Genomic DNA, 69,892 nt, shown 5'->3' on the forward strand with positions numbered 1-69,892 from the left:
AGTTAGACGGTGTTTTGACTAGTTAGAATTTATATGCTAGTTGATTCCTTGCGATTGCGGAAACTCGACTCTTAGCTGCTGAAATTTACATTCTGATACTTCTATGATCAACCAAACGCTAGGTAATTTTCGAACTCAAGTCATACGTCTCCCGGTTATTGATTACTCACTCTCCCTTACACTTTTAAATTGTTTTTGCTGCAATTTAATTTCTTGATTATCAAAATTCCCCTTTCGTTACTTTTGCTAGCTCATTGGTTTAGAGAATCCCTTAGCCTCCTTTGGGATTTCGACTCGGCTTTCACCATTTTCTTACTACAAGTTTTGAAGAAACTGATTTTATTTTGGGGGCTTCGACAGACCTTGCCATATATGCAATAAGTACGTTAAATATTGAACACTTTTGAAATAGTAATAATAGATAAATATATTTAAAAATTATTAAAAATAGATGATTTGTATTTATTTTTTTATTTACAAAATACATGGAGGTCATTTATTACAATTTTTTAGAATATAATATTTAAGGAAATGTGATATATTTTTCTATATAATATCATTTTTTTCATCTATATTTACTACTATAATTTATTTTTAATTATTTTGAATTTATTATTGTATGCATTAATATTTGAATACTTTCAATTTAAGAATATATATATATTAACTAATGAAAAATTCAACTGTGAATTTTTAAGAATTCACCAAAAAATAATCATTTTAAACAATAACCTGCGCATCGTAGGGGTAAAAAAGTTAATGATTTTAAAAAGTGCCAACTAGCAATAGGGATGACATTAATCTTGAACCTAAAATGCTATTAAATAACACGTGCCTCTTTTATAACCGAAAAAATACGAATAATATTTGGAAAAGAAATTGATATTTAAATGATCCAATTTTCAAACTTAGAAAAAATGTACCTTATTTATTTATTTCCTTCATTTATTGGAGAACATAATTTTAATTATAATTAAAAATAACAATTATTCTCTCTCTCTCTCTCTCTTCTGTCTCTGTCTCTGTCCGCGTCTTCCTTTCGTCTCCAATGAATCCATCACGTCGTCAATAGATGCACACGAAGCAGAGGACAGACCTTTCCCAACGTCTCCTCTTCCTCCTACTACTCCTAGGGGGCGCCTCAACCTCTCTGCAAGTCTTCCCTTTCCTCTGAATTTCATTGCTCCGAGATCGTTATGGTTGGATTCGGAGCATTTCCACTCCAGGAAGCCGGAGCAGACTCCTCCGTCAGTGAAGCCTGACCGGACCTGACCGGACCGAAGGAGGAGATTGCTTCCTCCTCCTCCTGCTGATTGTTCCTTGTCTTGATAGCGAGTGTTCGAAAGTAGAAGAGATGGATAACGGCTTTGATGGGAAATTGGCCGACAAATTCTCGGGTCTAGGGATTGATGATCCCTCCGCCAACGCCAACGCTAGCATCCACAGCAGCAACAACGATAACTTGTTCCAGGTGATGAAAGCAGTTGAAGCTGCTGAAGCCACTATCAAGCAGCAGGTAATTCATTCATTCATTCTTGCTTTCTAGTAGCTTATTACACTGCTACTATATGTATGGCTTCTATTCTAGCTGCTACTGCTGCTGCTGAGTTTCTAAATCTAGGAGCTGATTTCGAGCTCAGGATCAGCTGCTGCTCTTTTGTGGATAGCGTGCTTTCCATGCTTTAAAATGTGCAAACAAACGGGCACCTGAGTAGGGATTGAGGATGGGATTGTTGCGGGAGCTACATGGGTATCTAATAGGGTGCAGTGCCTAAGAAAACAACCCACGATTGGAATCGAACTTTGACTGCCTTTGGCTGATTTCGGTGTTGCATGATTGAGTAATTGGTTCATTCAGTTGATTGATTATCATCTAATTTAATGTTAACTATCTGGGGCTTTGCCCAGTTAGTGTAGCTTCTTCTTGCTCTCAACTCATTTCCGGGAGCTGATGTTCACTTCTGTGTTGATGTTTTTCACATACTTTCTTAGCAACAATTAATCGTGCTATCACAAGACATGCCCTTCTTCCCAGTTGGTGACTTGTTCTCCTGTTATGTCTGATGATAACGTAGTGAGGATTGATTTCTTGTATGCTGCATGTCATGTGGTTAAGTAATCTTCTTGTAAATATGTTTGTTGCATCCTGTTTATATGGTTCTGTGGGTGTTTCTTACCTTGTCAGGTGGAGGAGAACAATCTTTTGAGGAATGAGCTTCGTGAAAAAATTGAGCAGCTAGAACAATATGTAAGTTACTTTCTTTAATGTAGAACGACAGTGCTTTGAGCTGAATCTGCGTATCATACATGACGCGCTTCTGTTATTAGCTATGCATCTGTGGGGTAGGGAGGGATACTGCAAGAATGTACTCTTTCTAAGGCTCCCAGGGGTTAGACTGTCAAGTCCTGTTGCTGAGATACTGTGAATAATGAGCAACGTGCACTCATTTGAACCACGGGTGATTTGCAATTTGTAGCTTGGATAGTAGGGTTGGTTCAGAATAAAGAATATATGGTACTATTCATCAATATCTGATTCTTGCACTTTGGAAGCCTAGGTGGTTGATTGCCATGATTGTCTCAAATTTGGGATGTCTAACCTTTCACGTCTTTGTTTTTGTACAAACTTATATTTAGACCCCATATGCATGTCAGTTTATTTCTGCTGGTGCAACTCAAGATATGAATCCTTTCTTTAGCAGAAAGCATGTGAATTGCCTCGAAGACCTCGTCCTGTTGATGCATGGAGTGAAAATGTTCATGGAACTTATGAAGCTCGTCAGTTAACTACCTCTGTAGGAAATCCAGTAGATGGGATCAAGAACATGGCACACAGTTCCTCAGGTGATCAGACAGGTACATTAGTTGTTCACAAAGACATGAATCAGGATAGCGAGGATACTGCCAGACAAACTCGGGGAGAGAGCCACTCTGAAAGCAGCAAAGTCAATGGGACACTGAAAGTGATTCACGCAGATAATTCTGGCTTTAATCAATTATCTTCACCATCAACTTCATCAATATCCCCCAGCAGGTCTGTTATCAGAAATGGATAAACAATGTGAACTCAATGAAGATTATTTGATCCATAGAAAACCTCAAGACAAGGATCCTCAATTTTAGATGGTGTCACATTTTTAAGGTACCAAACAGAAGGAGAGTTTGATCGACGGTTTAATAGTTCTGGACATGGCCTAATGTCAATGGCTGAAGTAAATAATTCCAGCAGCTTCCAAAAGCAGGTTTTCCAATGATCCTTCTCCATATGTTTTTCCCCCCTTTTTCTTTTTTCCACAGCATTTTTTGTAAATAATTTATAATTAATAAGCTGAGTGTATGTTATAGGATCTCATTCATAAGGTACAGGAACATGAGCAAGAGATTGTACAGTTAAGGAGACATCTTGCTGAATATTCTGTAAAGGTAAGAGGGTTATTGGCATGCGGCATGTTCCCAGTAGAAACTTCTTTTCTTCCTGTTCATTGCTAGTGACGATTACTAAATTTTCTTTTATAGGAGGCACAAATACAAAATGAAAAATATGTCTTGGAGAAGCGAATTGCCTATATGCGATTGGTAAGAACTATTATAGTAATTATCTATATATTATTTTGCGATACTGAGGAATATATCAGTATTACTTTTGTTATATCCAATGTGTCTCACTTTTCCTTTTCCATATTTATCCTGCTTAATTTTGAGGATTTGATTGGGAAGTTGTTTTGGGATGTTAGGCCTTTGATCAGCAGCAGCAAGACCTTGTTGATGCTGCATCCAAAGCTCTCTCATACAGGCAAGATATAATGGAGGAAAATATTCGGCTGTCATACCAATTACAGGTACAGATCACCCATATTAGGGTAAATACATGTTTAGGTATCTTACTGCAGATGAATTCTAGTGTCAAATGCTAGTATATTCTGATGATTTAACTCTCCAGCATATACATTTATCTTTTCCATACACATTATGGTGCATATCTTCTCACGGATAGATATATCACACAAGCAAATGGTCCACTCTATTGTTCTAATATAAATGAAGTTAAGAACCTGGTTTTCTTCTGTTATATGGTCATGGTAAGAAAGAATTTTGAAACGTTTGTTTTTGTTTCTCTCAGGCTGCTCAGCAAGAAAGATTGACATTTGTGTCATCCTTGCTGCCTCTCCTTGCAGAGTATTCTCTACAGCCACCAGTTCCAGATGCACAGTCCATAGTCAGCAATGTCAAGGTCAGTCCCTAGTTGGATTGATTCTTTCCTCTGAAATACACTCTTGTTCTTGTGTGTCTCTGTGGACCTTGAATGTATCTAGTGCATGGCATGTGATTGTTTCTTTGCCCTGTCATTGAAAGAGTAAAAATGAGTTTAGAAGGTTTTAATTTTAGCATGCAAGTAGAAAGTAAATTTTTGAAACCCTAACTTATATCTTCTAGGTTATTGGAGAGTATGAAATTTAGGTAATAAATTTTTTACGATACAAATATTTCTTTTAACTGAATATATTTCTAATTCTTAGAAACTTCCAGCCGACATGGTTCAATGTTTCTTATTGTGGTTGGCGTCCCTGATAAATGAAGTTATGAGGTGAAATGATAACTGAATCCATTAGAACTTAGTGGTGGTCTTCTATCATGTTTCAACTTTGGCGTTTAGTGATGTCCTACTGTATAGGGGGCGTTGATAGCTGAAGTTTTAAGTTCTTGTGCAATAACTTATCTGAAGCAGTAAAAACACAAAGAGTGCTAAGCTCGGGAGAACCATCATGCATTTTTTGTTCAATATATTGCAGAAAGAGTACTATTAAAGTTGTCATTTGTAAATATACCTGAATTTCTTAAATGTAATCTTCTTGGAGAGCATCTTGTTTTTAACCTTTTTTTTTTATAGTTATGATGACTAAAATGGTCAATCTTTCTTCTTTTTCTTTTTTTTTGGCCGGGCCGGGGGGGGGGGCCTTTAGTTCAGTATCCTGTTATAAGATGAGTTTTCACAATGGACACTATTATACTTACAGGTTTTGTTTAAACATCTGCAAGAGCAACTCAACATTACAGAGGTATAAGCTTTAAGCTATTCAGATTGATAGCTCCATATTGATAATATTCATCTTTATTGTAGTGATCTATTGTAAAGTTTTCTCTTTGTATGCTGGATTGTGTTAAATAATCTTATTTTCAATGCCCCAGTCAAAGCTAAAGGAGTCCCAGTTTCAGCTAAATCCTTGGCATTCAGAGGCAACTTCTTCAACTTTCGCTATGCAGTCCTCGACTCATTCAGTTGGTCCAGCACTGTCATCTCCAGTAAGTACAAAGTGTCTTCTCTATTTTCATGTGCTATTTCTTCTAATTTTGCTCCTTTCCGTCTAGAACAAAAATGGGCTTCAGCTTGTTCCACAACCAGCTTTCACTCCTGGAAAGATACCAATTTCTTCTTCTGAGGCTCTGGTTGCTGTGGGATGGGATGTTTTGAATGAACATCAGATGGGTCATGGCGGACTCTTGCCAAAAAGCAGGGAACCTGATGACTTGGGGAGGTTTTCACCTCTTGCAAGCAGGTGAGCTAGGTCAAATGGAGACTACTGCAACTCTGAACTGAATGTACATTACAACCATATACTTTTGTTAGTGGGTTCTGTCTTTCTTGCATCCTTTGCTGGTTGATCATGCATGTTTGGATGGTGAAGCCTTCTATCGCCTCTTAACAGGAAGAAAAATGAGGAAAGCTCGATTATATATATATATATATATATAGGATTAGTAAGCTCCATTATGTTTGCAAGATTAAAAAAAAAAAGAGAAAACAATAATCTTGTGTCTACCGATAGGTTCATAATTGTTGTATGCTCATTGGAGGCTTATTTGCGTGCTGGCTATTGTGATTAATCATTGCCAGCCTTCCAATTCCAGTGGCTTCCAACAAGAGATGGAGGGAACATAAATTTGGTTGTGATGTTGGACTGGTTAGTTTTGGCTTTACAAATGATATAGGTAATCGGCATTTTTGTGAAATGTCTTGCAAGTTGAAAAGCTAACAGATCTATGAAAATATTTTTTTAAGTTATTATTAGGATGGATATGTTAGATGTATTATAATGGGACAACGCAAAACTGATGTGCTGATTTTAATTTGTTAAACGTTAATAGGAGTCCAATGGCTCATGATGTGCCTGGACAATTTGATGCAACTCGAAGCGACACAAATGTAGCACATAAAAATGAAGAGACCACCAGGCAAGTCAAATTTCGTGAACCTGTCAGCAATAATGAGATGGATGATACTGATGCGGAGGCTCTGCATAACAAAGGAGAATCTACAGCTAATTGGAATTCAGGAAACTCCCCTTATACGGCTCCACCGGAGGATCTAAGCTCCTCATATTCACCCTACTTGCCACCTGTTCTTGAAGAGCCTTCTTCTTCTTTTTCTGAGGGTAGCAGTCATCCAATTTTGAGTTTCTGTTCTCAGCCTTGGCGAGGCTGTTCATGATCTCAGATTGAATGGATGGCATCATGCAGGTCCAGATGAGGACCCACTACCTGCAATAGATGGCCTTCAAATTTCAGGTGATGCATTCCCAGGTATGGAACTCCAGGCTTCTGGATACTCCATAAATGGGACAACAAGCTGCAATTTTGAGGTGCCTCTATCATAACTTTCACTCTCTTTTTAACAGTGAATTTTGGACTTTAGATTTTACCAACTAATTGTTCGGGACAAAAACCTCATGCTTTCATGACGCCTTAGGATGGTGGCCTTATGAATGAAATTTAAGATGGGAGAATGGTTTATTACTAAGGCGAGATGAAGGGTTTGGTTTCAGGGAGATTATAGACCAAGCTATCAACGAGAAGTACTATAATATTTTAGGACTTAGTAAAGGCGTTCCTTGAACCAATTTATGTCAATTTAAGCAATCCCTAAGATAGGACAGATAAAAGCCATTCTCTTTGCTGAATGAGCTTCTTGTACTGGTAAAAGCTTCTATATCTACCATAACAAAGTCAGAAATTAACTACTAAATATTTCAAATGATTCATATCGTCAATTATATCCAATGTTTTTTATTCTTATTTTTATTTGGACCTTCTAAACCCTTACCCACATAAACCATACGAGTACATCTGACTCTGTCAAGCAATCAACAGTGGGTACGGCATATGGAAGATGGATCAGTCAATTATATTGAAGGTATTCATGCTCTTTGTCTCTCTTCTCCTCTCTCTCTCCCCCTGAAGGTTTATTTTATTTTATTTGTTTTTAAAAGACGTTCCTTCATCCATCTTTGACTGATATGCTGAGAATATGCTTCTTAATAGGTGCAAAGCAGCCAAATTATCTTGTTACTGCAGACGATGTTGATACGTATCTTGCTATTGAAGTCCAACCTCTAGATAACAGGAAGCGTAAGGTATTGAATCTCCCTTCTTGCTCACGGTGATTGTCTTCCTTTGGAACAACACCATTCCCTTATATATGCACATATTCTTTTTTTTTTTTCCTGCGTCAAAGTTAAATTGGACTTGAAGTCTGATGTTTAACATCTAGAACTGGGGGATGCCGGCATGCAAACTTTGAGGTCCAACTGGTGACGAGATTCTTTATGGTTTACATTTGATTGTTTCAGCTTTCGACAATATCCTCGCTTCTAAAGAAACAAAGCAGTTTCCGAATAACTTTAACTCATCCAAAGTAAAAAAGGAAAAGCATTTTCTGAAAGTAGCAATGGGAAATCTGATGATGCTTACAAAGTTGTTTAAATGCTCTACTTTTGTGTTGTTATTGGTTCTTCCACCTGAAGGTGCATTCTTAAACCCTGTGAGGTCCAAGGGAATGATGCAATAGTGGCTAATTTCTACGGGGTTTTGGCCTCTTATAAAAATGCATTTTTAATCAAATTAATTTTGAAATCACTGCCTTCCTTTCTGACTCTCTTCAGCATGAGCTCCCGCTGTACTATTTATGTCAAAATTGTTGTTACTATTTTGTTCATTGTTTATCACAACTTATTTCTTGCACTCCAGGGGGCACTTGTGAAGGTCTTTGCCAATGACAACAAAAAGATCACCTGTGGTATGTATGTCTATGGCTATATCATTACAACTCAATCTGTTTGTAGTAACATTAAGTTCGGTTTCAGTACCTACTTGTTTTGTTACGATTTTAAGCTTTTAAAAATGAAACTAGCTTGTTAGCCTTGTTATGCTCTTAGCAATCCACTAAGCAAGAACTCCAATCGATTTCCTTTCTATAACTATGAAACCATGGTAATACATTGTCATTGCCAACATTGCAATAACTGTTCTATCCGGCCAAACAGATAATACTGATTATATTTATTGTTTTCTTGTTTCATAGATTCCGACATGCAGGATTACATTGGGAAGACTTTTTATACTGGTCATACTTCTTATAAAGTATCATTGTCGGTATGAGTTGATCTATCATGATTGTGTTTACTTCTTCCTCATGTCCTCATCCCCCTTCAAGTCTCCTGCTTTACCAACAGATTATAAAGAAGGTTTCATGTTTGACAGACTGGGTATCTTGATATATGGGAACCAGCTACATTAGCCATTAAGCGGGAGGGCTACAGTATCAAGTGCAGTGGATCCAGCGGTGTTGTAGTCACAGAAAAGTTCTCTCCAAGTACCACTGTACGTTTTTTAAAAGCTCCTAATGCAAATATCTATTTCTCATCTTTTTTGTTACAAGAATGAATATGTTATTCATTAGCTGCTTAAAAATGAGAAACGACTTTACGAATACCTATTTCACTTGGCTTGTAGCTTCTGTGAACATATCCTTCAGTTGGAGGGAATTGCTGTTAGAGATAGAAGTAGATACCAAAGTTGGCATTTTGGGCCTTATCCATGATAATTCACTGATGCTAATTCTTGCTTGTGAAAATTTTATATAATCATCTTCTTCTTTTTTTCCCTTTCTTTTTCCCTTCTTTTGTTGTGTAGGTTGCTATTCCTTATGGGCACGCCACAGTTTTTTCAATAATAGGTTCTAATGGCACTGAGTATATCTTAAGAGCAGAAAACAGCCCTGAAGATGTTAGCGGGTGAGTGGTCATACCTGCTGTGTTCTAAATCCATATCTTTCTATACCATGAGTGCATTTTCTTTCTAACCGGTGTTGGTGTGCATACTTCTCTCTTACTTCCCATGCAGTTCAAGGGATACAATTGTGCTTACATTGAGGCTCTTTGTGATACGGGTATGTTCTGCACTATCACCTCTAGTGCTACGCTGGGTGTGCTTTGGAATTTAGGCTATTTCCTGTCGCTTCATATTGGTTTGATGAGTATTGGGGTGTGCTATGCTGCCAACACCTCGTTCGTATTATTTCCTTCTAAAGGCATCGACTATGATGTTTGGATCTTTTCCTATATTTCCCCTAAGCAAGGTATCTGGGTCCTCCTAAAACATCCCTCCCCGCAAAAATTACGTCCGCATTGTTTTCTCCATATGATTTTTCTTCCTTACAGGACAGATGGGTCATTTCTCTTTTCCTAGTCCCTATTTTCATTTCACGGCTATGAAGCTCCTCATATTATGAGAGATGTGGGATTTAAAATATGTTGTTTTGCAGCTTCAAAGGCAGCCCTTTTAAATTAGTAGCATCGGGTTATATATTTTTGCTCGCTCTTGCAGGCTGGCCAAAAGAGTAAAGGAAAGAAGAGAGGCTTATTCTTCAACAAGTAGAGCTAGAGGTGCATTATTAGCGTCGCTCACTGCATCTGAGTTCAGAGCGACCAGTGCACTGCATCTGAGTTCAGAGCGACCAGTGCTAGAAGACGGGATAGAGTAGATAGTATAGTCAATCACACACGGGCAAATTTTTCTTTCCTTGGTGCACTTTCCCCCCCCCCCCCCCCCCCCCCCCCCCCCCCCCCCCCCCCCCCCTTTTTTGTTCCCTTTCATATTATTCTATTGCTGTAATTGGGTTGATTTGAAGCACCAATGAAAACCGAAGAAGGGGGCAAAGCTGTAAGTAAATCTTATATTAAGCTCATGTGGGAAACGGGGATCGGGTTCTTGTAATTGGTCTATTTTATTGTAAGCAAAGCCCAAGCTAACTTTTTGTTAATTCCGTCTGGTCCGGGCGGGGAAGGCAGAGTGAGATTATATTTATATATATAGGGATGTAGGGATGTAGGCTCTTGTCGAGTTAGTGCTTTTGGCAAATTTTGGCGGAAGTGTAGTGTATTACTGGAAACCTGGTTGTTGAATATTCCATGATATTGGGGGAGGTATTTTCTTTGGAGTTGGAATTGTTGAGAGAAAATGCTCGCGCGCATCATTCGGTCCCTCCCTCCCTCGCTCGCTCGCTCTGTACAGTCCTATAGGTGTCTGCAGTTGCATGTAGCGTGGTGTTTGTTGCATGAGCTGGAAAGGGCAATTGAGAAGGATGTAAAGTGAAATGCTTGGGGGGTTACACAGTTACATCCTCTGGTCTGGTCTAGTCTGCTCTGATCTGGTCTAGTCTGGTCTGGTCTGGTCTGCTTATAATTGCGTCTTATCATCAACGATCAAGCAATAAGCAATTTTAGTCAACGCAATGGTTGAAGCGGAACCTCTTTCGTTACTTATAATATTCGTTGACTTTCCTCAAACTGGTTTCAAGAGTCTTTACACAGAACTTTGAATTCGTCATCACCCCAAGCTTTCAACCGTACTATATATATGTCTAGCTTAGCTTCCGTTTGGTTTTCGAGTTGGATCATGATTCAACTTAATTTAATTTTACGTAATGATTACAAGTGTTGATAAATATATGACTATGTGACAATATATATGTATATATATGTAGATGTGAAAATAGATGAATAATTTATTATTAAAAATTTGATTATAGAAATGGTTTGAAAAAAATATGATTGAAAAGTTATTATTAAATGGAAAAAAGGGTTAATTGTACCGGTGATCCACAAGGTTTCATGAATATTTCTAGTTGATCCAAAATGTTTTTTTGGTAACTTGTTGGTAAAAAAAATTTCAAAACCGTTTTAATGTAGTACGTTTCGTCAATTACTCCTGACGCCGTTAACATTTTGCTGACGTGACACATCCTATGTGTCACATTGTTAAGTGGAACTAATTATAGTACGCCACGTCATTTAAGATGAAATAAAATTTGAAAAATTCCAATAAAAATACAAAAAATAATACAAAAATACAAAAAATAGTAAAAATTTAGAAAAATAATAAAAAATTATTTTAAAAACTTTTAAAAATAATTTTAAACTTTTAAATTTAAATTTAAATTTAAATTATTTTTTTTATTATTTAAAATTTAAAATTTAAAATTATTTTTAAAAACTTTTAAAATAATTTTTAAAAACTTTTAAAAAATTTAAAATAATTTTAAAAATCTTTTTTTAAAAAAAATTTACTACTTTTTTTTGTATTTTTATTAGACTTTTTCAAATTTTATTTTCTTTTAAATGACGTGGCGCACTATGATTGGTTCCACATAACAAAAGTAACACATAGGATGTGCCACATCAGCAAAATGTTAACGGTGTCAGGAGCAATTGACGGAATGTATTACATTGAAATGGTTTTGAAACTTTTTGTACCAACAAGTTACTAAAAAAAACATTTTGGACTAACTTGAAACATTCATGAAACCTTTTGGACCACCGGTGTAATTTACAGGGAAAAAAATACAAAACAGTAATGATTGCAATGTTCATTTTGAGAAAAAATAGAGTTGAGTTGGGTAGAATAAAATTTTATACTTAAAAATCAAATAAAGCCCTTAATAATTAATTAACACACAAACATAATATAATAATACGTATACATAAGTGATCTAATTATTAAAATTTAAGTAATGGCCTCAACTGACGTCTCTGGAGAGAATGGAGGTTCATATGCAAATACGTACCAACTATGCTTGGCATTATTAAAAATTACATAACTTTGGATACTTAGTTGTAATCGAGGCGTTATGTTCCTGAATCATACATTAAATAGACTGATCTTTTGTGACCCCACTATTCATACAGATTCACTGGATCTATAGTCTAAATGGACAGGCTTGGAAGACCCACGTACTCTCATTATCAACTTTCGCAATAAATTCAGAAACGCTTCCAATTCACCCTTGTCTTGTGAGAAGTATTCTCCGTATCATATCATAATCATAATCATCATGTCATAATCATAAACCATATCGTCATATAATAAATAAATAAAAACTGGTCCACCTTCTCCATAGAGAGAGTGGGCCACGTTTTTATACTCTCAAGATTTTTTTTAACCTATTAATATAATATTATTTCTTTATTTACTTAAATTTTCTTTTTTTTTGTCTAATACCCACCCTAATATTTGGAAATTCAATCAATTTCAGCTAGTTTAGTTTTAGTCATGTTGGCAAACTAAGTGGTAAGACTCGTCCAATCACGAATTTTATCAATTTACGATACTTGAACTTATTCCCTTACAATTTTCAGTTCTTTCAAGAAAAAATTTGTGAAATGACCTTTAAATAAATAAATAAATATATATATATATATATATACATTTTAAATTGGCTCTTGATCTTTATTTAAAAGCTTAATATTAGAGGAGTGAAAGTGCATGTTTCATATCATAGTGCATATCAAAAAAAGAATGTGAATCTTTTATATTCAAGAGTTTTTTTTTCCTTTTATCTCAATATAATACTATTTATTTACATTTCCTAATTTTTTTAATCTCCACCGGAAGTTCAACGGATCTCTAATAATCCAGTTCGAATTGAGTCGGCCGACTAAGGGATAAACATCTTCCAATCGTGAATTTTCTCCATTCATGATACTCGAATTTGAGCCTCTTACTTAAGAGGAATAGCGTCAAATCACATGAACCAATCCACGTTTCTTACACTTTTTAATTTTTTTTCATTCACAATTTTGAATTCTTTCAAGAAAAAACACGTGAAAGAGCCTTAAAATAAAAATTTTTAACTTTATTTTGTGAAATATTGATATTAGAAGAGGGAAAGTGTATCGTTCATATCAGATTGCACATAAAAAAGAGAACACGCATCTTTTTTTTAACAAATCTATTAAATAAATTAATAAAAGATTGCAAAACATTTACATATTTTTTTCTTTTTCTATTAATAGATTATTTATTTATTGCACTGTTATTTCTATTATTTAAAAAATTAAAGGTTTCAAGAAAAATTTCTATGAAATGACCACAAAGTAATTTTTTTAAAAAAATTGGTTCTCAATTTTATATTGCCAAATCTTACTAGCAGAGGAGTGAAAGTGTATCTTTTATAACAAAAATTAATTAATTAATTAATAAAAAATAGAAAAACAGTAATTATGTACTTCACATGATTTTCGAGAGTCAATATGATTTTTCAAAAAAAAATAGATGAAGTGTCGACAGAAAAATTGAACTATAAAAATTATAAAAATGTAGCGAATTATGATATGATTGTTTCGAAAATGTTCTCCTGCAGCATCGTTCGGATCCATATTGCAAGTGTGTGTGTATAATTCATTTTTCAAATTTTATCATGAAATAAAACATTAGATATATGTGATGCATGGAATTAAGAATCAGTTAACGATGTCGACAATACCAAAGATCGATAGAAAATCGTAATTAGAGTCAACAAAAGTCAGGTAATCAGAGTTATTTGTACTCATTTTCCGCACTTCGCGATAAATGGGGCCTAGACATGTGAAGCCCGTGGGATCGGCCTAGGCGAGGTGGATAGCCCATAATCCAAACCCACGACAAGACCCAATTCGAATTAGCGGCAATATCCGACCCGTATCGTCGTAAAAAGGATGGGCGGCTCATGGAGGAAAATAAATATATTAAGAAAATAATTTTTTTTTTGCTATAAGGGAACATATATCGAATCCAGTACCTAGGCAAAAATGTATACCGCTACGATATTTCCTCTTTGATAATTTAGTAAATAAAATAATTTATTTATGGAAAAAACAATATCTTTAGATAAAAATGTAGGAAAAGAATATCAACTCTTTATTTTGTTGGGGGGGGGGGGGGGGGGGGGGGAGCGCAATATGGATTCTGGATCAACCTCCACATCAAATGTCGTAAGTGCCGGAAATAAGAAGACGAGATCCTCCATGCATGAGTATTGAATGCACAAAATAAAAAAGAAAGACATTAATAAATGGAGAGAATTAAAAATTTGATTATTGGTCCACCCAAAAAAAAAAAGATTAAGATTGTTGGTGCCTTATAAACTTAACTGTAATAATAAAAAGAAAATTTTTTTATTTCGATTATAGGGAACTCATGGCCTAAGAATATGAAACATATATTCTATTATTAATTAATAAAGGGGTCTCGAAAATTCCATCAAAAATCAAAATTGCAACCTTTTAGTTGACAAGAAAATATGTGTATGTCACTACATCACGTTCTCTTTTTCATGAAAAGAGTGGGACATATGACCATGGGCTAATTGAGCTTTGAGTAAAGAATTTTATATATTATCGAAACTCGCTGAAAGTACACTTTCTAATCAGGTCAATACATCTATACTTAAAGAGAATTAACAAATTGATTAATAGACGCTTAGAGAAGACTTCTTGCTTAACGAAAAGAAACATTAGTTCCCGCTCTATTTCAAAGAACTCTACAGCATTTGCTCAAATTCTCGCCATGAAATTGATGGGGAAAATGGCGGCCCTCTGGCTATTATTCTTCCTCAATTCGAAGAAAATTAAGATAATCGAGAATGCAAAGGCATAATATATGTGCACTTGTTTGCTGAAAACTGATTGCAAGGCTTCCCGATATGCTGCGTCTCTGCACGTGCATTTTTGTACATTACATCATTCTTCCTTCCCCTCTCCCTCGATCGGAATGATAATTGTATCGTTTAAGTTTTCCATAATGTTTGATCTAATGATGTTGGAAGTAAAAATGCGTTTATATGCAATTTATGCCGTTAGCGTCGTACGGCCGTTGCTCATTACTGCACATTAATGGTTCATTTCTTTGCCATGATCCCTATTGCAAATTTATAAAGGTAGATTGTTACTTGGGAGAGGAAACATGTATAGAGTGACTAGAGGAAATATGTGAAATTAATTCTCAATGAAAAGTGTTTTGAGTCAGGAATCCAATGCTTCGAACAGGATACAAATCGGAGTTCGTATGAAAAAATAATAATCGGTCAAAATTTATTGCGCAACTAATAGTTGACGTGGTGTTGCAGAACTATAGTTCCAGTGCTACAACACCGAAGTTGCTATTGATTTTCAGTTCAATCGGCGCTACAACACCCAAACCCATGCTGTAGCACGGCGACGGTTACTATGTTTCAGTTCAGTCAACGCTACAGCACCGAAATCGATATTGTAGTACGACGACGTTTACCATTTAAAAGTTATGAACGTTGGCTACAATGACATGACCATTCGAAAGAACATGATTACTCCTATTATAGATAAAATTCTGAAGGATAAACATATATAACAACACAACATCAAACATAATTTCTCCTCTCGTTCTCTCTATTCTTCTTCCACCTTACTCTTAAGAAAAGTCTGAATGGGAGATCTCTTTTCTTGTGCCACAAAGATCTCAGTAGTCGCGTTGTATCCTAAAAGTGATATTGCAATCAAAGTTCCTACTACAAGCTCTTCATAGCGGGGGCGATAATTACCTTAAGGAAATGATATTCACTCCTTTGACCAAACTTTCCAATCTACTCTTTTTGACCCTCTTCTTCAACAATCTCTCTTACAAATGCAAATCAAGAATCCAACAAAATATTCCATGTTGCGATTTCACTCCCTATTTACCGGCCAAAGTTCCGAAATGATTAATTTAATATGGTTCCGACGACCTCCTGGCTCCAAGGGTGGGTGGCTGGCGAGAGACTGCATCGCAGAGTTTGCTCTCTCTCTCCCCCTCCCTCCCTCCCTCCCTCCCTCCCTCCCTCCTCTCTCTCTCTCTCTCTCTCTCCCCCTCTTCCTCTCCCTCTCCCTCTCCCTCTCGGGAGCGAGCAAGTTGAGAGAGAGAGAGAGAGCGCGAGGGGGGCCAATGACAATGCTACAATTCAATTCAATATCGCCTGCAAAGATCGATGGAACAACAATGGAAGCTTTGTTTTTCTCTGAAGAATAAAGGGCATGGGGAGTAGGCCTGCCCTTGCGGTTCCCTTACAACGAACTTGCAGCTGCGACTCAGAATTTGACATCTCGTATTGGCTCCGGTGGATTCGGAATGGTTAGTTAGCTCATCCATAAACGATAAAATGGATGTGTACAGCTATGGCATGGTGTTGCTGGAGGTAGTCAGAGGAAGGAGGCACTGGACTCTGCAGCTCTGCAGTAATGATAGCATCGATAAAGAAAGAACTTATTCAGAAGAGCCGAGTCCGTAGTGCGAGTACTTCCCTTTACTTGCGCTCGAGAGGCATAGGGAAGGATGGTACTTGGAGCTGGTAGACCCTACGATTAGAAGGGCAGATGACGAGTACGGATCAGGAATTTAAGAAGCTTGTGAGAGTGGCCTTGTGCTGTACGTCTGCAGAGACACCCGCATACTGACCAGCGAGGCCACTCTGAGCAGGCCACATGAGATCAGTATCTGCGGCTCCATGGTGGGCTACTATCTGTTCAGTACTGAACACAGTGAGTGAACTCTTCTTTCTATTCTAAGTTGACAGCGCTCAAATAAAACACAGTGACGAGCGCCATTTTCTGCTTTCCAACATGGGGAACCATACTTTGCCACTTAAGTTCGGCCCTACAGGGTCCCGTCATTACTCAATATGATGAAGTCGTGCAGCATGTTTTTTACTCTTGATGAATTCAAAATCGCAAAAAGGACAAGGAACAGAGTCTGTATGTGTTCATTCATTTACTAAATGTACAATAGAGTTACAAAATCTCTTTCGTCTGTGTCTCTCTCTCTTAACAGGGGAAAGGAAAAGCCTCTTCTAGACAAAAGTTAGCATCTGACTTAGTAATCGTAATAGCAAAAAAAATGGTTAGAAAAGAAGCAGCGGGTATGAGCAAACATCACATCGCTAAGGTATGAGTGAACTGATAGTGTGTGGCGATGTCAATACAGAAGCAGCTGGGCTATGAGAGGAAAACCCGATCATGATACTTATGCCAAGTTAACAGCCACTTGCTGAAGTAAGATTTTCTTCTGAGAGGCGTTGATGATTCCTTTACATTCGGCATCTGCCAATACCTCAGTCATTATTGCTGCTGCGTGTCCCCTTGGCTCCTCCAATGCCCTTCTCAGCATGAACATCTGAACAGGAGATCCCATACAACCCAACGATGAGAGAGAGGGGGGTGGGGGGTGGTTAGGAAAAAAAAAGAAGAAGCTTGTTCCAGCATGTGACACCTGAGTTCCGGTATTGTGAATTTGCAATCAAACAATGAAAGTTACAGACGCAGTCATCTTACCTGCCCATGATGCTTTATTTCTAGGCAACAGGGCTGTTGGATGAAGGGTTCCCCATCTATTTGGACAGGAAAAGGACTGGATGTATGTATTCTTATGACTTTCCCTTGGGCTAACCTCCTCGCCTGTGATAGTCCGACCTACAAGACAGTGGACAATCCCAGCATTTTATATCCTCATCCACAGAGTGAGAATGACTTGATTGATATATATTCAAGAAAATAGAAGGAACTAGGAAGAAAAACAAAGGACATTAGAAGCTCTCTGTAAATAGAAACTCGAACCTGAAGCTTGCCCAGGTGCCATGCGCCACAAACACAGACAACCTCAAGCATCTGATCATGCATGCATTGAAGGCTGAATTCGTCATCATGCTCATATTCGTTCTGCCAAAGATCTACTCCACCCATGTAGCTGCCAATGTTGAGGACGATCAAACCCTCAGAATCCTGGTGCAATCAGAACATTATTCATTTATCAGATGAATTACAAACAAAGACCATAAAATTACAGAGAAAAAAAAATGAAATAGCATGAGATCACAAACAAGACGTCGCATACCGTGGGAATTGGGATATCTTTACCATCAACTTCAAGCCAAACTTGCCATGGCAAATCAGCACAAGCTCTGTCCATTATATCCTTTGCACCTTCTTTCGCATAGCGTAACTTGTTAACGAACTGTTAAAAAGCATTTTAGCCATCAGAAGACTGAAAATAACAAAGAAAATGGGGGATGAAGCACTCAGCCTTATGCTAACAGAGCGCATCCTTTGTAAAGCTTGCCTAATTGTTGTAGTTAATAAAGCTAAAAGCAGAAATATTGTGTCCTAACAAGTTGCATCAGATTCCAAAATGACTGCCCACCCAAAATAAGAATCTTACTGACATCCAAAGGGCTCTCTCTCTCAATAAGCTCACCACTTAAGAAACTACTTAGTTTCCCTGGAGGATTACACATGGATAAAAGATCCAGTTTTTGCGGAATACAAGTCAAAGCAACAATAGAAAGTTCAGCCAAGTAGTTAACCTCACAAAAAAGAAATTTAGCCATAATTCTCATCAATGTACCGAGCAAAAACAGAGCCATGACAAGAAGATGTACCCGATTGTAGAACTTCTCTGGGTTTTCCTCTCTAAGCGTGTGAAATTCATAAGCAACCTTAGCATCACATCCAATACCTGAAGCAGTAATTAGCAGTCAGGAAAGAGAAACTCCAATGGACAAGAAAAACTACTAAAATCTGGAAACTCAGTAAGCTACCTAAATAATTCATCATGAATTTGGAATGAACTTTATGAGGGCCCCCATCCTGCTTTTCTTCTGTAATATTCACTTTCCAGCGGTCTAACATCGTGATTGCAGCATGATTAATGTCATGCAAGAGTGTAGTCAAGCCTCCTTGACTGTCTCCACTGGAGAAACCTCTCCCCCACTGCAAAACTCTTGACAGATCGTTTCCTGTGCCAAGAGGAAGTATAGCAACTGGGGGAGGTGACTCAAAGTTTTGTTTCTCAATTGCATCAAGGACCCATGCAACTGTTCCATCTCCTCCACAGACCAAGACTCTAAAGTTTGGCAAATTTCTGAACATCTCTAAACCAACCGCAGGCCCCTGGGAAGCACTAAGTGCAAAAACCTACAAAAAAGATGGCCGCAAAGATTAAGTAGACGCCCATAGACATTCATGTAAAACTAACCAAACAGAGCCAAATATAAGTAAAAGAGCAATCCCATATAGAATTAGCAAGCCACTGCAATTGCTGCTGTTATTGAATCTTTTCAATATATTTGATGTTAATATCTTCATCAGATAAGTTGTTCTCACGTCTCTTTAAGATTTTTCTTGGTGCTATTCAGATCAAGTAATCAGTTCATACCTGTACAGGATTCAAAAGCATGTTCAATCTCCTTCGAAGGGAGTGCCCAAGTTGTCCTCCGCTTTTGGCATTGATGAAAACTAGCAGCGGTCTTACATCCGGCCGCAAATCAACAATTTGGTACTTCTTGAGCTGCCCGAAGTTGAGAATGTCACCCTTTTTCTGAGTCAACCTTCCGAATGTTCCTTTTGTAACAAATACATTGCCATCCTTTCTAATAAAGTGGTCAAGACTCTTGTCAGCACTTGACTTCTTCAAGCTAACAAGGCCATTGAACATGAACCCGAAGGCTGCATTAGCTTCTGGGCCATTGTGCAGCTTACCGTTAAGAGATCTTGAGCTACCATTTTTACCACGGCTGCGCCTTTTCCTCGCTAGCACCCCACCTCCAGTGGTCTCCTCATCTACTTCTTTCACACAAAGTGGGGAAAGGACAAGTCTTCGAAGAGGACCCAGATCACAAACATCGCCAGATTCGATAGACATCTTCGCGTGACACTTGATGTGTATAAGGCGCTGACACCATAAGCAGTGCCATGTGGGAGAAGCGTCTATGAAAGGAACTCCACAAGGTTCATCACAATAAAAACAGAAGGAAGACGTTTCTGGATTTTCATCCACGTCAACCCATCGCTCCGACCAGTGGTGCTGCACATGGCTGAAACCAGCTTGAGCTACACATTTGCAGCCTTTTGCAGCAAACTGAGAACAATCAGAATGAGCCGCGACGCCACAAACGACACACCTGTGGACGGGAGCACAAGGCGCCACTTTCACACTGAGAGAATTAGGGGACACAAGAGAGGTCAGGCAGACACAGCACGTGGACGGCTGCTCATTGCAAGCAAAGTCCTCTATCCAGACATGATAAGAAAGAGGGACATTGAGCCTTTTCCAGACTTTTTTCTTTGCTTTGGCAGCAGCTTGAACCCAATACAGCGATGTCTTCCTCTGCCATTTGAGGAACGCGTATATGACAGCGAAAAATCCTAATAGTCCAGTGACCAGCCAACCGGAGAGAGACGGCGCGTAACCGCCTGAGCTGGTAAGCAACCTCACCAGCGAAATTGCCAACTCAATCATCATGAAACTGAATCACATGAGGAATTCAATGAATGTGCCCACCGTGGCTGCCCTGCCCTGCCCCGCCACGCCATGCCACGCCACCACGCCCTCCAACAAAATTACAGAGAAAAGGGACCTGCAGCATACATGTACATGGAGGAGATATTCATGTCATCAGGCAGGATGGATACAATCTGATTTTCCGTGCGACTTAAGAAATCAAAAGATCTCATCTCATCTCATCTCATCTCACTAGGCTTCAATTCTGATGCCAGCAAAGCATTCCATTCATGAAGACATGTTCGCAGCATAGCAATGGAGGATGGCATGGAGGAGATATGGCGTTTACGAAACATGTATGGATCCTCCGCAAGGGGGATGGGATGGGATCGATTCCTAATAGTCACACGAAAGGGCCGGAATGGAATATCTTTTACCTGGACGAAAGGAATAAATGGGCCAGCAGAAGAAGAACGAACGGGGAGATCTGGACACTGCGGAGGGAGAAACCCTAGAGGAGAGAGGAGAGGAAGAGGAAGAGGAGACGAGCGGTGGAATCGGAGGTCGTCGTCGGTCCCTCCCAGCCCTGCTTTGCTTTCGGAAAGCAACGCCAACCCGCTGACGCGAACGAAAAAGTTCAAACCCCGAACGAGCACTGCCTCTATATTTATACTAAAAAATTCTCTCTCTCTCTCTCTCTCTCTATATATATATATGTGTGTGTGTGTGTGTCTGTGTATGTACATGTTAAATTAAATTAAATCACTTATATTATTATTATATGTAAATCCTGAGTACGAAACCCTCGGGCCCCGCCTGCGCAGTGAACGCGGCTTAACTTTTTGGAATGACCGGAGGGAAGTAGGGAGGGAGGAGCCGTGCCATTGGCATTTGGCCGACGGGGGAGGGGCATGTGAACTTACGCTTTTGGCCTTCTGTTCTGTGAAGTTAAGGGAATCTTCGGTGGGTACTTTGGGGAATTTTAAAGAGTGAAGAAAAACGAGATTCCGTTCCGTTCCGTTCCAACCGGCTTTCTTTTTTTTTTTTTACTTTAATAAACATAAACATAGGCCTCTTCCATTTTTACTTTTCGTGACATTTTATTTGTATTGCTGTGCGGTATATTTTTGTACAATCTTTTATGTTGTGTTTGATTTCAAAATATAATTTTAAAATCAGATTTTGATTTTGAAAAAGAGTGGTATAAATGTGGCACACCATTTAAATTTGTATGAGTTATTTTGTTTTATTGTAAAAAAAAAGGTATAAATGAGACCCACTCTTTGACTTTGTATGAGTTATTTTGTTTTGTTGTTGGTAGAGTTAGATTAAAGTTGTGATTTTAAAATCACATTTTGCAAACCAAATAAGCCATTAATCATTAAATCTTATTCTTATAGATTGCCTTATACTGCGTTTGATTTCAAAATATGATTTTAAAATCATATTTTGATTTTGAAAAAGAGTGGTATAAATGAGACCCACCCTTTGACTTTGTATGAGTTATTTTGTTTTATTGTGAAAAAAAGTGGTATAAATGAGACTCACTATTTGACTTTGTATGAGTTATTTTGTTTTGTTGTTGGTAGAATTAGGTTAAAGTTGTGATTTTAAAATCACATTTGCAAACCAAACAAGCCAAATCTTTCATTATATGTTAATATCATCATCATCTAATTATAGAGTTGGGCCGAACAAAAAAACATCAAGATTAGTCTTCTAATTATTTTGCAAACTTTCAGGCCAAAAAATTTATTTTGAAAACTTATGAATTAAAACATAAGGAGAAATTAAATTTAGAATAAAAATTAATTAGAATTATTGTCCCAATAAGAAAAACGACCTGCCAAAATGAGTGAAATGTGGGGGTGAGAGAAAAATATGAGAGTGAGTGTTTAGTTGGTGATTCTGACGTGGTATGAATTGACAAATTTGTTATCAGATTCTTTCAAATCTATCCATCTTAAATTTTTTTAAAAATATTTACAATGAATATTATTGGAAAGTGAATATTCGACTAAACTTTTTTTCTCCTTTTGCAGTAGCATATAGGTATAGACATAGATGAAAGCTTCGCCTTTGTATTGTTTGGTTCTTTTTCCTCTGATGTCGGGCTATTGTGTTTCATCGCAATAATTTGATGGTTTGGCGATTGTGAGAACATAGTGAATGAAAAATGCATCTCATCCCTTCTGATACATCTCTTTAATTATTGCACTTCCGGTAGTCAGGAAGGGTATTTTTTAATTAAGATGACATATTTTTATTGTAGAATGAATAATGATCCTTATTAAAAAAGAAAAAGAAATCTTTGAATTCCATTACTTCAAATTTGAACAAAGCTGAATATGCAATTTTTCATTGTTTAACTAATTAATTAATTACGCTGGGAGAGTTTTACCTCTTAGTTGATTGACCTGGTTCGACTAGATTAGTTGGGTTCCAATTGAATTTCCGAATACTAGAGTTTATACTAAAAAATTAGAATCAATATTTTTAAGAACTATAATATTTTAAATAAGATCTTATTGATCCTTGAGATTCTTTAGATTTATATTGAGAAAAAAAGAGATATTTTTGATTTAATTAATTTAGTTATTATTTTGCTCAATAAATATTTGTTTCAAATTTTTTTGTAATCTATATAAATGGGTGAGATTTGGATTCTAGAGAATGGTCTACTTTTGTGATTTTGAACTCTTAACTACCACTACCAGGTCCTGATATCTCCTCTAGAGTTTATACTAGATTTTGCATTTAGCAGACGCCAGATTGTTACTAATAATTACTAATGCCAACATGAATATTTGGACAATATAATGAGTAATGCAACAGGAAGAAAATCAATATTTAGAGCATAAAAAACACATGCATGGTTCTCATAGCCATGGTTAAATTGAAGTTAAAAAACAACGGCAAATAAGCTGCAGACCCGTTGGTGATTTTAATGAAAGAACACATGAAGTGTGGTGGATAGTAAATCATCGAAACTTATCGCGATATCAGAATTTTCTCTCTCGCGTGCATCCATCATCAGCTATTCAGCTTATATATCATACTAGCTTTTTAGCCCGTGCGATGCACATGCTATTAGTTAGAGTTGTTATTTTTAGATGGTTTTAAGGGTTTGAGGGGTTTTAGTGTTTTAGGGGTTTTAGGATTTTGACTTCACAATTGAAATGTTCATTAAGTTATATGTCGTAAATTGAAACCGTTCGAATTTTATTGCATACAATAAAAAATTAAGGATAATTTAAAATAATTATAATATCAAATATGGATGAAGAAAATGATGTTGCTTAGAAAAAATATCGCATTTTCTTAAATATCAAATTTTAAAAATTATAATAGATGACTTTCCTGTATTTCGTAAAAAAGAAAATGTAAATCATCTATTGTCATAAATTCTTCTTACAAATTCTTACTTTTCAAAAATTTTAAATAGATTTATCTTTTGCTTTTCCAAAAATGTTCGATATTTAAATATGCTTATTGCATATAGGTATATTTTTCTTTTAATTAAAAAAAAGAAAATGCAAATCATATATTGTCATAAATTCTTCTTCCAAATTCTTACTTGTGAATTTTTAAAATAAATTTATTTTTTACTTTTTCAAAAATATTCAATATTTAAACATGCTTATAGTATATCAAAAGATTTTTCTTTTAATTACTAATTATGTCGAAATTTTTTTTATAGATCTTTTATTTTTTTATTTTTTCTCACAAATTTTGAGATTACTTTTTTTAACCAAGAATGTGCTCGTATTAAAAGTTAAAAAATTATTAATATATTTAATGATTTGTATGCATTTACTAATTTAATTCTAATTGTATATATGCAATTATAATTATTTATTTATTTAGACATCATCTTTAAAACCTTTTATTATATATAACATTACTTTTTTATATTTATTATGGGGATACAATATATATATATATATGTATTTATATAGATTCATATACCTTCATCCAAAAGAGGAAGGGAGTCAACCCTTTTGTGCCAGAGGGGATGAAGACAAACCTCCATCCCGAATCTTTTATTCCCCAAATTGGCGCGCATTCGCGTCGCCAACCCTCTCTCTCTCTCTCTCTCTCTCTCTCTCTCTCTCTCCATCCAACGAACAGAACAGGACAGATCAGATCCAAACCCCTCAAAAAAGGGGAAAAAAAAGAAATATATCAAATTCCAGTTTCCTCGAAGCTTCTGCGATTCCCGATCGCCGCCAGACTTGCCCCATCCTCATTACTTCCGACTCCAGGAGCCCTCAACAGATTCCGGAGCTGAACAGCGGCTATGGCCAAGCAGAAGGAGGTGCTAATGGCTGCTACAGCAGCCACCAGCCCCCCTCCCGACGAAGAGATCGGCAAGGCGACCGCCATGGTGTTCCATGCGCAGACGCGGAGGAAGGCCACCGGAGGACTCAAGGCGTGGCTGATCGTGTCCGAATCGGGCGAATCCCACGTCGAGGAGGTCGGCAGGCACTCCATCATGCGCAGGACCGGCCTGCCCGCTCGCGACCTTAGGGTTCTCGACCCCGTCCTCTCCTACCCTTCCTCCATTCTCGGGAGAGAGAGGGCAATCGTCGTCAACCTGGAGCACATAAAGGCCATCATCACCGCCACCGAGGTCCTCATGGTCAATTCTAACAGCCCTCTGGTTTTCCAGTTCGTACGGGATCTTCAGAACCGTATTTCTACCTCCAATTTGGCCCCTCCTCAACAGGTAATTAATGCGTGGCCTCCCTACTTCTCTGCTTCCTTCCTTCCCTCCCTCCCTCCCTCCCTCAGTTTCATCTTTCCTTGGTTTGGCGGGCAATTTGCTGAGCTTTTGCTATTTGCCTGGCAATGGCATAACCATTAAGTAAAAACAATCATACAGCAATTTTGAATTCGTAGGGGGAAGTCAAGTTAAGAGGGGCTGACACTAATAAAGGGAAAAGACTTGTTATTTATGAGATGGACTGCGTGAACTTAACAACATTGGGCTTGAGAGCATCATTCCCTTTGTGAAAGAACTCGCACAATTTCTTATTTGACTTGCCAATCTTATGATCTGCGTGTGCCCGTAAATGGGAAAGTCTTCCTACCATTTCAAGCAAGGATTTTTTCTCAAACTTATCACTGAGTTCAACGCTATGCTAAACTGCCAAAATTGCAGGTGAAAGACGAGAACAGCGGCTCGGGAATAGATGTGCCAGTCGTTGCAGGTCCTAAGACTTTGCCATTTGAGTTCAGAGCTCTTGAAGCTTGTCTTGAATCTGCATGCAGGTGCCTGGAGTCTGAGGTAAAGAAAATTCTTCATTCATTCATTTCCCGGGGGAAAAAAAAAACGGTTATGTGGTTCCTGGGGCAACAAGATTGAAATTTGCAGAATGTCTAAAGAAACTGAATCTGACAGTGACCAAAACTCTTAAGACCTATGCTGGGTTAGAAATCGGCTTAGCTTCATCATTGTCCTTATCAAAAGTTTGTCTACACTTCTCTTTAGTGCCAAAATTATCTTCTACAGTAGGAACAGTCCTCTGGAGCAACTAAAATTCAGATGGAATGAGTGGAACCTGTCAGTCAATTGTTTGGCCATAGGAACGCACCATTCTTTGTGCAACTTGGTTACTTGGAAATATCTATTTACAACAAGAAAAGAGGTGTAGCCTACATGGACCTGCCCACACGGTCATTGCCTTTCAACATTGCCACTCGAATTTATGTAGATTATTATATCACATTCAGATCTGATTTCATGTGCATATAATATAGCTGTTATATAATTTTTTTTGTCTCACAAATCTATTGATGTCAATAATACAGCTGTGATTTTATCTCTAGTCATGTTATCATGTTATATCAAAGTTTTGACTGTTGTCTCATCAGACTCAAACCCTTGAGGAAGAGGCGTATCCAGCATTAGATGAGCTCACTTCCAAAATTAGCACGCTCAACCTGGAGCGTGTTAGACAGATAAAGAGTCGACTGGTTGCTATCTCTGGCCGAGTGCAGAAGGTAATTGATCTTATCTTACCGGAAAGCTCTTGCGAACTCGAAATAGATCAGCAATGACCAGGCATTACTTCCTCTTAGAAATAATATGATGATACCATGAAGTCTTGTATGGTAAAAATTTTTGCTGGTCAAAAGAGTTGCTTATCAGCGGAGCCTATTTTTCTATCTTGGAACAGTTAGTAGGCAAAAACGAGCACTAGTTAAACTGACAATGCCATTACAGATTGAGAAGATGCTGGGTACAGCTAGTTCTCGACCATGAGCAGAATTATGTTCCTTGCACCATGATGGAAATTCCATAAAATATCTGACAAATTTAGCTTAATATTGTACATTGGTCTGGACCGCTGTATTATATAATATGAACTGGTCTTTAACTTGCAAGTATCTTCCTTTCAGGTGAGAGACGAGCTTGAACATTTGCTTGATGATGACAATGACATGGCTGAAATGTATTTGACTGAGAAGCTTTTGACTCGCTCGCTATATAGCACCTCATCCAGAAGAGAGGAAATTGGCAATCTTGAAGCTGAAGTGGATGACAAAAGGTATCTTAAAGTCTGAAAAACGCTTTGTGTTCCATTTGCTTCCAATTTCTTTCTTCTCTTTTTCTGAACACCGAAAGGAGCGTACCTTCAAGGAGTGGGACCTCATGAATCATGCATTGCGTACAAAATCTAAGCAAAATGCAAGAGGTCAAAAAGCAAAAATGAGGAAGAGTGTCCATCATGTTGAAAACTCTTATATGTATGTGTACGAAATTATGCTGCTTACATATGGTGGAACATGTTTGACGAAAAAGAAGAAATTGAATGAGAATATGTAGGAAGCGAGGGATTACTAGTCCATTGTTCCTTTTAATTAGTAATTAATTAGAATACAGGAGCGCCTAAAAAGTATGAGGAATGAATATGCCAAATAATAGTTCATCTCAAAAACACACTGATTGATTCCAAACTCGCGAGTAAGCAACTTAAGGGTGTCATCAACGGTGAATGCACAGGCAGGATGACAGTAGCAGTAGATAATATGCCGTATCTTGTAAGAATCAATTAAAGCTTACTACTCACTTGTACAAAAACTGACCTATTATTGTGACATTCGACTCAATGGTACCTTCATTCATCTAACTTTGTTTCTTCTAAATTTCAATAATATCAGGTCTGAAGAATCTGATCAGGAGGAAGAATCTGATGGTGAAGAAGCCGGTGACGTCAAGCCAAACATCGAGGAGTTGGAGATGCTTTTAGAAGCCTATTTCGCTCAAATCGATGGCATACTACAAAAGCTCTCTGATGTAAGGAGTGTATATATGTTTTTAACTTGCTGCCTCTATTTTTTCCCTCGAAGAAATGCATCTGCCTTTCGTTACTCACTAATTGCCTCTCATTCTTATTGGTGAAAATTAGATGAACGATTACGTGGATGACACGGAGGACTACATCAACATCATGTTGGATGATAAGCAGAACCAACTGCTGCAGATGGGAGTAATGCTCTCTACTGCAAACATGATAATCAATGCGGGCATCGTTGTTGTCGGGCTGTTTGGTATGAATATTACGATAAGTCTCTTCAGTGCCCCTCACATTAAGTTCTGGCAGACCACCTTTGGGACAATCGGGGGCTGTGTTGCTCTGTATGTATTATCAGTCGGATGGGGTAAGAAGAAAAACCTCTTGGCATTATAGAGTCAGAAAGAACATGCATAGTCTTCGACTTTTCAGTTAGACCTACGAAATGACATGAAAAGGAGGAGGGAATAAGTGAATTTTTATTTTCCACAGTTGGGGTGTGAGCTCAGCTCGGGTCACCATTTTTTGGATAATCGTACTTGTTCCACACATACGGTAGCTTTGTGTTTCCTAGTTATTATAATTGGAAGGTTATGCCATGTCTTGCCCTTTGCCCCGTTGGCACTGGACCCAACATCTCCCTGAATACCTTACAGCCATATCCTTTTGCTTGCCAAGTGCTGTGGAGCTGGAACGACCCACTATGTTGACTCTTCAGTTTGTGAATTCAGGGTGTGGTCAGCGTCCTTGGATCTCCGAAGATTCGGACAAAATCAAATGCGCCATTCTCCCTAGTTGAGCATTGAACTTTGGATGGTTGAGATTTGCTTCCTTTTTTTCCCATTGATAAATTGGGCTTCTGAAGGTTTAGGCCGCTCGAGTGATAGCTCAGGCTTGTGAGTTTGCTCAGCTTGCCGGACATTTTGGAGACTATTGGGCCAAAGAAAGAGCTTTACAGTTGGTCTCAAGGAAAATTCGAGCTTGGGTAACGTTTGAGTCTGTACTGAAATCAGCCTGTTTAAGCAGCATCATCATCGTACTACCATGTATAGAATGGTTTCTGGGTTTGGACTATGGAATTCTGCTGATAATTCAATCCTCCCTTTTGATCTTACCTTTATATGCTGCACATCGGACTGTAGTATGGATTGGATCACACATGAAAGCAAGTATACTGGCGCAATGTTCTACGTGAATCCACCATCGAACACAGGACAAAACAGAAACAAAAACGAAAACGTAACCAGTTCCAGTCAAAATTAGGGATGGCACTGGGGAGTGTTTGGAACGGCTATATCTGTCTTTACTCATATCTGTTAAGAAAAGTCAATCCTAAATCATTTCCATATCCTTTAAGATTTTAAAGAACAATTTTCAAAAATTTCCCACTAATTTATCAAAAATTCACCGGGAATTCATTTTTTGTCCGTTAATAAGTTTGCGAGAAAAATTTGTATGAACTTATCATAATATCTGATTTTATAAAAAATGATTTGATATGATGAAATGTATTCAAATATAAAATATAAATTCCAAGTAAATAATTATACGAAAGAAAATAATCCACAATATTTATAAGCTCATAACATGTTCGAGAAAAACGAACTACGACACTTAAAGGTTTATAATAATATGTCCAAAAATAATATACCATAATAACTCTAAACAAGTATTACAAATACTAAAAATTGGAATTATAATAAAGGGTAATAAAAGAAAATAATAAATGTTATTTTGTAAATATGAGTAATATGAAAGGTAATTTAATAAATTTAAGCTAATGAATTTGGAATGGGTTTTGAGCTAAAATCCTAAATCATTTCCAAACCTTACAGAGTTTTGAGCTCAAATCTCTAAACTCTTTCCATAACAGAAAAGCTAAAACTTATCAAGCACCAATTAGGATTTGGGACGGGAGATACCCGTTTATATAAACCCACTGCCATCCCTAGTCGAAATTTAGCTTGATAATAGTAATTATACTAAAACAATATATATATATATATATATACACGTATTAGTTTATGAAAAATTGTTGATCGTAATGCCTTTGTAATATTGTCATAATAAATCCATTGTGAAATTGTTATCAGAATTATTTTCTCATTGTACTACTTTATTTACTATTTTTCAAATAGTTAAATTTGATGAGCTTCAATTTTCTTGAGAAGGGGTGAGGTTTGCATGCACTAACTAAAAATATCAATGTTGGCTTGATTTATACATTTCGGTACTTATTTTTCTAAAATAAAATTTTGATTTTGAGTTTGAGTTTTATGAATTGAGAGAAAATTCACGTTGAGAGAGTTTTATTTCTTATTGGACAAACTCGGTTCAAGTTGAGAGAGTTTTATCTCTTATTGGATAAATTCGGTTCGAACTAAATTAATCGAGATTTTTTAAATTTTCAGATATTATAGTGCACGTCGAAGAAAAAACAAAATTATCATTGGCTGACAAGCCTATATGATGATTCAATCAATCAATCATCAATCAATGGAAAGAAATTCAGTCTTAGTCGATAGACAAATTTAGGATATTTCGTATGATTTTGACTAGGAAAAATCTAGTACAAAATCGAGTGAGACCCGACGAGAAAAAAAAAGAAAAAAGAAAATCCCAATTTTCCCAGCCATAATCTTTGGTGGTGAAATGACAGAAATATCCGTCTGCCCCGGACGCGAAGTGAACTGTCAGCCACCCGTTCGTTCCACTGCTCTGCCCCGAAACAACGAGGATCCCAGACAGACCCACCCACAGCTCCCCATTCATTTAAACGGTCCAAACTGAAACTTCACTCTTCTTTCTACTGCTACTGTGTTTCTTTTACTCTCCGAACGCACTGAACTGATGCCATCATCCAATTCCAATCCCATGAATATGATCAGCAGCAGCTTCAGATCAGCTTCAACCTTCAACCTTGAGCCTCTCTCCCACCACTACTACCAGTTCTCCCTCAACCCCCGTCCCATTCCCAGAAGAAGATCATCTTCAAGCTCACTCGCCCTCACCTACCCACATTACACCGTCGTCTCTACTACTCCCTCCATTTGCAGACCTGCAGGGTCCGCTGCTCCTAACAGCAGCAGCAATGCAAACGGCAGCAGCACAGTCAGGAGGCCAGCAGAAGGCGGGTTTGCTGGGGAGAGCCAGTTGCAGTTGCAGCAGCCCCCCGAATTAGGAAGGAAGGTGCACTGTGAAGTGGAAGTCATTTCGTGGAGGGAAAGGAAGATCAAAGCCGAAATCCTTGTGAACGCCGATGTAGAATCCGTCTGGAATGCTCTCACCGACTACGAGCACCTCGCCGACTTCATCCCCAATCTCGTCTGCAGGTTCGCCTGCCGTACTCGAGAGTCATTCGGTTGAGTATATATATATATATATATATATATGTTAGATTTAGATAGGGTGTGATTGATATAAGATGGACATATATTCATATTTCTGATGAGAAAGTAAGTTCCCCATTCCGTGTTGTGGGGTTTTCTGAGTAGCTTTATCCGATGAGAAGAATTATCAAGTCCCCGTCCTGATACCGTTTAGGCTCTAGCACTAGACGCTACATTTTCCTGAAGATAGATGATAGATCACTTATTGATTCAGCTTGATTGATTTGACGCCTTCTCTTCTGTTACGTTCTCTGCTCAGTGGGAGGATTCCCTGCCCTCATCCCGGGCGGATATGGCTCGAGCAGAGAGGCCAGCAGCAAGCTCTGTATTGGCACATCGAAGCTCGCGTCGTCCTTGATCTCCAGGAAATTCCCAAGTCAGTGAGTATCTTCATTCGTCACGCACGCACTGCTCATTCACACTCAATAGTATTAGCAACTGCAACTAGGAATTCTGTTTATTTAGTGAATTTGTGTAGAATTAGAAAGGACATTCGTGGAGCCACCGGAAAAAAAAAAAAAGAAAAAAAGAAAAAGAAAAAGGACATTCGTGGATGTTTTGGAGTAAATCTTTCTCGTAAAATGAGACTCTTCAGTTAAGCTTCTCTTGTTCGAGTGTCAGATTACCGAGCTTCTTGTCCCCCTATGCTATTGTTTCATTCTGCTTAATTAGGAAAGAAAACTGCTCTTGCTGATCAAAGGAATGGAAACTGCTCTGATGTTAAGATTCGGCCAGCTGTTTATAGATGAGATCTTCAGTAGTGTAACTAGTGTGACGTAGATCTTCCCATTTTCTTATTATGTAAATACGATCTCAAGGACATAGTTACTGAATTTCCCTCCTCTTTTGTGATTTCTTGGTGTGACTGTTGTAACTGTGCACCCATCCTATAGTTTTTGTGACTGGCCGGGCAAATTATATTCCTGTTTCAGGCTAATGAGCGTGATCTCCACTTTTCCATGGTTGACGGCGACTTCAAGAAGTTCGAAGGAAAATGGTCCTTAAAAATGGGGACAAGGTTCAATCTCTCGGTTTTGCTCTTTACACGTTGATGGAAAACATGATCGCCGCTTTCAAACTTCACCTTTCAGCTTTCTCAAGTCTCATTGTTTACGTGTTCTCAGGTCTTCAACAACGTGGTTATCTTATGAGGTGAGTGTGATTCCACGGTTTAACTTCCCAGCCATCTTTCTTGAGAGAATTATCAGATCGGATCTCCCTGTCAACCTTCAAGCCCTGGCATTTCGAGCCGAGAGGAACTTTGAAGGGACCCAGAAACTCAAAATGATGGTGAACTCCCAGAGTAAAAAATCGATCACTGGGGTCACCTCAATCGCCATAGACAATATTAAAGATGGTGTTTTGAGCTCTAGTAGTGCCAGTGCCACCAGCCCTTTGTCTCCGCCACTAGCTGAAGTGAACAATAACTGGGGCGTGTTTGGGAAGGTCTGCCGGCTCAATAAGCCTTGCATAGTGGATGAGGTTCATCTCCGTAGGCTGGATGGCTTGTTGGTAACTAATCCATCTTTAATTGATAGCAACTAAAGGGGAACTATACACCAGCTTATTCTGATGACTTATTTTCACGGGCTGAAGGAAAATGGAGGGGTTCATCGCTGCGTGATTGCTAGCATAACCGTGAAAGCCCCAGTTCGCGAAGTTTGGAGCGTTTTGACTGCCTATGAAAGTCTCCCCGAGTACGTAATGTTTCCCCGACTTTCAGAAAGCATTCATGTTGCAAACTTCTGCAGGCTATGTTCTTTTGATTGAGGGAACCTGTATCGCCTTCTCATGAGTTGGTTATTGCAGGATAGTTCCCAATTTGGCCATCAGCAAGATCCTATCGAGGGAAAACAACAGAGTCCGCATTCTTCAGGTATAGGGAGAGACAGAGGTTCGGCTAGGCTTTGTAAATGCTAGTTTTCTTTATGCCTCTCACTTTGTGCGGTTATTCAGGAAGGATGTAAAGGTCTGCTCTACATGGTACTTCATGCCCGCGTGGTTCTGGACTTGTGTGAGCAGCTTGAACAAGAGATCAGCTTTGAGCAGGTCGAGGGTGACTTCGACTCATTCCAAGGGAAATGGATTCTAGAGCAACTAGGAAGTCACCACACTCTGTTGAAGTACACTGTCGAGTCTAAAATGCACAAGGATTCTTTTCTATCCGAAGCTATAATGGAAGAGGTTCCAACTCTCTTTCTCTTGGCTTGGCTCTTTCAGTGGTTCAACACGTCGAACTTCCTCTGCGCCTGAGAAACTGCTAAATTGTTTACGTGTTCAACTCAGTAGGTTATATACGAGGATCTCCCTTCCAACCTATGTGCCATTCGGGATTACATCGAGAAAAGAGGTGCATCAGACTCGGACATGAGTGAAGAGGATCGATATGATCCGGGCGGAGAAATATCTCCATCTGCCATTGCTGGAGATACAACTTCGAGTACAGCCACCCAGCAGACTTCTGACTTGAATAGTCATAGTCACAGCTTGGTGAGTCAAAGGCCAAGGGTCCCTGGACTGCAGAGAGATATGGATGTCCTCAAGGCCGAGCTCTTGAAGTTCATATCAGAACACGGGCAGGAAGGATTCATGCCCATGAGGAAGCAACTCCGTCTACACGGAAGGGTCGACATTGAGAAGGCCATCACCAGAATGGGTGGGTTTCGGAGAATTGCATCAATGTTCAATCTCTCCCTTGCTTACAAGCATCGCAAACCCAAGGGTTACTGGGACAACCTCGAAAATCTCGAGGAAGAGGTATATCAATGCAAAAATAACTGCTTCTCATCCTTCATGTTTTATTGTATACATGCTGAACCTCTTTTCCTGCTTAATTATGAACAGATACATAGGTTCCAGAGAAGCTGGGGCATGGACCCCTCTTATATGCCGAGCAGAAAATCTTTCGAGCGTGCAGGTATGAGATGATCAGTACTCAACTCATTGCCCTAGATTAGTGAAAGTGATACTGCTAGTCTTTCCTTCATTGAAACAAGTCGAGGGAAGTTGATCAAACTCGATGGATCGAGTCTCATGACTTATCACTTCATCAGTACTTTCAGATGTCTTGCGGACCAACGCCTTATAATCCTGCTCAAGATATTTCCCGAAGAGAAACTTTATTATTATTATTATTTTATCAAAGCCGGCATCCTCATCTCATTTGAATATCGTAATGTTTTGTTGCACAGGAAGATACGACATTGCGCGGGCCCTGGAGAAATGGGGAGGGCTCCACGAGGTATCACGACTATTATCCCTTAAAGTAAGGCACCCGAACAGACAGTCCGGGATGGCACGGGACAGGAGGATAGAGTCTGTGGCGCCGAAAGACGCAGAGAATGAGGATAAGTCGCCCTCTAGGCCGTATATTTCCCAGGACACACAGAAGTGGCTCTCCCAACTCAAACACTTGGACATTAATTGGGTTGAATAAGCAAGCAAAAAAAAAAAAAATCGATTGTCGATACCTTCATAGACATGACAGTTTGATTCTTCTTAAATCCTTTTTCTTAATAAAATATATATAGCATTTATTTGTTCCTACTCAAGAACATGCAAAGTAATGTTGTAGCGATTTCTAGGGTGACCTTGGGGAGTTCTCTTTAGAACATCCATAGATTCATACAAGAGGAAAAGTGCCTATCTAAATTTAAATTCTAACGGGAATTTGTTAGAATACCATAATTCCCGAATCCCCAAGATCACACATGCTAAACACGTGGAGGAAATATTGAATCGGAAGGGTGCTTGAATTCATAGCGCATAGATTGTGAGCAAAGATGGGTATGTGGTTTTCCAAGTCATTCTGCAGAAGCTGTGTTAGTCTGGTGAGTAATGGGGCCTTAGAAGACTATCTTTTAACGTATAATTCAAGAACCATAATCCTTCAGTTGCATTCAAGTGCTTGAGGTTATGTAATTTATAATTTAACCCATCATAGAATCAAAAATTACATTGCAGTATTTGCACATTAATTCTCATATTTTACCGATACATTATTAAGACCCATTATCTCAAACTTTATTAGATCACTTAATCGGGCCTCCAATTAGGATAACCCATAATATATAACAATTACGCTGGGCCATGTCATTGAATAAAATTCAAGAATCTTTCACTTGGGCCGACATATAATTTCTCCAAAGAGTTATGTATTGTAATTAACCTTATGAGTGCTCTTTAATTATTATCCTTACAAACATCTCGAACAATCCGGTCCATTGAACATATCAATATTGGACCAAAGCAATTTTCGCCACATATATATTGTGACTAGACCCATCAATGATCACATGTATCAATACATCTCACGACATAGATCAAATATAGGTGTGCAACATGGAAATTATATGCAATGTGATTTGAACATGCCTATTTCCAACCAATCCACTGTAATCCTTATTGAGAACAAACAAAATTAATCCAGAGTGTAATAAATTGTAAATTGTAATATGTATAAACTTTATTTTGTAGGAAATATTCATAATGTAATACTATAATCAAAATACAACCTCCCACTAGACCATAGCATCCTCACGAGACATAACACCCAAATGAGCAACATGCTTATGAAAGACCGAGGGTGTTAAAGCTTTGATGAGTGGATCCGCAAGCATGGAAGTTGTACCGATATGCTCTAAAGACAATCGACCACTCTATATTATTTCTTTAACAACTAGGAACTTAATGTGGATGTGCTTGGACCTCAAAGAACTCCTATTGTTGTTGGAAAATAAGACTGTGGACCTACTGTCACTAAATAACTTTAGTGGTCTTTCATTGTTATCCACTATTCTCAGTCCAATGACAAAATTTCGCAGTCATATTCCTTGATTGAATGCCTCATAGTAGGCTATGAATACTACCTCTATAGTGAAGATGGCTATAAGCATCTGCTTAGCACTCTTCTAGGATATGGCTCCTCTAGCCAACAAAAAAATATAGACAGCGAACTGGGGTCAGAGAGACCCAGCCGTGACCTCAACTCCATCTTAACTTGATCCCGACCCGGTGAGGTCGAAGCATTGACACCAGTGATTCCCGAGTACAGCCGCGACCCTTGCTTGACAGCGATCACGCAGCCATGTTTGAGGCAGCTATCACAAGTCACAGAAATAAGGTTGCGGGCTACGCACAGGTCTGGTTTGGGTCCGCTTGCCTCCAATTGCGTCGGCCTACCGACTCGGGTGGAGGTTGGCCGCCTCCTCTGGCAGCCCTAGGGCTGGCTATGGCCTCCCTGCGCCCAAGAAAACCCTAATTCAACCCTTATTGCCCTTAATCACCCTTATTCCGAATTGATTAAGCCTTAATCACATAAATTAATCACAAAACAACAGTAATTAAATCCTAATTTCATCAATCAACTTTAATCCAAAACCGCAAATCCTAATTCTAAAAAATTCAAACATGCGTGGCTCTGATACCAATTGTTAGAATACCATAATTCCCGAATCCCTAAAATCATACATACCATTGAAAAAATATCGAATGGAAAGCGTACATGAATTCATAGTGCATAGACCGTGAGCAAAGACGAGCATGTGGTCTTCCAAGTCAATACATAGAGGCTGTGTTAGTCTGTGGGTAATGGGACCTTAGGAGACGACCTTTTAACGTACGACTCGGGGACCATAACCCCTCAATTGCATCTAAATGGCCGAGGTGATATAATTTCTAATTCAGTTCATCATAGAACCATAGATTACATTGCGGTATTTGCACATTAATTCCCATATTTTATTGAGTTATTATTAAGGTCCACTATCTCAAACTTTATTAGATAACTTAATCGAACCTACAATTAGGATAATCCATAATACATAACAATTAATACATATGTCGGGACACATCGTTGAATAAAATTCAACAGAATTTCCTTCGTTTAATATTCACAGTTAAGTCGGATCGTTTTTTCTTTTTTGGCTTGTGTCGGGTGAACCTAGATAGAGGCCATTTGATATCTTACCCGATCATACCACCCAGTCAGTCTTCCAAGTAGTTCAGTAATACGTAGAAATCCTATCTTTACTCCTTACCTTGGTAAAATTCATTTGGATAATTGCAGCAAACGAGGAGATGACCACATGAAGTTCGGGTTAGTCAGTCAAATACCACAATGAAAACAAGTTCTTTTTTTTTTTTCCCCCAGTTTACAGTAGAGGCCATGGATCTTTACTCTTCTTTTGATACATCTAAACAATATAAACTTGCAGTTTTATTTATTTATTTATTGTGAGGAATAGTACTTTCATACTCTCCTAATATATTTCAATGTTATGTTATTTTTAACTGGTATCTTATCCAGCATTATGAGACAGAGTACGAAAGTTTTTTGATACTCTCACAATTTCTTTCAAATTTAATATTTTGGATGGAATTTTTAAGTTATTCTAACTTTCATCTTCTTTTACCTTTTTTTTTAAGCATAGCAAGGGAGAGTACAAAGTTTTTCATACTCATGCAATTTCTATTAATTTTTTATCATCTTTTTAGCTTTGTTTTACTAGACAAAATTAAAATTAAAAGAACTATATTATTTATTTCATGAAAAAATAAAAGGATACAATTGGTCTTGATACCATTTTTGTAGAAACTATTCATTGAGTATTATTTATTTATCTTAAATGAGTAACAACCAATCAAAATATTTATAGGTAGAGTATATTGACATGTTGTGGGGTCAGTTTTTCATTTTTAAACATTCTGATCGGGTGTTACACAGTCAAGTGATCGAGTATTACGTTCCAAATATATGCATTTTTCATTTTTGTGCTCGAGCTCATCATTATCCTTTCTCATCAAAATACAAAATTAATAATAATAAAAAAGAACACATTGATTTCTTCGCCTTCCTTTTTTCTTCCAGTTTTATTTTTTGTAAAAGAATTTTTGTCTAGTCTTCTTTAACTTATTGAGATCGCGGCTTCTTCTAATATTATCCATTATTACCAAAAAAATATTTTCCATTATTAATATGGCCGTTATTATTGCGAGTTAAATTTACCAAATCTATATTCTATATTATATAAGTAAAATTAACATCCGCAAACATTTGATGAGGTTATAGTTAATAGGATTAGAATTGTCAATTTGCTTCATCTGCTAATAATTTTGTAAAAATTTCTTATATTATTTCAAAAATTGAAAAAAAATTACAAAAAGTTGTTTATTTGTTTCCATTATTGTTATAATTGCAAAATCATATTTTGATTATCGAATTCGTATATATGTACTCTTTATATATAGTAGAATACACTATTTAATATATATAAGAGCAGACTCTTGCAAACTAATCTAACCTATAAAATTGTTAATCAAGAAGTGATAATAAATGCAAAAATCGCTTTCTGAATAGAATCCAATCCAATACATAAATTAATATATATACATATATATTTCATCTAATATTTTTAATACAAATAAGAATGCATAATATTATAAATATGACAAATTTAAATTTTCAAACTAATATAATCTAAAAAAAATTAATAATTAAGATATGATAAATGGATAAATCACTTTTTAGATAGAATTCAATCTAATATGTAGATTAATATATATAATATTCAACTAATTTTTTTTATATATAAATGACAATGCATAATTTCATAAGTATAACAAATTTAGACTAATATTATTCAAATTATCAACATAATAAGTTATTAATTAAATGATTTAAAAGCAATTTTGGTTTGCAAAAATATGAACAAATTAATCATTTATTTTTATCAATAAGAAATAATGTTGTTAAAATGTGATCAATAATTCACATAAAAATGATAAAATGTATATAATAATGAACTTGTGTAACGCACGGGATAGAATACTGGTATTATGATTTAATTAAACTGATATACAATTATACAAGCACAGCAAAGTGCAGGAGTAATAAGGCAATAATACGTGCATGCACGGGCAAACTACCTAGTCTAGTATGCGTGTGTATATGATGAAGAGATGTTTGGGTCTTGAGGTTATTGGGCCGAGATGGGTGGTGTTGGGCTTTATTGGACCCTTGTTTGATTAATGGGCTGTACATAAGAAAGGCCCATCACTGGGGTTCATCGTCTTCGTCTTCGTCTTCCACGAGTCCTGTGGTCATCTGGTGGGCAGAGACTCCGTCTGATGTTTCGCTTTCGTCCCAGTGAGGAGAGGATCTCTGCAACCGATCGCGCTCTTCTGCGGCTGTGAGCTGAAGGAACTTGAGGAAGGAAGCTCCGAGCAGCTGCTGCTTTAACTTTTTCACAGTACTCCCTCCCTCCCTCCCGATCTATGTATGTAGTCTTCCTGTTTAATCACTAATTGGAGATTGGATCGCTATTTTTGCCATTCGGATGGATCCTTAACCATAGAGGTTCGACTATTTCAAACCTTGGTTCCATGTATCGGCAGGTTCCGCGATCCTCGTAGCTGTTGTTTTCATTTGACAACTTTCAGCCTCAATCTGACAGTCTCCTCAATAAGAATTCTGAATTTATGCTGCTAAGTGTCTGACTCGGGGAAATTTTACTGATACTTCTGCAGTTGCGCTTGTGCGAAGATTTAGAAGAATTCTAGGGAATGGCGACGACAGCCTGTTTTATCATCGTCAGCAGGAATGATATCCCTATTTACGAAGCTGAAGTCGGATCTACTGTCAAAGTGAGATTCTTTTTCCTCCTCTTTTTGCTCAATCAAGATGGATATGATATGCGTTTTCTTTTTCTTGTGTCGGGAATTTTCTTCCAACATACAATGGGATGCTTCTGATGATTACATGGAGCGATTGTGACCATCCATCTCTTTGCTTTCTATCGAGATTAAACCGTGGCACCGGCATACAAGTCCAGAGACTTCCTGTTGTTTCGGCATTGCTTTGTTACTGCATCTTCTGTGTCTACTATTTGCTAGGAGCGCAACGCAATGCTAATAGGACCCTTCCCTTCTTTCTTTTCTCAATGAGTGTCTATTGAAGCATGTCCGGGCGTGACAGAGGGGGATAGACTGAATTACTTTATGGAGGTCTGCATTATGTGAAATGCTATTTCCTTTGAATTTATTGCAGCTCCCAACTTAGTGTTGTAGTCAAATAGATATATCACTTCGCTTGAGGAATATGGTTTAAGAATATGCTTGCTCCGTGATGATGATTTTCTGCTGAATGCTATTTGCGTTCATTCGCTGAATCGTGATGGTCTGGCAGAGGGAAGATGCTGCACACTTGCATCAGTTCATACTGCATGCAGCACAAGATATTGTACAGGACCTTGCCTGGACTACGAGTGCAATGTGAGTTCCTTTTCCTTTATATAATGATTTTTGTTTATGATATTTCTTTTTGATTTCAGCTGTTATTGTGGTTACACATTAATACTTTACCTGACCCAATTGCAGGTTTCTGAAAGCAATAGACAGATTTAATGATCTTGTGGTTTCAGTTTATGTTACAGCAGGCCATATCCTTCTATCGCTCAATAAGTTAATCATCATCCATCATACCATTCAGGCTAATGCTATGGCAAGCTCACCATTGTTTTTATTGACATCTGATCAGTCATTCATGCATAGGTTTTGCTGGCTATTCTATTTGTTTTTCTGGTCATTAATTAGCTTTTCCTTAACTTGGTATCCATACATACACGATTTATGCTCCTCCATGACTCTCGTAATGACGATGGAATTAAGAGCTTCTTCCAAGAGGTTCATGAGCTCTACATAAAGGTAAAGTCCTGTTCTATGCATTTCTTCTGAACTATTGCTTGTAACTCTGCAAACCTAGAGGCTTTAGCACAGGTTCCTGATTCAGGTCAGTTAATCAATGTTTTGATCTGATATGGTTCGTTAATCAGAATGTGGGATTTGATTTTGCAGACTCTTCTCAATCCCCTCTATTTGCCTGGTTCCCGCATTACATCTTCTCATTTTGATACGAAAGTCCGAGCGCTTGCAAGAAAATATCTGTAGAAGCCGTTGCTCGGAAGCTAATGTCATGCTGCAGGGATATGCTGGCAAGTTTCTTCAGCCTTCATGAGCTCCTCTTGCAATATTTTGATTCTTTTGGAAGTCTTCCAATGGCTGCTGCTGATTATTTTCCTAAAACATTCTGAACATGCTGTTTTCCCAGCTATATGGTTGCAGTTTTCCTGCACCAGTATTAGAGATTGTAAGCGTGTGCCATTCCATTCAGGCACCATGTAGTCTTTGAGTTCTTTTTTTTTTTGGATGTTTTGGCTGTTATGGGACATTGAGCATCATTATATATGTTAAAGAGAACTATAAGCTCCTCATACCTGGATCTGCTTATCTCTAGCTTTTAAGTCGGGGCAAAAATAGTAAAGATTTGGAGAGGGAAGATGAGACTCGGAGGGTTCATACTTGGGTGTAAAATATAAATGAAGGCACTTGGAATGATTTACTGACATGAAACCTGAGATTTCAGGAAGGCACTTCGTTGTTCTGTATCCCTTGTTTTACGGTCAGTGATTATCTACCTTTCACTTCCTTGCTTTACTAATACGCATGTTCTTTTCATTCAGAATGCAAAGAGAGTCGATTGATAGAACATGTAATTGGCTTTATTTTACAGCCCAACTGTGAAGAAAATAGCCCAAAAAAGAAGTGTTCAATTTCCTTTCTGCATTTTTTTTTAATGGAGCAGATCATAGTAAACTTCTGGCCTTTTGTACTCTCCCACGTACAGTGCCTGCACCCAAATTCAAACACGAATTTTTGTCAGACATTTTCTTCCTAAAAGTAAAGAAGCTGCAGGTTCGGTTGTGAGGCTTGTGGCCTTTGTATGGCCGACTCACAATCCGTAGCAACTATTGTAAGAAGGACCAAAAAACAGATTCCACGGTTATGGGGATGAGTTAAGGAGAGTTCCCCAAACATCGTTTTACTTGCAGCCAATGGAGCAAAATAGCTATCAGAATAAGACTTATGCATCACCTGTATGGCGTATGCTATGTGGATCAAAGTTGCCTCAGACCATGGCCTCCCAATTAATTGAAGCCCAATGGGTAAGCCCGCTTTGTCATATCCGACCTTGCAAAATAATCATAGGAAATTATTATTACTATTATTATTATTATTTAAAAGAAAAAACATTGATCAATAGGAGGAAGTCAATAGACAATGTATAGGCTCATACTGGAACTGTAATTGCAGGCAATCCCAGGAAGTTCCCCACTATCGAGTACCGAACAAGAGCAGCTGAAATCTCGAAGACGGTATCGGTTTAATAATTGTCTTGTTGAACTAAGATTCTTTGGAGTTAATGCGGCTATGTGTCTATTCATTTTCAGTTGTTGGGTCTTTTTTTTTACCTCCATTTATATAGTCGAGTTCACCAGTTTCTCGGGCATCGTCCAGAATCGGGTACGCAGTCACCCTGTCAGAACAGATTGCACACCAATTAAAGCAAAGCTCCGGTCTTGTCTTGCAACACTCCCTGTTTTATCATATTTCAGAAAGAATGTTCATGTTATCAGAAAAATACCCTGTCATTGGAGAAACAATGACATCCGCCTCAGCAAATATATTGTTGTGGAATTGCATCTGCCGGTTCCTGCAGATTGCAAACATTATTCATCCTAAGATCTCGATCACGAACAGAATTATTCATAGTAATACACGCACACAACAACCATGATCCCAAAATCTATGTTGTTACCTAATCTTCTGTGCTTTTATATATTCCTTGCCGCTGAAGGCACCGTACACAGCAAGCGCAACCCTTGCATCCCATCCCAGCTCTGCATAATCCCTGCATCACCCGAGCCGATTTCTTATCAAAAAATCTCTTCTCCAGGAGAAGGAGAAATGTCTGCAGTTTCCCCGAGAACGTACAGATTTTTTAAATGGGTGCTGAGAGAAGTGCTGCTTTCAGTCCCGATCGTTGCGTAATGTGCAAGCCTCATCGTCTCGATTTCAGGTATCGTCACCTCCATGACCTACCCAACCCAATGAATAAATAACGGAGAAATGCCAAAGCATCATGGGATAAATGAAGTGTTCTTCTGTTCACTTATAGATTCCAGAACATATATCAGTTTTTTCCGAAAACAAGGACATTGCAAAGACCTTCCACCCGTAATTCTCGCGAAGCCGATCTAATGCCTTGAAGCAGCTTGCTTTTATTTCTTCGCTGCAATCATTGAACCACTGGTCGGATACGCACATGAAACCTGTTAGTATAGATAGTAAACAGTCTGATAAATAAGTTATTTTGAGTTTTTGATATTGGATGGATCACCTCTCCATACTTCGCCAATCTGATGCCCGGCATCGACTCTGCCGACTTCAGCAGTGGATAGTGTATTTTTGGCTGTTTGAAAATGAAAAAGAACTCATGAAATTCAGGATTGGACCTACAAATTTTGGGAGAAAGTGTTGAATCTTTTTACCGATGAATTAGCTGGGTTCGGATCAGTGTTGCCACTAATAGCTGCATAGCTGAGGACAGTGATCAACGAAACTATTAGGGATTTAACCGAAACAAAGTCTTCTATCTAGCAAATATAAATTAGAAGTTCATGATTATGAAATGTAAAACTTGAATAGGAATCACAGACACAATGAGTGCGTCTTCGATGGTGCCTGCCAGTATTCCGACCATCCCTACTGTCCAGTTCAGAGGAAGAACTCTGAGCAGTGAGGAAGACACACACACAAAAGAAAGAAAGAAAGAAAGAAAGAAAGATGGAAAATCAATGTTGACAGCTGAAGAAAAACAAGAAATAAAAGAACGAAAATTTATTCACTGCTGGAATCACCAGATTATAGAGTTGGAAGAGCTGAACAGCATCTTCTTACCCATCATTAGGTATGCGGCTGAAAGTTGGCTTTAGACCGACCACCCCACAAAGAGCTGCAGGCATTCTAACCGATCCTAGACATAGAACATGACTACTTTAGAATTATTAGTTAATTTACCCAGTAACTATTTCAAACTTAAGCATTTGGATGTAGCAGCATTGCAGCTGATTTACAGCAAGGGGTTTACCAATCGAATAAATTCTCCAGGGTCGAAATGTCATTTTTTTTTTTTTAAAAGCGCGATAAGATATTTCTGTTCTCGATAATATACCTCTCGAAAGATCGAAAAGATAAAATGAGTTACCTCCTCCATCGACGCCGAGTGCAACAGGGCACAACCCAGCAGCCACCACCGCAGCAGACCCACTAGAAGAGCCGCCCGTGATCTTTCTTGTATCATAAGGATTCCTCGCAGTCCTAAAGACCAAACCGAATTTGTTTAAAAAAGAAGAAGAAGAAGAAAGATGAAACACAAAAAGTTTATCGATACAAACCCATAATTCTTTTGATGGCAATAACATTGGTTTAATTGTGCAAAAGAGGAGGAGATCCATTTTATTAGTATGATACCCGTAATGAGGGTTGATCCCACTGGTTCCAGCTCCAAGCTCGTGCATATTGGTCTTGCCAACCAATATGGCCCCGCACAACCGGAGGCGTGCCACGCAGCATGCATCTGCTTTACATTGCCTGAATCTATGCAACCACTTTGTACCTCCTAGACATGCATTAAGAGTGGCATTAAGAATTGATTCAACAGAAACAGAGATTCTGGCCCCCCAAAAGAAAAACAAAAAATAAACAGAGATTACTTGAAGACCAAGCAACGAGAGGGATACGAGAAAATAATTAGACGGTCCCATAATAAAAGATTGTCCATAATTAGTCAGTCCCATAATAAAAGATTGTCTAACCTGTAGTTGGGTATGGCAAGCAATCTATTTCATCCTTTACTGCAATCGGCACTCCATCAAGAGCGGAAATCGGCTCTCCTGGAAAAGTTTGATCATTTGGGAAAATCAGTTGGCTTTTCTCTGAAAATGCCAAGATAATGGTTCTCCAAAAATGAAAAAAAGTTGCAAACCTCTTTTGTAACGGATGGTCGATTCCTCTGCTTGCCGAAGAATATCTTCAGGTTCGAAGTTGATAAAGAATGACATCTGCAGCGGAGTCTTTGAAGATTTGGTGACAGCCGCTATAAATTTCTCTGCAACCTGTCATTCCAGAAAGAAAGTAGGACATGATTGGGCAGAAGAATTGTCAATGCGAATATTATGAATGGACCAGTAACTTGCCATAAGGGGAGTTATTTCTCTCGAGCTGTAAGCTCTAGCGTAATCCATTATGGTCCAGCGGCCGAAAGAACCCGTCTTGGGACCATTCCACGAATTTTCCACTGATAATGGAATGCACTCAACTGCTTGTTGCACTCGGCCAGGTACTGATGAATCCGACTCTATCGCTACGACTTCTCTCTCATTCAGGTCTATGACGAAAAACTCTGACTGATGTAACGTTTATCGCATCCGAAAAATAATCTCAAAAATGAAAGGAAATGTATATATATGAATTGCACCTTCAAGCGGATGTAACGGAACAAAAACAGGGGCCTCTTCCATCTCTGCATTTGTGACAAGCTGCCAATTGCATTAAAAGATTAACAAGTGTTTGCCTAAAGAGTTTTCCTCAACCAAAACGAATAGATCGAAATTGCTAGCTTTTACCTTGTGAATGAGATTATTCCTCTTCAGTAAATATAATAGCAATGATCCGAATATTCTCGACTCCAAGAACCATACGAATATCTTCACGAGAAATCCCGCCATCCTTGGAGCTGAAATGAACATTAGCGTTCTTCATATTGAATTTAGAAGGCCAAAATGGAGAAAAATCGCAAACAAAAAACAGCACAAGGTTCATGTCCCGTCGATCAATTCTTGGCGTCTAGTTACTTATTATCAAGTTTTCTCTCTCAGCACAACATCTCGAGGACATGTCCAAGAACCAGAGAAAACACTCAAAGGTTTCTAGCTACGAAAAGGCACTGAAGATCAGTAAACTCGTTCTGCTCGACACTGAACCTTTGACATTGGCTCGGAGATAGTATTCATCGCTGTTCGGTCCGAGATCAACGTCCTTCACTGCCTTGTAAACCACTCCCTTCGCCGAGAAGATTCCCATTTTGAGAGAAAGGAATGAATCACGGATGAGAGCGGACGAAGAAATCGGTGACGAGAAGAGCTTGGGGAAGCAAACAAGAGAGCTATGATGAAACCAAATTGCGGGTTACTTATAGTTAGAGGGTAGGCGGAGAATGCAAGAATATAGATTTCCACATTTTTTCCCTTTATTTTTTTTTTGGGGTAGATTTTTCTCTTTATTTTTTCATAATTTCTTGTAAGCTTCTGTATTGGGACCTTTCTTGATTATTCCTATGGAACCTACAAAAAAAGGAAAATTAATTTCCTAAAAGAAAAAAAAAATTTAATGGGAAATTCTCGAAACTAATAATAATAAAGGAGTAGTCATATTTTTCCCGTTTCCCTTCCCATTCGGGACAGTTAAAAAGTTGACTTTCGTAACCGCTTTTTCTCTCTTTCAAGTGGGCAGTTAATGACATGAAATGAATCAAATTCCACTTCACTCACCTAGTCCCCATCTGTTTAGGTATTAGCATTACTTACGGCAAAATAATTCAATGAAACATTTCATTTCATCATGTGGTTTCGATCGGATGTTCAATCGCTTCTTAGCAATGCTCGGCAGGGAATGAATTATTTCTGGAAATGTTCGAGAAAGAGAACCAATCCCAGCAGTTCACGTTGCTGCAAGCAGAAAGCAGGCAATTCTATTCGTTTCGTCGAGCTACAAACCGTGCTGACTTGATTTAGTCGGAATGGTTTGCCTTTGTTTTTCAGAAAGATGCATGCACTATTTTTAATTTGTTTTTCTATGTTTTGGTCGGGAAAAAAAAATCACACGGCTTAAAAACTAATCGTGTCAGAAACAAACATCGTGGCATCACATCCTAAAACACAGAATTAGAATTCTGCTCCAGAAGATGATATATTTTTCTTAGCTGATATGTATTAATTAAGTAAGAGCTACCCCTTTGATTGAAGAACGTAACAATGTGGCCTACACCTTCCCTTATCCTCAGCTTTTAATTTCTTCCCTCCAAGTAAATTAATAGAAGGGGCATTCTCAGCTACCTGTACTGTACTGGGGTACTGAAATGAACTATATACATATATATGTGGGTGATCCTCCACGTCACAATAAATATAAAGACACCTCCTATTAATATTAAATAATTGATCAAGGTTTGCTCGATCTATTAATTATTGATATACATCGGCTAATTTTCTTCGTAAAGAATATTAATCTATATAACACAAAATACGAGTACCGCTAATTTCTCAACAGTAAATTGGACTCGACGTTCCATATATTTCTTTATCAGTTGTGTGCTTCACTTACAATACTCTTATCTCATGGGTAGTGTTTGTCCGATATGACTTTATTAATTGTATAGATGAATTTATTAAATTAGTCATCTCTCCCCCTGTCGAGGTGATGGCTACTGCTCGAAAGACCACACCATCTTTTTAATAGACGCAGCCATCAAATATTAAATTTTCACTTACCCAATAGAATTTTCTTAAGAAAAATGAAAAGACACAAATAATTAAAGAGAAAGGAATTGAAAATAAAATCGTTTCTTTCTTAATTTGCAGGATACGACTCATCGCCAAACTAAATTTTAGAGGGCGCCCGTTGCTTGTAGCGTAGGGTTGTAAAACCTATTAAAAACAATCGTGTTCGGGACTAAACCGATGCCAATTAAAAGCTAGTGTTAATTTATAAGTCGAGAATATATATTTGTGGGTGTATATATATATGTCTCTATATCATGTGACCACCCTTGGACGGGAAGCACATTCCCTTGCCGACCATCCTACTCTGCTTTTAATGTTTTTATCCTTTCCTTAACCGCCATTTCTCCTCTTAGCTATATAGCTACTATGGGGAAGATGTTAATAAATTAACTTACAGAGAGATATCTAACTAATTAAGGGTCAAACCAAACTAAATAGCTTGCTAAATTACACACAAATATTTAAGGTATCTGAAGTTCGAGTTTATGGAAACTAATATAGACAAGGAGTCGACGATGAGCTAGCTAGAAGCCTTTTCATTTGGTTTAAATCACAGGAGAGGGCAAGATTGGAAGATATATATTAACTAATTGAAGGAGTTGAGTTGGTAATTGCAATTAAGAGAAGAAACCATTTAGCCCGGAATGCAAGGTTCCTCTTGGTAAGTAAGCAGGAGAGGGCAAAGCATGTTTAATTTCAGTTAGTGATCACACCAAATCCAAGACAAAGTTCGTAATAATCGATTTTTTTTTAAAGGTTTTTCCTGAGGTGGGTACACCAAGACCAAAGTTATGAATCAAATCAAACAGATGGAATTAATTAATTCGTCAAAATAAACTAGATATTATAGTACTGCAGCTTCTAAAGTGATTGGATGACAAATTAAATATCGATTTATCAGGTCGAAAGTAATGACTTGTGATTTTGATTTACCACTTCTTCACTTCACCCAAATATCCTCACTCTTCTCAGTAATTATTATTTTGCTGCGTTATACATTATCATTATTTTAGGATTGATAGTCCGAACCAAAAATATTAAAGAGAAGAATTATATCCGCGAAATACACGCTTAGGAAATACTAGATTGCCGTCTTGCATGCACGGGCAAACTTAGGAGAATCTGCTATATTTTTCTTATTTAATAATATAAATTATACTTCTTATCCTAGCTGATATTATTATTTAGAGAAATTTCTCATAATGTAATAGCAAAGGTGAATTCTCTATATCCAAGTTTATTGTGAACAGATATACATGTGTGTGTGTGTGTGTGTGTTTTGCGACTGCGATGCCTTAATCAAGATGATTAAGAAGATGGTGAAGAAGATTGGGCTCGAAAATGACGTGGTAAAACCCTCCGGAATACCTGAAACGTCCATATGGTGCAGGGTATGAGAAATCTACTATGTGAATTCGGGAAATTACAGAGTGCAGTCGCTCAACCACTCAAAACTCTAGCATCCAATCGAGAAACCCTAGCTTCTCTCTTGTGCTCTCGCTCTCAAATATTTTCTTTGATATTAGGTTGTCACAACGAGAATGAATAGGGATATAAATTCCAAGAGAAATAAATCAACCCAACATGGAAATAAGAAACTGCCAAAATATGATTTTATTTAAACTAGATCGCGATTCTATAGCCTTCTGCAGTAGACTGCCGTAGCATTGCAGTCCACAACCCATGAGATCTGCTTTTCCCCAGGCTGCAATTCCCTCCTTGCAGTTGATTGCACGCGCGCGGTACTATAATTGATTGTTCGCAGTCTCAGTTGCTCGTTCATTTGGTGTTCGGGTCTCCAAAACTGGTGCGGGCCGAAAGGTAACTCAAGAAAGGCAAGACCGGGCCTTCTACGAGATGAACATGGCAGATGGATGGGAGGATTTGTTCAGAATGTAAAAATCACGACTTTGGTCTCGGCAAAAAAGTATGTACGGAACATATTGCTAGGAAAGATAATTCTTGATAGGTCGATCAGAGTTTGTCCCTCGCCCCCTTCATTCGACCCCATGGATATGCGGGATGCAATGTGGCTATCATTAGAGAAGTTCGGTGCTTGCTTTAGGGGGATTGGACAATGGTATACTGGTGGAACATGTATGTTTATCGTGAAGGAAACATGTGTGTGAATTGATTAGCGAATCTTGCGTCCATGCTTCTCATCCGAATTCATTGGCTAGATATTCTTTCTTGCCCCTCCGGGTTCCTAGCTCGATCTCTTACTATTTGGAGATACTACAAGGGTCAACGTTTTGCAAAAGTTGTCTTTTCTATTAATGCAGTATGAATAGTTCCGCGCGAGTTTGAAAAATTATTTAATTTATGTAATTTTCTAATTACTTCTTGGAGACTTTTAATACATTCATGAATTGATTTAACATTTCACTTTAAAATTTTTAAGGTTTTATTTGCGACATATAATATAATTTTACAATTTTGTTAAAAATAAAATAATGAATCAATAATAGAATTGTAATTGAGAATTCTAAAAATGGAGCTTTCGCGTATTGTACGGTATTTTTTTTAATGATTTTCACATGTGGTTAGACTAGATAAGAAGTTAAGTAATATGGGAATGAAAAATTTAATTGTAATAATCTAATCATAAAAAATGATATTATAAAATATACATAATATTGCTTTATTATGAAAGGAAAACTTATCCAACAAAATTGCAATAATAAGAAGTAATTTGGTTTGTCTCAGATTATTATTGTCAATAAAAAGTTATAAGAAAAACTTATATTGTTGTACATGTATATTATACACACAATGTGAATAAACAAAATTATAATAGAAATAGTTATTGTTTAAACTTAAACTTAAGTTACGTAAGACCATACTGATCTTGAGAGAAACGACTTAAGGTAAGATGTGAAGAAAAATAAGAGTAGAAAGATAATAGTGTAGAAAATGAATTTTCATATGCTTTATTTATAGGACATATAATACATTCCATTTAGAAATATATTTCATAATTCGAAGAAAATCTTTTGTCGAGAGAATTTTTAAATTTTCATAAAGGAATATTCTATTACATTCCTCAATACAAAATAACGTAGACTAACATCTAAAGTTCATTGAACCAATACATACAAAATCTTGCAAAATTCATTTAATTTAAATTAATAAATACATGAATCTTTTTCGGCAATTATTATGTTCTTATGGAAATGGACGAGTACGTGAACGAATCTTTTTTATAAAATATTCAATTTTTCAAGCAGGTCAATAGGCAATTCACCACAACACAAGCCGAAGGTGTTTTGCAAAAGACGACATTTCACGAGCGATTTTTGACATTTATATATTATAATAGATTGAACTTCAACCCATATTTCCCAAAGAAAAAAAAATATAATATATTATATATGTATCACCCTGACCCTAAAATACCCGAAATATATAGAGTACATAGATTTCACAAAATTTAAATTGATTTGGATCAGGCAATCGAGATAGTCCATAACATTCAAGACACAACCAACAATATAATTATATATTTTAATAACTTTGCTAATTAATCGAAATGAAACTTCTAGTAAGCTAGCTAGCTAGTATTAGTTGATGATAGAGAGCACGTCACTGTCCAATTAATTGATATTTTCCCCACAGATGCAAAAAAATTCTGCAACTACTCCTAACTACTAAAAGCAACTTTGCATGGGAAGAAAGAAAACATCTGTATATATATATATATATTAGACCATGTACGTAGTAGTCACAATATCCATCTTATACAATATTATTGTCATTGATTTATCCCTGGCCATGCACAATGTCTTTATCACATAGACACTCTTAGCACTCTGATATGAGCTATTTGGGATTTGGCTAGCATTCAAATACCTACGCTTACAGCATGTGCCCACATATACTCTTACGAGCCAATGTTCTGCCAGCAGCCTATTGCGTCCAACTATGATATATATATAGATATATATATATACAGTCGTCGAAGGTGCAATTATAGAGCACAATTGGACTAAATCAATAACCACGATACATTACATCAGTATGTAATAATTGAATGCAATTATGTGATCATTATTATTATATAGTTCATTATAGTGCAAAGAAGTGGTAATAATCGAGAGTGGAGTCTGAATTGCTTTTGGAGACCATGCATGTTTTGAGTTTAATAGATTTTTCAATAAACAGACGTTTAAACAAGAAGTACGTACTCTCATTAACTAATCACTAGACTGTTGCGGTATCTCATGTTTCGAAAAGGAAAAAAAAATTATATATATATATATATATGAATGATTATGCATATATGTTGTATTTTCTGCCAAGAAGTTCGGCTCTCTTTGTTGCATGGGTATCGGAGGACAAACAAGGCAATATTCTCTCTATTATTTTCCAGCGAGAAGGATATGAGGTTTCCCTTTCCCTCTAGCTGGGCATTTTAGGATTCATTCATTCATTCCACCAACCCAGCCCCAACTCCCCCGCCTTCGTTTTTTTTTTTTTTAATCTTTAGTTCTTTTTAAAAATTTTAAACAATTTTTTTTTAATGATGTGGGGTGACTGGGTTTCAACTACTAACTATTCTCCATCTATCTCCTGAACACCTAGCAAACTCACGAGACAGATAAATTCGGCCACACCGAATCACAAGGGGCCCAATAAGGAATTTTCTCTTGCATAATTTCAAGAAGTATTTTTCACATGTTTTTCATGATTACTTTTGCTACTTTTCCGATATTTGATTGTTTCTTTTATATATATTTAGAGAAGAGAATATACCGGTACTATCAGGGACGGATCCAAGAACCGAAGAAAATTGGGTGCGCACAACGACATTTTCCTAATTTTAAAAACATATTATCTAAACCATGATTTCATAATAATATTATGATTTTTGTTAGATCCTCTTATTTATTCTTCGAATTATTCTCCTAATCAACATCCAAGGATTGTTTATCATATATAAGTTTTTTAATGGGTAATATAAATAAGTTTTAAAATGATATAATAGGCGTACAATTTAGGATGATTTAACATTTTTGTAATATTACATCTGAAAAAAGAAAACCAAATATTGAAAAATTTGGTGAAATCTGAATACATATATGTATATATAATATATATTAAAACACCTTATAATTGCCTCATTTGAGGGTCTTTTATATTAGTTTGGAGAGATAACTGAGAGATATTATAAAAAATTGACCTATAATTCATTATATCTATTTATATTATAACGAATTAAAATTGATTTTAGTACAGGGTCATCTTAGATTGCTACATTGTGCCATAAACTTTTTTACTATTTCTTTAAATTTTTTTTACAATCATAACATAGAATATTCAACAAACTGGACAAAAAGAAGTTTTTCCCTCCTAAAACCTTTTACTTATGCTTTTTTTTTTATCAATATACTTGACATTTTTCTATTTCTTACTTACTCCTTTATTCATACTTTCACTTTAATATCTATGAAATAATTGTTGAAAATTTTTCCCTCTTTGTTGTACAGTTTTATTCTTTTATAAAGTCTTTTATAATGAGTTCTAAATTTTTCTTTGGGTACTCGTAAATTTTTCTCTTATAATCATATTTTTCTTCCTATTTTCTCATCATAAATTTCAATCACTAATCATATTGTAATTATCGTACAATTTTAAAATTTCCTATAACACTTTTCTAGTTATATAATAAGTCCTAATATATCAAATGATTTTTTAATTAAATCCTAATGAATATCGATTGAGCAAAATGGCCTATTGAAATAAAAACAACGGCTTTCTAGTTATTGAAAACAAAATGTTGACAAAATATAAAGAGATATCAACTTTTAGTTCATGTAACATACATTAATAAATTAATAAATATACCTTGTAAGAAATTTAATATTTTATTATCAATTAAGAGTTTGTGATTTTAATTCTATTACTGTATATTGAGGTTATGAGTTATATTGAGTATTGCATAAATTACGATTACGGTACTATTGATCGATTTTAGCCATGCTGCATTGCGCGGGCCCCTTGCGCTAGTATGAATTTATTATAGGCCAGGGCTATCTTCACGACTAATCCTACTATTTCCCAATCATTGAAAATTACTTGACCATAATGACCTCATTTCTATAAAATAGTCCCTTCATTAATTTAATGATTCTCCTTTCGAACCAATCTATATCCTATTTTACTTCACCAACTTATATTTTCCTTTTACGATGTATTAATTACTTCATATATGATCTAATATATATAGGTAGTTCTTTGAAATTAAATTGCCATACAAACATTTATCTGTAATATAATTCTCTCAAGAATTACTTAGTTTTAACTCTTATCATATCTTTCCACTTTTCCCTCAATGTCTTGAACATGTTGTTACAACTAAGATCGGTAGAGATGAAATCCTGTTTCCAAATGCACTAGACAATTAATCTTGAGAAGCTTGAATCTTAATATGCCGCATATTTGTGCTTTTCTTTTTTTGAAAGTGACACTGGTGAACCAAAGCAGTACGGTTTTCTTCGTGGATTATGAATTTAATTTAATTTGTAACTTTAAATTCTATAAAGAAAAAAAAAGACGTGATATTAATGACTTTACTATGTATATTATTTTTTAAGCATGGATTTTTTTTATTGAGGCTAACTTGAATTTTTCAGATGAATCATAACTATTCAAAAATCAATTATACTAATATTTATATTAATCAAATGTAGGGGTGGCAATTCGTATCGTGTCGTGTCTAAACGGGTCCGTGTCATCGAAGTCATAACCCGTACACGACACGATTATTAAACGGGTCAGGTTTTGGAAACCCATACATGACACGTTTATATCCGTGTCAACCCGTTTAAACACATTTATCGAAACGTGTCATAATAGGTACACGTATACACGACACGATTATAAACGTTATTCAGACACGTTAACACAACTTGTTTATCCGATCAACTCAGTTATCCGGTTATGTTAACACAACATGTTTATCCGATTAACTCGTTTACCCGAACACGTTAACACAACATGTTTACACGTTTACACGGAGATTGAGATGGAGGGGAGGGGGATGTGGACGGGGAAGAGGCGAGAGCCGCATCCGAGGGAAGCAACGACGGCGATGATGAGATCGAGCCATGAGGCGCATTGGCTGGAGCGGGAGCCAGCGAAGCGGTGGACTTTGAAGGGGAGATGGTGGGAGTGGAGTCGACGACGAGCTTGGGAGCAGGGGAGGGCGAGATCTAAGGCGGATCTGCGGACAATGCAATGTGCGCGAAGAGGAGAGCAATGAGAGCGAAGAAGCGGAACTTCGCCATTGATGGATGAGAAGAAGGAAATTAAATTGTAGATGTAAAATATCCACTGGGCCTATAAACGATTGGACCCATCTCTAACCTAAAAACTCGAGCTGATAGATTGTGATACCCAATCTTTTATAAACTCATTGGATTCTTCTTAGTTTTTTCCGTGTGGGATTTTTACTCTCAACACCCGCCCTCACGTGGCAACGTGTGGCTTTGACATTCACCTACACGTGCCACGTGGACTAGAACAAGAACTAACTACGAGCCGGGACTGGACTTCCGTGCTCGGGAGGAGGGGGGACGACAATTGACAGTGATGCCACGATTGGGCCGGACTAAGACGAGGCGGGTTTCTCTCCGCACTCAGATTTCAAAGAGACCACGAGTTCCACACTCGGGCCAAACATGGGCGCATTTCGGCTGCCCATCGACAAATAGACATTTCAACTGGCGTGATGTGAACCTACACACATGCGCGCGGAAGCGTAACCCGCTTTGATACCATGTAAAATATTCACTGGGCCTATAAACGATTGAGCCCATCTCCAACCTAAAAGCTCGAGCTGATAGATTGTGATACCCAATCTTTTATAAACCCATTGGATTCTTCTTAGTTTTTTCCGTGTGGGATTTTTACTCTCAACAGTAGATGAGATCTGAGTGAGGGTAGTAGAGAAGTAGAAGTGGAAGTAGAAGTGCGGTTGTGCTGTGTTGGATTGGATGAAAGAAATGAAAGTAAATTAGGTTAGGGACTTGTGAAGTTAGGATTACATAAGGATATTTTGGTAAATCCAAATACATAAACGGGTTAACGGATTACATGATTATAGTAACACGATTAAACATGTCTAAATAAACAGGTTTAATCGTGTATAATCGGGTTACACGGGTTCAACCCCGGTAAGACACGCTTATTAACAGTGTTTAAATGGGTTGAACCCGTTTAGACCGATTATAAAAAATGTCCAATCCAAACCCATTTAACTTCGTGTCGTGTGAAATATTGTCAGCCCTAATCAAAAGGGAAAAATATATTTTTGGTACAAAAAGTTTTCAAAATATTACATTTTGATACAACATGTTTATTTGCAACACTTTGGTACGAAAAGAAATTCGATCTGTTGCAATCAAGTGCATTCTGTCATGTGACGCTTAACACTGTCTGCATTTTCTGACGAGGCAAACGACGTGTACACTGCTTTTCCGACGTGGACCAAGGAAACGTCGTCCAAGGCTTCCTTAAATTCATGAAGTTCTCATGACGGCGACATCTCCATATTGCGAGGTCGAGAGCATTTTTCTAGATTTCATGAAAACCCTAACTTCTTTTTCTCCTTCTTCTGGGTATTTGCTTCTCAATCTCCCTCTCTCTGTCTTCAAAAGTTCCATCTTGAAGTTGATTTTTTCAAAAATAAAAAGAAAAAGAAATTATTTTCCACGTGGCATGACAATTTTCCCGCCCTCGAAACTCTGGCACATGGTTGGTCCACGTCGGAAAAGCAGTGTACACGTCATTTGCCATGTCAGAAAATGTAGACAATGTCAAGTGTGAAAGTAGGAAATGTACTTGATTGCAACGGATCGAATTTCTTTTTGTACCAAAGTGTTGCAAATAAACATGTTGTATCAAAATGTAATATTTTGAAAACTTTTTGTACCAAAAATGTATTTTTCCTAATCAAAATAATAGAAAAAAAAAATCAATGATGATAAAAATGAAATAAAATGAAAAATGAAAAAGAGACTCCTGAATGAACCCATAAAATATGGGCCGACTATGATTTCGGCCCACCATGCTAATTGTGTTATTTGCAACTTTTGTGATCGACCCGTCTTCTCTCTCATTGGACGCTGACTGAACCGAACCGCACTGTGACGCTCTCTCTCTCTCTCTCTCTCTGAAGCTGAACACACTTCTTCTCTCAGAGGTCAGGTGACGATGCATTCCGCTGGGATCGCCCGCCCGTCATGGGCCCGGAAGCGCCGACCAGAAACCGACGAGTGAGTCTTCCTTCTCGAATCTCCCTCAATGCTCTCCCTTTACTGCTGTTCTTCTTTTGCTTTGTAGGTGTAGGAGTAGGAGCGGGAGGCTCTTTTGATCGCTAATGGCGACACACGTCTTGTTTATTTTTTATTGTGACTGTAATGTAAGGTAAGGTATGGGGATGGCTTCTGCAATTGTGAGATGGGAAACTGCGGGAGTTGTGAATTTCGTGTGAAATTTAAGAACTTTCAAGTATTTATATATATATACACGTGCAGTGATGAAGTCTCAATCTGCGTGGTAATGTACATTTCATGATATGGGTTCGGTTTTAGTGCATCCTAAGCTCTCATTTCCGGATATTACTGCTTTGGTTTCGGGGGAGAAATTTGAATGATCACATTATTATTAGCTGCCGCGTAAGGATTAGATTAAGTGGCCTTCTTTCTCTTTTTGTTTGTGTGTGTGTGTGAAACAACACCAGGTAGATACTGCGGTGGAACTGAGTTCCAGAGTTCCATGATGTAATCTTGGTAATATCAGTTTCGTTGCATATATCACACCTGCCGTCTTCATTCTGTCTTGGGCCGTCAGGATGTCGTTAAATGCGGTTTCCAATTAGGGGGTGTTGATCAGGTGAGGGGATACTGTGGCTTTAATCGGTTCCTTCTTGCGAGCAGCTAACGTGCTTGATGAACTTAGTTTAGTCATTTAAGCATGACTAGTAATATCGATCATATGATCATGCAAATCCTGAATCTCTAGCTTGCGTTTGATTTTCGAGTTGGATAAGTCATCCAACTCAATTTGATTTTGTGCAATATTACAAGTATTGACAAATATATTGACGTATGATAATATATTATATATATGTGTGTGTGAAAGTAAATGGGGAATTTATTATTAAAAAATTGATTATAAAAGTAAATCTTAAAAAATTAATTATAAAAAATTGTTAGATAAAATATGAGTGAGAAATTATTATTAAAATGTAAAAAAAGAAAAAATAATAATGATTATATTGTTGAATTTGAAAAAGAATAGAGTTGGAGTTGGGTCGAGTAAAATTATTATTTGAAAAAACATGTCTGACTTGTGAAGCTTGTGAATTATTTGGTGAAGAACAGAATCACTGCAGAGCTCATTGATCCTGCGAGGAAAAGTATCCCAGAATTATTAACTCCAAATACATCCATGCCCGCTGACATCGAGCAGCAGCTCGAGAAGCTACTTACGACTTACCGTACTTTCATGGTCCAAAGCTAAGAAGTGAGAGTTTGGAGCTTTGAGTAAATTTTTCTCCATGGAAAATTTCACATGGATGAAGGTGTTAGTATCTGTAAAATTGCCATAAAAAATGTTTGTAATTATAGTTTTGGTTTCCAAACGATGTTTTTGAGGGTGAAAGTTGTGATTTCCCATTTACAGATGATTCGCCGGGCAGTTGAGGAACTAAATGAGGAGGGCGGATCAGATGAGGAAGCAATATCAAAGAGTATCAAACTCGAGCACAAGAGCTTGCTTCAGGTGACATGCAAGTTTTCTGAGTCATCGTTTACAGAAACTCAGTGAGGAGGGAAAGATTGTCCGTGTATCTGCTGATCGGTATATGTTGCCTCAAAATCCTCGCGGACGCTGAGGGAGGCCTCCTTAACAGAAATCAGCTCTCACTTCTGCCATGGAGCTTAGGAACCAAAGCCTCTGCTCTAAAGCTTAGTAGCTTCCATCCTATTCCTGGTGATGTGAGACGCCCCCAAATGGAAGGCCTTGCCAAGCTGACAGTCGGAGGATATATACATATATATATATATTTTCATGTTTTAGCATATCGATTATTTTTTGCATTGGGCCTTCCGAGCATACAAACTATAAAGTTGCCTTTCCTTGCAGCAGAAATTGTTCAGGTTTTTTTTCTTAAGACACATCCACAGTAATTGTTTGTGGATCTGAGAGGAAAAAAAAAAAACTTTGGCTACCAGTATAATATTTGAATAGTTTCCCTAAAGAAGCTGATCATATTATAAACAGGAACGACTAATTCCTATCCTGCCCATCTGCATTCCTAGCGAGTACCAGGAGTCGAACTCTACGAATGAATGAATAAAATCATCACGGTGGTGTTAGCTCAACCGGTCAATCCAGATGAATGAGTTCGGGTTCTCGTATCCTGGTTATAGCTACATAGTCCCTCTTCTTTCAATCTCTTCAAAATGGCTTCTGCAGATACATGAACATGTCCTGAAGAGGTGAGACCTGGGTCTGTTCCGCCGGGAACTGGTAAACCTGAGGCTCAAACGGGACATCTTCCAAGAATTTGTCCAACGAATCGAACTGGAAATCCAAGGCCCCGTCTAGTTCGTTCCATTTTGGCTCGCTCTGGACCTCCTTCTCACACGTGAATTCTGGGGACAGCACATGCTCCGAGCAGCAGCTTGAGTCTGTATGCAGCTTCGGGAATGAGCCCGATGAGTCCATGTAATGAAATTGCTCATTCGTCATATTCCGTCCAAACATCGAAATATCCGGCTTCACCTCCGTTTCCTGCATCTCCTGCAACTCTCCAGCAGTTCTAGGCTTTTCGTCAACATCCGAGTACTTCTCTATCCTGCCTTTCTTGTTGTATATCCGACACAGGACCCAATCGTCGAGCTGCAATATATAACATAAGAAACAAGTACTTGTATTAGTCCTCGTTATCTCGAATCAATCCGTCTCACAATAATTAATATCATCAAAAGGGAAGGGCTTATTCCGGGTAACCTACCCTCAAGTTATTTTTCTTGCCGGCGGAGCGGTCTACATTTGCGAGGCGATACTCGTGCATAATCCAATTGGTTTTAACTCCTTTGGGGGCTTTCCCGGCATAGAAGACCAGCGCTTTCTTGATCCCCAGAGGCTTGGGGCGGCCAATCGACTTGTCCGCTCCAGTCGCCTTCCAATAACCCGTTCCGGCGGCCCGGTTCGGCCGTGAGCCATTGGGGTATTTCCGGTCCCTCGGGGAGAAGAAGTACCATTCCTTCTCACCATACAGTGCCATCTCTGCACCACACAAGTCAATAATAACCTCATTAAAACCCAAACATTTGACAATTTCCTTGCCAGAGACCTCCAAAGATTGAGGAGTAGAGCCAGAGTCAGAGGGAAGTAAAAGATCTATCTAAGCAAGTACCAGGGAGCTGCCAGGGGTCAAACTTGTAGAGGTCGATCTCGGCGATGATCGGGACGGCAATCGACTGAGAGGCGCATTTACGAATCAGGTAATGGTTGACGAGCTCGTCGTCGGTCGGGTGGAACCGGAAACCAGGTGGCATCTCAATCTGACTCTTCATCTTAATTTGATTTCTTCACTGAATTCACCTCCTCTGCTTCTTCTTTTTTTTTTCCTTTTCTTTTTTGTCTCTCTCCCTCTCTCTAGTTCTTGATTTCTTGGACTCGGAAGAAGAAGAAGAAGAAGAAGAAGAAGCTGGAAACTTTCTTGCTTGGCTCTTGAAGACAAACCACACCGCATAGAGAATCAGACCGTCGGAGGTTTATATATATATATATTACGTGCGTGTAATAGATATAGTACAGAAAGAGAGAGATATCACGATAAATAAATTAATTAAAAGGCCAAAAATGAAAGGTCCACCGTGGATTTTTCCTCACTTTAATTTTGACACGTGGGTTAGAGAGAGAGAGAGAGAGACAGGGACAGAGCAGCCGTCTTGACAGTGGTGGCACCAGTCCGACCGATCAATCAGGAAGAGACACGTACGCAGTGGCTCATTTTGTCATTGCTTGCGTCATCTAATATGTCGTCTTCTGAAAGGCGGCCGAGCCTGTTTACTGGCTTAAGGGAGCCCTTGACCGTTGCGCGCCACTTTCCGTGGGAAGGCCTTTTCCCGGGTCAAACGTCAAACCTCATCCCAACACAAACAGCTAATAATTCGTGGGTTGTGGAACAATATAAATCACATGGCCTTTCTTTTTTTTTCGTATTTTTCTTTGCGGAACAATATAAATCACATGGCCTTTCTTTTTCTTTTTCTTTTTTGTATTTTTCTTTGTGCCCTTTTCGCTAACCAAAGTTGGGAAATTTTCTTTCCATGTATATGTGTTTGATTAAGAAAGTATTAAATCATCCCCATTTATTATTGTATTTCAGTCCCGCAGATATTTGTAAACATAATCGATATTGTACTGTTAAGATATGGATAATTAATAAGTAGATATTGGTTTTGACATAGTAACACATGCTCCACAATGCTAAGGTGAATTTCTGCAGAGCTTAACGCGGTCAATTACCGCACAAAATTTTAAAATTTCTTTATTAATGGTACTAATATAATAGTTGTAAACATTTTTCAACCTAACGTTATCGATGCTAAAAAAATAACATGGAATTGAGATGCAATATATAAGTCAGCCCCATTTTCTTCTCTCATTCTCGCCCGTTCATATACAAAAAAGAAAAAAAAAATTGCAATCATCAATTGCGAGAAGGATATTCCGAGAATATTTATTTAATATCTTATTCCCTAAGCTAATGCCTTACGAACTTTTAATATCTGATTGATACTATGATGATATTTCTAGAATATTTATTTCCTAATTTCGTTGTTTTACCGAAAATTTCAAATTAGCGAGTTATTCTATATATTCTCTTGATTTATTTTGAATTATCACTTATTATTCTCGTGATTTTGCCCTATGACCTCCATGTATTCTCGATGCCTTTAATTCCTCCCCTCCTCTTCTATTCAAATTTCTTCAGAGACCAAAAGACGCATGGTCTAGCTGTTGATTATTTTGCTTGCCAATATCACCGATTTTACGTGTCACTGCAAAACTAGCATAGAGAGGTTTGTTTTTGGGAAAATTTCTGAATGGATGACTATTTGGTTATTTATATTGAAAGAAATGCATCGGGCACTATATTAATTATACAGAGATTAATAATTTAGTTTTTTGGGTAATGAGATTAATAATTTATTCATACATATTTTAGTAATTCTCATTTTTTTTTTATTTGTTGCCTTCTAATTTTATGCAGAAGTTTGGTTTTAGTATGGAATGATAATTTATCGGGATTTATAATTTTCTTTTTCCTGGTGTGCACTCCAACATCCAATACTCTAGTTTGAGCTAGGTTGATCTATTAAAAGGTAAAACTCTTTTAGCGTGTGAATTTTCTCCGTTCATGGTATTCGAATCTGATACTTTAGTTAAGAAAAACAAACGCTAAACTATTTAAACCAATTCACATCGGAGATCTACAGAAATATTTTTATAAGACGGTAAATTTGCACCCAACCATCTCTAGCTCCTAAATCAGCGTCCTCCCCTTGCCACAACGGAAATCTTAAGATATATTGTTCGATCAGGAAAACAAACAAGTCTTACTTTACCTTTTATCATTTTTATGTTTTGTTTTGAAATGCAGCGAGTTCTTCCCATACCAGTATATGATGATAATGCTTATCCAAGCATTATGGTTGAAGGATTGACAGTCGAGCAACAACTTTTTATTGACACTTATCGACAATGGTAGGAGAAATTAATGATCCACGCCGATATTACGAAAGTAGAATCCTAACGGAGAGTTAGAAGCTCACCAAGCAAGTCATGTTAAACGAGACTAGGGATCGCGCGGTGGAGTCAGAAGCAGGGGATATAGTTGGGCTCGGGACCCGGCCGATTCAATATTTTTCAACGATGAATCGGGGAGGGAGAGGCGGGCTGGTTGACGTAAGCGCAGAAACCTCATCGCTGGCGTCGGCGGGTTTGACAGTTAACGGAGACACGGAGGGGAGCAATGCGGGCCCACCGGCCTATGTAAATACAGACCACTTTGCGTTCTCGTGCGGCTCCGCCTTGTCTTTGTCCCGACCTCCCCTCTCCCTCTCCTCTCCTAATTAATCATTTCCATAAATATATATTATATTCTAATTATTTATGATAACCTTTTTCTTGAAAAAAAAATTGCTATTTCTATATCAACTTGTTGTATAAAAAAATGTCCTATTAAATTTTTTAAAAAAATTATCATATATATTCGTTGTTCATTCAAGAACTCGTAATTACAAAAACATGATCTTAGTACAATTTACGACTTTGAATAAAGTTATGCTCACATAGCACCTTTAGGATATATCGGAAAATCTATATATTAGAACGTGATCGTTATTCTACTGCATCGCACACAGTGAAGTGCCCACGGCGGAAAGAGATGTTGGGAATCTCGACTTCAATCTTTGCCATGGCTATGAAGCATCTCTTCGGTTATTTATTAGTCAGGGCAAAAGCATGGACACCCTTAACGCATTTTATTATTACAGATAGGGGAAATAAAGTACTGAGAGTGACCTTTTTTTTTAATTAGGGTTATGCTTCGTCGACATTAATTTCTTTTTGTCTTTGATTGAGATGAAGCAACATAACTAGAATAGTCATGACATACTGAATTATATATATATATATATATATATTAATCGTTTTGGTAAGTTGATAAAGAAATAGAACGACTCTTGTAACTAGTCTAGAAGATGTCAACACATCTGATGCATAAAACTAGCATGTAAAATCACAATATATGTATGTATGTATGTATGTATGTATGTATGTATGTATAGTTATATTAATGCATGCTTTTTTTTTGACTGGTCAAATTAAGCCATACATATCATTTTCATGCAAGGGCCGTCATAAGAGTTTCTCTTATTGTCATCGAAGGGAAATTCTGATACGAAATTAAATTACAATAACACGCTTGGTATTTTAATTCAAATATTTAGTGTTTTAGTTTAAATATTTAGTAATTTTACTATTTGTGATAGATTATACAAAATATTAAACACTTCAACATACTACACACTTAAATTAAAAGTAGAATAAAAACCACTTGTACTAATCACGATTATTAAAAATACTAAATACTTGAACTGAAATATTAATGCTTGAATTAAAAGTATCAAATGTGTTATGGTGACTCGATATCGTGCTACAAAGACTCACATCCAATGCATCATCATCATCATCCCAAATATATATATATATATATTTATTTATTTATTTATTTATTTATCCTACTATCTAAAAGTTCACTGAATCTAGACAAATTCAGTTTGATCCGAGTTGATTCACTAAATGATAAAACTCCATCAATGTGAATTCTTTCCATTTACAATATTTTAACTTAAAATTTTATTTAAAAGAAAATAAGAGTCGAATTATTTAAATCAATTTACGGTAGTCACCATCCCAATAATTTAACACGCAGGATATTAGCTAGAACGCATGCATGGCCGATTCGTTGCATCTAATTAGTGGTCTATCTGACCAAGTTTTCCTGCCTCACGTAATTTCATTTTACTGCTTTGTAAGTTATTTAATTAACAATTCAAGGATTCTTATTTTCAGAGAAAAAAAAATCTATATATATTTCATAAGATTAGGACCATTACCGTGGGCAAACAACAGGATCGATAAAAGCAGAAAATACCAACCAACTAAATATTAATAAATCGTAAAAACGCTTTTTTTTTAATCTCTATATGTATAATATACTATTATTTTATTAAAAGAAAGAGTAAAAAAATAAAAGTGACGGGCAGGCACTTTTAGTCTAAAGAAATAGACGCATTGGCATCCATAGAACTTTTCATAAAGCATTTAAAGGAAAGGTCGTGTTTACCAATGTTAATTAGTTCAATCAGTTCGGCACTTATTTCTCTTAAATAAAGTCTCGAGTTCGAGTCTTGTGAATTGAAAAAATCTATGCTGAAAGAGTTTTATCCTTTAGTGGGCTGACTTGATTTGACTAAATTAGTCGGGACCTAATTAAATTTTTGGATATTAAAATTCACACGCAAAAAAAAGTAAGGTCCTATTTAGTTTCGGGATGTAAAATCTACTTCATTCATTCTTCTTTTAATTCAACAACATAATAATTTTTTTATCTTTTTCTCTCATCTAATAATAAATTTTCACATCTAATTTTTCGTAATCATCATTAGTATAATTAATTTTTTAATAATAAATTTGTCATATACTATTACATCAATATATATTTTTTTCTTTTTTCTATTTAAATAATAAATTTTCACATTTACTTTTTTCTAACTATTATTACAATTAATTTTTTAATAATATTTTTTTTCATCTACTATTACCTATTTTGTCTCTTGCGGCTAGAGTGGAGTAGAATTGGATGCTAACTCTGGAACAAAAGAGCTTTTCAAGGGATAAATAATTACTATTCTTATGGAAAAAGAAAATATACTCTGTTGCAACACGAATTTAATTTACTAGGGTGATCAAATGACACAGCTTTGTAATTTGGGCTTCCGTCAAACAATCGCAAAAAATTCAATCTTGGATTAGAATGATTGCGGCGTTAAATCCTAATATATCCAAATAATAGTTAAATAATATATATATCGAAAAAGAAATAAATTAAACGTTAAAAGTGGATGTAAAAGTGTTGCTTGGGCCGCACTCAAATCTTCAAGCAGCCATTTTTTAATTGAGATATGACGATTGTGACTCGTAAATAGTAATAATAATAGATGAAGGAATTTTAGTGCAGTGGTCCAAGGCGCTATTCGAAAATAAGAGGTCATGAATTCGAACCTCATCAGTATGACTTATATGTTCATTTTAAGCTTTATTTAATTTTCTTATATTAGGTTTTCGTGCCTCCCTTATTATCGAAAAAAAATAATAATAATATTATTATTATTATTATTAAAAGAAGATTAGAAAAGGATATATAATAATTAGTTAATTAATAAGAGTGTTTGGGTTGGGTTGGGTTGGGTTGGGGAGAGTTTAGAGCCCACTGGGAGAATGGTGACGTGAGCCATGACATAACACTTCTTAGCGGAAGGAAGGAAGGGAGGAAGCTGCCTGAGCCTCGACAGTCGATACATACATCAAAAGGAATCGCCTCCCCCGGCCCGGCCCTTTCTTTTGAGGTTGGGTCCCATTAAATAAATAATTTCCCCTTCCCTTTTGGGGTGGAAATGATTATTATATTGATTAATTTGAGATACTGTGACTATTATTCCACCAACTTCATGTTCTATTCGATATAATTCCAATTCTTCGATCCTTTCATATTCAAACACGATTGAATTTTTCGGGGAAAAAAGTCATTGAATATTGTAGAAGCTAGTACATAATTAAAACCGATAATTCTTTAATCGATTCCAAATAATGATTGACCAGTAATTCAAATATCGACAGTCTTGAAAATACTATAGTGTTTTGTATGGCAACACATGATGAGAGGATACAATTTCTTTTCACCAGTGTATGATATTGGGTTAATCGGGATTTGAAATTCACTTATTGAGGCATGGATGCCGCTCGTAAACGTCAGCATCAATGGGGGATAAAAATAGAGAAAGATATATATATATATATACACACACACCTTAATATAGCACAAGGGAGGCCAAGTGCAATGAATGTACCGTGTGATAGATAGGATAGGAGCTCCCATCGCTTTCTTTTGGGGTTTCTGTCGGGTCCCAACCCAATGATCCCTCCACCTTCCTAGGAAACTTCTCCTATGTTCTTCTTCTTCATCACATCATATTCACCATTCTCACCTGTCCATCCGCATAACCATTTAATTTACGAGAGAGTCGGTCCTAACGGTTTGCATTTTTTTAATATTGAATCTTATAAGTTTGATTTTAACTTTTTCAATCCTATAACGTTTACTCCGTTAGATGTTTGTAGTCCTAATCGTTACTGTCCATTAACTCTTTGTCCAAGTGGACATGACGCCATTTATTTTTGCACATGTGGCTTTAAATCGTATGCATGTCACATTTTTAAATGACCTAGCAATTTTAAGATAAAAATTTAAAAACCAAATTCTTGATAAAATAAAAAATGAAATTGAACTTTTTTTAAAAAAAGTAATACTATTCATCTTCTTCCCATATCACCAAAGCTAGGTAGCTTCGGCGAGCCCGCAGCTAGGTAGCTCCAGCAGGCCTGCAACTATTTATGGCTCGTGGAACTTATGGCTGGGTTCACCTTGGACTTGTGAACCGAGCCATTATGTCTAAGATCCCCGATTGGGTGAACTGCTATATACCTCGATCGCCTATGTCGTCATCGTTGTTGAGTGTCACGCCCATCTTCTTCTTCACTGATTAGTGCGCAATCCAATTTGAAAATTTATATTCAAAATGTCGTCTTTATCTTCCCTTTCACTGAAACAGTCTTTACCTTCCTTCGCTTCTCTATCTCTCTCTCTCTCAGGTTCTTTTTAGTTTTTTTTCGATTTCTAGGTTTGCTCAATTCTGTTTGTCTGATAATGGAGGCGGGATCTAAAGAAGCCTCCAAGAACCTAGGAAATCAGTGACGGGCTGAGCAAGCCCAAGCACCAAATGAATATGTTGTTTCAGCCTGAAACCCCATGGAAAGCATGTGCTAATACTTACACCATTGTTATCATACCTTCGTGCTTTGATTGATGAAAACTTCATTTTTGTTTCGATTTCTAGTATTAGGAATTAAGATTGTTGCTTGATTTTGTAATTTTTGTTGGGTGTAATGGTTGTTGCAGTGAGATATACTCATCTGAAGCGATGTGAGCGTGAGCTGTTGTAGCTCCGACTGATAATCACAGACATGGTTTGGCCACAAGAGTGGAAGGAAGAAATTTCAACCGTCGAGGTTAGATCTGGGCTCCTTGAGGTTGAATTTGGTTTAGTTGGCCCGAGAACAATCATGAGAGGGTCGTGATAACCATGGACGTGGATGTCCGACGACAGCCTAGATGAGGAACTGACGATGAAGTAGTGGTTGATTTTGAAAATTGGATGATTAATTAGGAGTAAATTGTTAAAACTATTCATTTTGTTTCTTTGTTTCTTCGAAAGATAAGCCATGTCATTAAACAAAATTGGCCATGAAGACATTGTTTATGACACTTATAAATTATTTAACGTTGTTATATCCACATTAGCACTCGATTGACGGACAGTAACGATTAAGACCAAAAGTGTCTGACGAAGTAAACGTTATAGGACTGATAAAGCCAAAGTGAAACTTATAGGACCTGATGTCGAAAAAGTTTAAACTTTTAGGACTATTGTTGTATTTATCCCTTTAATTTACATTAGCCACCAAATTTGACCATTCATTCAGTATATGTCTCAAGTTCTATGGGGCCTCCCTTTTGAGCTTCACCTATGCTATGGGCCTTTTTAGGCCTAGTGTAGGCTACTTAATTGGGACCAGTATTAGATCTGATGATATGAAATGTACAAATGAATGCATGTCAAACCTTTCTCGATGTGTCATGGAATTTAATAATCATCAGCCAATTATGTTGCAACCATTGATATCAAGACACGCAAGATCCCAGACTAGCTATCTAAATTGACCCGAGTCTTGATCTATTGGTTCTACCTGGGCAAGCCAATAGCCATGTAGTGCCAACCAATCCCAATGATGTAACCTGCAAACTAGTGAAAACAAGAACCGATCTACCAATATGAAGCACAATAACTAACGCCGTTGTTATCGTACTTTGTTAAAAGGATTTGATACTCCTACTAGGGCTATATGATCCTCTTCAAATCTGTGTAGCGCCTTACCCTATGTGGGTGGCCATATGATGTGTATATTATGAACCAAGTTTACAAAATTAGAGTAGTCCTCATAATGTGATAGTATTACGTACATAAATATCCATAATACCCCATCAATCAAATCACTACAATGAGACTGAAAAATGAAAACATATACATTCTTAGTAAGTAGATTTGCTAGCTGTGATGACATAGGGACATATCTAACTAATAAGTCTCCACGAGCAAGCCGCTTCCTGATGAAGTAGAAATCAACGGCATTGTATGTGCTGCGCTCATGCTAAATTGGGTTCGCTGCAATATAGTTGGTGTTGATATTATCACAACATGCGATAATAGGACTCGAAGAGTGACATCCAATGTCCTAAATAAGTTGACGAAGTCATAAGGTCTCAGCCACGGCATAAGCAAGGGCTCGATGTTCGACATCGGTCTAACTACAAGAGACATTTGGCTGCTTCCTGGAAAGCCAAGAGATGAAGTTCTGACCGACGAAGACAGCGAAGCCTGTTGTTGAGTGACGGCTATTCGGGCGACCGGTCCAGTCCGCATCTGTATATGTTGTGATCTGAAGATCTAAAGACATGCGAATGTGAAGACCAAATAAGGATGTACCACGGAGATAAAGCTTGATCCTCTTGACCACTTGTATATGTGTGGTTCGTGGTGCATGCATGAATTGACTCAAGAGGTTTACGGCAAAACATATATTCGGTCTAGTGATCGTGATGTAATGCAAAGCACCAACTATGCTTCGATACTCAGAGGGATCAAGAAGTGGATCACCATCGGTCAATGAAAAGGTGGTTTGGGACGATAATGGGGTCTTAACTGCAGATGTTTTATCACAATTGAAGTGGAGCAATACATCTTGGATAATTTATTTTGAGAAAAGAAAATGATATGGGAAGACCGGACAGCTTGAATACTGAGAAAATAGTGAAGAGGAGAAGAAGACGAAGGTCCTTCATGGCGAACTCTCGGGAAAGAATATTATTGAACCATATGAGTAGAGACTATGACCTGCCAATGAGAATTATGTAATCAACATAGAGAAGAATGAGAATTGTATGAAACCCCTGAAGATAGATGAAAAGAGAAGTATCTATTGGACTAAAAATAAAACCCAAATATAGAAGAAAAGTGCTAAACCTAGTGAACCAAGCATGGGGTGCTTGTTTTAGTCCTTATAGAAACTTATGGAGACGACATGCGTGATTGGAAAAAAACAAGATGGACAAACTCAGGGGGTTGACGCATGTATACCTTTTCCTCTAAATTGCCATCAATGACACCTAGATGTCGTAGAGGCCAAGCAAATGAGTGAGCTACATATGGGACAAAACGTATGGTGGAGGGTTTGACAATTAGACTGAATGTTTCATGATAATCAATGCCAAGTTGCTGAGAACCAAGCGTGCTTTATAATGATCTATGGAACCATCAGCCCGATAATTGATTCTATATTTCCAGGTGTTTCCAACCACATTCATATTAAGATTCTATGGAACTAGACT

The 69,892-nt window shown here is 37.3% G+C and overlaps 7 protein-coding genes and 1 long non-coding RNA gene across 12 annotated transcripts; 5 read left to right on the plus strand and 3 right to left on the minus strand.

Moving 5' to 3' along the window:
- The first annotated feature begins 1,024 nt into the window (after positions 1-1,024).
- LOC116211146 lies at positions 1,025-10,294 on the plus strand. Of its 3 annotated transcripts, none has more exons than XM_031545382.1 (21): positions 1,029-1,516; positions 2,186-2,248; positions 2,700-3,034; positions 3,143-3,242; positions 3,346-3,423; positions 3,517-3,576; positions 3,735-3,839; positions 4,121-4,231; positions 5,016-5,057; positions 5,188-5,301; positions 5,368-5,555; positions 6,145-6,431; positions 6,517-6,638; positions 7,147-7,189; positions 7,318-7,409; positions 8,023-8,071; positions 8,357-8,427; positions 8,536-8,655; positions 8,968-9,068; positions 9,178-9,223; positions 9,661-10,294. In XM_031545382.1, the coding sequence occupies exons 1-21, from the start codon at positions 1,355-1,357 to the stop codon at positions 9,709-9,711; spliced, it is 2,340 nt and encodes a 779-aa protein (XP_031401242.1). In that variant the 5' UTR covers positions 1,029-1,354; the 3' UTR covers positions 9,712-10,294. The 3 variants fall into 3 exon arrangements, 2 of the variants coding, with proteins under 2 accessions (XP_031401242.1, XP_031401243.1); XM_031545383.1 differs by having other exon boundaries at positions 1,030-1,516; positions 2,703-3,034; XR_004157620.1 differs by lacking the exons at positions 8,357-8,427; positions 9,178-9,223; positions 9,661-10,294 and having other exon boundaries at positions 1,025-1,516.
- A 6,541-nt stretch (positions 10,295-16,835) lies between these two features.
- On the minus strand, positions 16,836-21,052 carry LOC116211397 (diacylglycerol kinase 2). Its single transcript, XM_031545761.1, has 8 exons — positions 20,811-21,052; positions 19,309-20,509; positions 18,692-19,067; positions 18,533-18,609; positions 17,989-18,108; positions 17,712-17,876; positions 17,430-17,567; positions 16,836-17,271 (listed from the first exon to the last, which is right to left on the minus strand). The coding sequence occupies exons 2-8, from the start codon at positions 20,392-20,394 to the stop codon at positions 17,122-17,124; spliced, it is 2,112 nt and encodes a 703-aa protein (XP_031401621.1). The 5' UTR covers positions 20,395-20,509; positions 20,811-21,052; the 3' UTR covers positions 16,836-17,121.
- A 3,420-nt stretch (positions 21,053-24,472) lies between these two features.
- Positions 24,473-28,788, plus strand: LOC116211426 (magnesium transporter MRS2-F-like). The gene is made up of 7 exons (XM_031545802.1): positions 24,473-25,102; positions 25,538-25,663; positions 26,251-26,379; positions 26,779-26,927; positions 27,541-27,676; positions 27,789-28,041; positions 28,406-28,788. Exons 1-7 carry the CDS (start codon positions 24,674-24,676, stop codon positions 28,471-28,473), a joined length of 1,290 nt encoding a protein of 429 aa, XP_031401662.1. The 5' UTR covers positions 24,473-24,673; the 3' UTR covers positions 28,474-28,788.
- A 1,630-nt stretch (positions 28,789-30,418) lies between these two features.
- LOC116212397 lies at positions 30,419-34,614 on the plus strand. Its single transcript, XM_031546989.1, has 10 exons — positions 30,419-31,006; positions 31,323-31,443; positions 31,996-32,081; positions 32,188-32,575; positions 32,660-32,760; positions 32,873-32,939; positions 33,020-33,247; positions 33,353-33,820; positions 33,908-33,980; positions 34,255-34,614. The coding sequence occupies exons 1-10, from the start codon at positions 30,525-30,527 to the stop codon at positions 34,497-34,499; spliced, it is 2,259 nt and encodes a 752-aa protein (XP_031402849.1). The 5' UTR covers positions 30,419-30,524; the 3' UTR covers positions 34,500-34,614.
- A 4,536-nt stretch (positions 34,615-39,150) lies between these two features.
- Positions 39,151-41,333, plus strand: LOC116211696 (transport protein particle 20 kDa subunit). Of its 2 annotated transcripts, none has more exons than XM_031546173.1 (6): positions 39,151-39,312; positions 39,590-39,706; positions 40,248-40,333; positions 40,439-40,500; positions 40,680-40,765; positions 40,916-41,333. In XM_031546173.1, exons 2-6 carry the CDS (start codon positions 39,626-39,628, stop codon positions 41,006-41,008), a joined length of 408 nt encoding a protein of 135 aa, XP_031402033.1. In that variant the 5' UTR covers positions 39,151-39,312; positions 39,590-39,625; the 3' UTR covers positions 41,009-41,333. The 2 variants fall into 2 exon arrangements, with proteins under 2 accessions (XP_031402033.1, XP_031402034.1); XM_031546174.1 differs by having other exon boundaries at positions 39,153-39,339.
- On the minus strand, positions 41,254-46,128 carry LOC116211694 (fatty acid amide hydrolase-like). 2 transcript variants are annotated; one of them, XM_031546171.1, is made up of 20 exons: positions 45,943-46,127; positions 45,586-45,695; positions 45,438-45,498; positions 45,157-45,347; positions 44,946-45,075; positions 44,776-44,853; positions 44,432-44,579; positions 44,166-44,278; positions 43,859-43,934; positions 43,618-43,689; positions 43,450-43,498; positions 43,299-43,370; positions 43,127-43,207; positions 42,893-42,996; positions 42,717-42,809; positions 42,543-42,611; positions 42,370-42,434; positions 42,195-42,256; positions 41,993-42,088; positions 41,254-41,747 (listed from the first exon to the last, which is right to left on the minus strand). In XM_031546171.1, exons 1-20 carry the CDS (start codon positions 46,040-46,042, stop codon positions 41,691-41,693), a joined length of 1,827 nt encoding a protein of 608 aa, XP_031402031.1. In that variant the 5' UTR covers positions 46,043-46,127; the 3' UTR covers positions 41,254-41,690. The 2 variants fall into 2 exon arrangements, with proteins under 2 accessions (XP_031402031.1, XP_031402032.1); XM_031546172.1 differs by lacking the exon at positions 43,618-43,689 and having other exon boundaries at positions 45,943-46,128.
- Positions 46,129-56,649: 10,521 nt separating this feature from the next.
- Positions 56,650-58,803, plus strand: LOC116211985. The gene is made up of 2 exons (XR_004157794.1): positions 56,650-56,946; positions 57,906-58,803. It is a non-coding gene; the product is annotated as an uncharacterized LOC116211985 (long non-coding RNA).
- On the minus strand, positions 58,732-60,300 carry LOC116211984 (NAC domain-containing protein 2-like). Its single transcript, XM_031546543.1, has 3 exons — positions 59,948-60,300; positions 59,543-59,817; positions 58,732-59,427 (listed from the first exon to the last, which is right to left on the minus strand). The coding sequence occupies exons 1-3, from the start codon at positions 60,105-60,107 to the stop codon at positions 58,984-58,986; spliced, it is 879 nt and encodes a 292-aa protein (XP_031402403.1). The 5' UTR covers positions 60,108-60,300; the 3' UTR covers positions 58,732-58,983.
- Positions 60,301-69,892: the final 9,592 nt, after the last annotated feature.

This window comes from Punica granatum, chromosome 6 (genome assembly GCF_007655135.1).
Source record: "Punica granatum isolate Tunisia-2019 chromosome 6, ASM765513v2, whole genome shotgun sequence".
Classification (NCBI taxonomy): Eukaryota; Viridiplantae; Streptophyta; class Magnoliopsida; order Myrtales; family Lythraceae; genus Punica; species Punica granatum.

Bases quoted from the DNA above. Each gene is read 5' to 3' on its own strand.
- LOC116211146 (XM_031545382.1), top strand. From the start codon at position 1,355: ATGGATAACGGCTTTGATGGGAAATTGGCCGACAAATTCTCGGGTCTA. The intron at 1,517-2,185 runs GTAATTCATTCA...TTACCTTGTCAG, and splicing joins AAGCCACTATCAAGCAGCAG to GTGGAGGAGAACAATCTTTT. The intron at 6,639-7,146 runs GTGCCTCTATCA...AGCAATCAACAG, and splicing joins CAACAAGCTGCAATTTTGAG to TGGGTACGGCATATGGAAGA.
- LOC116211397 (XM_031545761.1), bottom strand. From the start codon at position 20,394: ATGATGATTGAGTTGGCAATTTCGCTGGTGAGGTTGCTTACCAGCTCA. The intron at 18,109-18,532 runs GTACATCTTCTT...GCTTTTTAACAG, and splicing joins CAGAGAAGTTCTACAATCGG to TTCGTTAACAAGTTACGCTA. The intron at 17,272-17,429 runs GTAAGATGACTG...TCTCCTGTTCAG, and splicing joins AAATAAAGCATCATGGGCAG to ATGTTCATGCTGAGAAGGGC.
- LOC116211426 (XM_031545802.1), top strand. From the start codon at position 24,674: ATGGCCAAGCAGAAGGAGGTGCTAATGGCTGCTACAGCAGCCACCAGC. The intron at 25,103-25,537 runs GTAATTAATGCG...CCAAAATTGCAG, and splicing joins ATTTGGCCCCTCCTCAACAG to GTGAAAGACGAGAACAGCGG. The intron at 27,677-27,788 runs GTAAGGAGTGTA...GGTGAAAATTAG, and splicing joins TACTACAAAAGCTCTCTGAT to ATGAACGATTACGTGGATGA.
- LOC116212397 (XM_031546989.1), top strand. From the start codon at position 30,525: ATGCCATCATCCAATTCCAATCCCATGAATATGATCAGCAGCAGCTTC. The intron at 31,007-31,322 runs GTTCGCCTGCCG...TTCTCTGCTCAG, and splicing joins ATCCCCAATCTCGTCTGCAG to TGGGAGGATTCCCTGCCCTC. The intron at 33,981-34,254 runs GTATGAGATGAT...TTTGTTGCACAG, and splicing joins AAAATCTTTCGAGCGTGCAG to GAAGATACGACATTGCGCGG.
- LOC116211696 (XM_031546173.1), top strand. From the start codon at position 39,626: ATGGCGACGACAGCCTGTTTTATCATCGTCAGCAGGAATGATATCCCT. The intron at 39,707-40,247 runs GTGAGATTCTTT...ATGGTCTGGCAG, and splicing joins AAGTCGGATCTACTGTCAAA to AGGGAAGATGCTGCACACTT. The intron at 40,334-40,438 runs GTGAGTTCCTTT...ACCCAATTGCAG, and splicing joins GCCTGGACTACGAGTGCAAT to GTTTCTGAAAGCAATAGACA.
- LOC116211694 (XM_031546171.1), bottom strand. From the start codon at position 46,042: ATGGGAATCTTCTCGGCGAAGGGAGTGGTTTACAAGGCAGTGAAGGAC. The intron at 42,435-42,542 runs GTATTTTTCTGA...CTGTTCTGACAG, and splicing joins ATTGTTTCTCCAATGACAGG to GGTGACTGCGTACCCGATTC. The intron at 42,089-42,194 runs GTATGAGCCTAT...TTATTTTGCAAG, and splicing joins TGCCTGCAATTACAGTTCCA to GTCGGATATGACAAAGCGGG.
- LOC116211984 (XM_031546543.1), bottom strand. From the start codon at position 60,107: ATGAAGAGTCAGATTGAGATGCCACCTGGTTTCCGGTTCCACCCGACC. The intron at 59,818-59,947 runs GTACTTGCTTAG...TGTGTGGTGCAG, and splicing joins TGACCCCTGGCAGCTCCCTG to AGATGGCACTGTATGGTGAG. The intron at 59,428-59,542 runs GTAGGTTACCCG...TATATATTGCAG, and splicing joins GCAAGAAAAATAACTTGAGG to CTCGACGATTGGGTCCTGTG.